This window comes from Rattus norvegicus, chromosome 3 (assembly GCF_036323735.1).
Source record: "Rattus norvegicus strain BN/NHsdMcwi chromosome 3, GRCr8, whole genome shotgun sequence".
NCBI classification, from domain to species: Eukaryota; Metazoa; Chordata; class Mammalia; order Rodentia; family Muridae; genus Rattus; species Rattus norvegicus.
Window position 1 is genome coordinate 91,710,765 of NC_086021.1, and position 72,089 is coordinate 91,782,853.

The window sequence follows — 72,089 nt, forward strand, 5'->3', positions numbered from 1 at the left end:
CTTCTACTTTCTCTTTAAGGTAGCAAGTATTTATTGCTTTCTTTGCTCTTTCTGATGTTCCCAGGGGAAGTATCAAACATTTTGTTCAAATGATCACATCTAGATCATCTTAGAAATTTAAGACTTTGTTGTGTCTTCTAATTGTCTGGGACACTCTATGTATTCCCCAAAGGGAAATTATAAAGATAACCATCAAAAAGAAACTAACAACCTGAGATTTCCACAGAGACCTAAATAACTTTAATAATTTATTTATTCATTTAAAGAGCATTAGTTATTAGAGTTATCATGATAACTAGTTTGACACGGGCTTTACCACTGAACAAATGCAAGACTATCAAAATCCTGATAGAATTGTATATCCATTATTGAAGTCACATAAGGTATTTTCTTCTATAGGCAAAACATTTGACTAACCCATCAAGCCACATTTGTGAGTTAGCTATTCCAATGCCTGAAAATAGCTATGGTCTTCTGCTGTCACCTGAGTTTTGGATTTAGCCATTCAGATTGCTCTGAGGTGGAATTTCAGGGTCATTTTGATTTACATTTCCCACATGACTGAGGATGTTGAACATTTCCTTTGGTGCTTCTACTCCATTCAAGATTCCTCAGTTGAAAATGTTTTGTTTAGCTCTGTACCCCATTTTCAATAGGGCAATTTGTTTCTGCGGAATCAAACTTCTTGAATTCTTTGTATATTTGGATATTAGCCCTATATTGGATGTAGGGTTGGTAAAGATCTTTTCCCAATCTGTAGGTTGCCTTTTTGTCCTGATGACAGTATCCTTTGCCTTACAGAAGCTTTGCAATTTTATGAGGTCCCATTTGTCGATTGTTGATATTAGAGCATAAGCCATTTGTGTTTTGTTCAGGAAAATTTCCCCTCTGGCCATGTGTTCAAACGTTTTTCTCTACTTTATCTTCTATTAGTTTCAGTGTATCTGGTTTTATGTGGAAGTCCTTGATTCACTTGGACTTGAGCATGTATAGGTTAATAAGAATGGATCAATATGCAGTTTTCTACATGCCTACTGCCACTTGAATTGAATATGCTGTTCTTTTTCGGCTGGATGTTTTTGGCTTCTTTGTCAAAGATCAGGTGACCATAGATGTGTTGGTTTAATTCTGTGTCATCAATTCTATCACATTGATCTACCTATCTGTCTCTGTACCAATACTGTGTAGTTTTCATCACTATTGCTCTGCAGTAGAGCTTGAGGTCAGGAATGGAGATTCCCCCCAGAAGTTCTCCTATTGTTGAGAATAGTTTTTGCTATCCTGGGTTTTTGTTATTTCAGATGAATTTGAGAATCGTTCTTTCTATCTCTGTGAAGAATTGATTGGAGTTTTAATAGGCATTCATTGGATTGAATCTGTAGATTGCTTTTGGTTGAATGGCCATTTTTACCATGTTAATCTTTCAGATCTATGCGCATGGGAGAGCTTTCCATCTTCTGAGGTCTTCTTCAATTTCTTTCTTCAGGGATTTGAAGTTCATGTTGCACATATCTTTCACTTGCTTGGTTAGAGTCACATGAAGATATTTTGTATGATTTGTGACTATTGTGAAGGGTGTCATCTTTCTAATTGCTTTTTAAAAATTTTTTTATTATATATTTCTTTACTTACATTTCAAAGGTTATTCCCCTTTCTGGTTTCCTGTCCATAAGCCCCCATTCCCTCCCCTCACCCTCCCCCATATGGGTATTCTCCATATACATCCCCCTTATTGCCCTCCCCCATATTACCCTGCACTGGGGTCCAACCTTGGCAAGACCAAGGGCTTTCCCTTCCACTGGTGCCCCAACAAGGCTATTCTCTGCTACATATGCAGTTGGAACCCTGGGTCAGTCCATGTATAGTCTTTCAGTACTCGTTTTGTCCCTGGAATCTCTGGTTTGTTTCTAATGGGGTTTCAAGTTCCTTCAACTCTTTCAACCAAATTTCTTTTTCAACCTGTTTATCTTTTGACTAGAGGAAGGCTACTAATTTGTTTGAGCTAATTTTTTATCCAGCCACTTTGCTGAAGTTTTTTATCAGCTGTATGAGTTCTCTGGTGGAATTTTTGGTGTTGCTTTTGTATACTGTCATATCATTTGCAAATAGTGATATCTTGACTTCTTCCTTTCCAATTTGTATCCATTTTACCTCCTTTTTTCATCTAATGGCTCTAAGTAAAACTTATAGTACTATATTGAACTGATAGGGAGAGAGCAGGCATCCTTGTCCAGTTCCTGATTTCAGTGGGATTGCTTCAAGTTGTTATTTAGTTTGATTTTGTCTATTGCTTTTCTGTATATTGCTTTTATTATGTTTAGGTCTTGAATTCCTGATTTTTTAATATGAAGGGGTGTTATATTTTGTCAAATGCTTTCTCAGCATCTAATAAGTTGAAAATGTGGTTTTACTTTGAGTTTATTTATATACTGGATCATATTGATAGATTCTCTTATATTGAACCATCCTTGCTTTCCTACTTGATCATGGTGAATGATCATTTGATGTGTTCTATTCTGTTTGCAAGAATTTCAGTAAGTATTTTTCCATCAGTATTCATAAGGGAAATTGGTCTGAAGTTCTTTTTGTTCATTGGGTCTTTGTGTTACCCCCATGTGAGTAATGGGACTGCCTACCCATCTCAAAAATATTAACCTGGAATTGCTCCTGTCTAAAGGAAAAGCAGGGACTAAGCATAGAGCAGGTACTGAAGGAAAGACCATCCAGAGACTACCCCACTTAGACATCCATTATATATGCAGACACAAACCCCAGATGCTAATGCTGATGCCAAGAAGTACTTGATGACAGGAGCCTGATATAGCTGTCCTTTGAGGGGTTCTGTCTGAGCCTGACCAATACTAATGCAGATATTGGCAGGCAAACATTGGCATGACAACTGGGAACCCCATGAGTGAGTTAGGGGAAAAACGAATGGAGCCAAAGTGGTTTGCAAACCCATAGGATGAACAACAATATCAACCATGCAGACCCATCTCCCAGAACTCCCAAAGACTAAATTATCAACCAAAGAGTGCACATGGAGGAACCCATCGCTCCAACTGCATATTCAGCAGAGGATTTCCATCAATGGGAGCGGAGACCTTGGTCCTCTCTAGGTTCGATGCCCCAGCATAAGAGAATGCTAGGGTCATGAGGCAGGAGTTGGTTGGTGGGTGGGTGGGGGAGCACCACCACTGAAGCAGGGGTGAGGCTTTGGGGAGAGGAAATGGGAAAGGGGAATAACATTTGAAATGTAAGTGAATAAAATAATTAATAGAAAAAGAAATGGTCAATATCCTTAGTCATCAGGGAAATGCAAATCAAAATGATCCTGAGATTCTACCTTACACCAATCAAAATGGCTAAGGTCCAAAACTCAGGTGACAGCACATGTTTGTAAGGATGGTCCTCTATTGCTGGTAGGATTGCAAGCTCATTCCATCAGTCTGTAGGTTCCTCAGAAAATTGGAAATAGTTCTGCTTGAGGATCCAGCTATATCTCTCTTGGGCAAAAGATAACCAAAAGATGCTCCAATATTTAACAAGGACACATGCTGCCCTATGTTCATAGCTGCCTTATTTATAATATAGAGAAACTAGAAACAATCCAAATGTTAATTGTCAATAGAGCAATGGATACACAAAATATGATACATTTATACAGTGTAGTACTTCTCAGCTATTAAAAACAATGACTTCATGAATTTCATAGGCAAATGGATGGGACTAATAAGTATCATCCTGAGTGAGGTAACTCAGTCACAAAAAAAAAAAACCACACATGATATGTATTCACTGATAAGTGGATATGAGGCAAAAACCTCAGAATACTCACGATACAACTCACAGACCATACAAAGCTCAAGAAGAAGAAAAACCTAAGTGTGGATGCTTCAGTCATACTTTTGTATGAATTTTGTAGGAACAAAATATTCAAGAGAGGTAGTGGGAGGAAGGGACCCAGATGGCAAGAAAATGGGGTGGGTAAAGGGGGGGCAGGATCAGGTTTTGGAGGAGAGGGGGTAGGAAAAATCCAGAGGGTGAGGAAACTGAAGGGAAATGTGCACCAATTAGCCTCGGGAACCTGGGATTAGCCACTAGAAATTCCCAGATGCCAGGGAAGCATGAGGTTCCCAGGTCCCATCAGGGATATTAGTAGAAATACCAAACAGAGGAGATTGAAACTCAACATTTCTTTAAGTGCTTCTCGGCAAACTGAGATTCCTCTGATGTGAAATCTGTTTAGTTCTATACCCCATTTTTTTGATTGAGTTATATAGTTTTTAAGAGGTTAACTTCTTGAGTTCTTTATATGTTTTAGATATTAGCCCTCCATCGAAATGGAATTATGATATTTTTTTTTCAATCTGTAGGTTGCTGGTTCTTCCTGGTGACTTTGTTTTTTTTTTTTTTTTTTTTGCCTTAAAGAAGCTTTTCAGCTTCATGAGGTCCCATTTATCAATTCTTCAACTTACAACCTGAGCCACCAGTATTCTGTTTGTGAAAATTCTATGCTTGCCAATGAGTTTGAGCCCCTTTCCCACTTTCTCTTTTATTAGTTTCAGTGTATCTTGTTTTATGTGGAGGTTCTTGATTCACCTGAACTGAGTTTTGTTCAACAAATATGGATATATTTTGATTTTTTTTTTTACATACAGACTTGAAGTTCAACCAGCACCATTTATTAATGGTGCCTCCTTTGTTATTGTATATTTTTGGTTTTTTATCAAAGATCAAGTGTTCAAAAGTGCATGGGTTTTTCTGTGTCTTCAGTATTATTCCATTGATTATCCTGACTGTCTTTTCACCAAAAGTGTGGAGTTTTTACCACTATTCCTCTGTAGTACAGCTTGCGGTCAGGGATGGTGATTTCCCCAGGAGTTCTTTTATTTTTAATAATGGTTTTTGCTATCCTGGGTTTTATTAATTTTCCATATGAAGTTGAGAATTATTTTTCTATGTCTGTGCAGAATTGTGTTAGTATTTGGATGGGCACACCATTGAATCTGTTTTGCTTTTGGTAGGATGGCTATTTTTACTATGTTAATTCTACCAATCAATGAGCATGTAAGATTGCTCAATTTTTTGAAGTCTTCTTCGAATTTTTTCTTGAGAGATATGAATTAGACAGATATTTCACAATTTGCTTAGAGTTACATTAAGATATTTTATATTATTTATGACTACTGTAAAGAGTGTTGGTGACCTCTTTCTTAGTTTTCCATTTCCAGGGTTGCCTCCATTTGTGATTTCTTTCTTGTTTCTACTTCCATTTTTAGGTCTTGGACCACTTTTTTAATTATTCACCTGCTTGATTGTGCTTTCCTGTATTTGTTTAAGCGATTTATTTATTTCCTCTTTGAGGATTTCTACCTTTTTTTTTCAGGATAGTTTTTTTCTATTTATTAACTTCCTCTTTACATGTTTGTCCAATAATTTTTTTCAGACTGAAAGAGGAATTCTACCTTTTTAACCAGTGTTCTGTTTTTTTCATTGACTTATTTATTTCCTTCTTAATAGACTTTATTATCTTCTTGAGATAGGATATTAGGTCATCATCCTGGTTTTCAGGTGTTTTGGGGGGTATCCAGGGCTTACTGTGTTGGGATAACAGGGTTCTGATTGTGTTAAAATATATTGGCTTCTATTGCTTATGGTTCTGCCCTTGCCTTGTCCCATCTTATTATCTCTGCTGTTAATTGACCTGATTGTCTCTGTCTGGAGACTGCTTGCTGTGTCTCTGGGATGTTGTAGGTATCCTCAGAGACTTGCAGCCCTGGCTGTAGCAGATCTCCTGTGAAGCCTTCAGGTTGTGACATCTTCAGAGGAATATGCATGCAGATGATCTGTTGCCCTGGCTGCAGCAGATCTCATGGGACTGTGGAGACTTCAGAGTGGCTCAGGCAGGAAGTGAAAATAAATCTTTTTATTACTAAAGAAAATTTTCTCCAGGTTTTGGGTCATATCCATTTTTTACAAACTGATCTCATCCTTTAACTTGCAAATATTTTCACAGGTTCAATAGTGATAGATTCCTAATACATAGCTATCATGTTGATTATTAGTAGAGACAAAGATCTATTTAGACTTTAAGGATGTGTTTGCTCCGCAGGGAGACAAATAACCCTATTAAAAAATGGGGTTCAGAGCTAAACAAAGAATTCACAGCTGAGGAATGCCGAATGGCTGAGAAACACCTAAAGAAATGTTCAACATCTTTAGTCATAAGGGAAATGCAAATCAAAACAACCCTGATATTTCACCTCACACCAGTGAGAAGGGCTAAGATCAAAAACTCAGGTGACAGCAAATGCTGGTGAGGATGTGGAGAAAGAGGAACACTCCTCCATTATTGGTGGGATTGCAGACTGGTACAACCATTCTAGAAATCAGTCTGGAGGTTCCTCAGAAAATTGGACATTGAACTACCTGAGGACCCAGCTATATCACTCTTGGGCATATACCCAAAAGATGCCCCAACATATAACAAAGACACATGTTCCACTATGTTCATAGCAGCCTTATTTATAATAGTCAGAAGCTGGAAAGAACCCAAATCCCCTTCAACAGAGGAATGGATACAGAAAATGTGGTACATTTACACAATGGAATATTACTCAGCTATCAAAAACAATGACTTTATGAAATTCATAGGCAAATGGAGGGAACTGGAAAATATCATCCTGATTGAGGTAACCCAAGCACAAAAAAACACACATGGTATGCAGTCATTGATAAGTGGCTATTAACCCAAATGCTTGAATTGCCTTAGATGCACAGAACACATGAAACTCAAGACGGATGATCAAAATGTGAATGCTTCACTCCTTCTTTAAAAGGGGAAGAAAAATACCCTTGGCAGGGAATAGGGAGGCAAAGATTAAAACAGAGGCAGAAGGAACACCCATTCAGAGCCTGCCCCACATGTGGCCCATACATATACAGCCACCCAATTAGACAAGATGGATGAAGCAAACAAGTGCAGGCCGACAGGAACTGGATGTAGATCTCTCCTGAGAGATACAGCCAGAATACAGCAAATACATAGGTGAATGCCAGCAGCAAACCACTGAACTGAGAACGGGACCCCCGTTGAAGGAATCAGAGAAAGGACTGGAAGAGCTTGAAGGGGCTCGAGACGCCATATGAACAACAATGCCAACCAACCAGAGCTTCCAGGGACTAAGCCACTACCCAAAGGCTATACATGGACTGAATAGCCTAGTAAGAGCACCAGTGGAAGGGGAAGCCCTTGGTCCTGCTAAGACTGAATCCCCAGTTAACGTGATTATTGGGGGGAGGGCGGTAATGGGGGGAGGATGGGGAGGGGAACACCCATATAGAAGGGGAGGTGGAGGGGTTAGGTGGATGTTGGCCCGGAAACCGTAAAAGGGAATAACAATCGAAATGTAAATAAGAAATACTCAACTTAATAAAGAAAAAATAAAATAAAAATACTCAAGTTAATAAAGATAAAAAATAATCCTTTTTAATTTTTCTGTATGATATGATTGCATAACTTTTCTGTACTTTTATTTTTCCCCTTTCATTGCTATTAGATTTTTTCTAATATTCATATAAAATTTCATCTTTTTTTACACATGCAATAACTCTCCAGTATACTTCTCATCCAGATTCACTAATTTTCTATCTCTAGTTAAAAGTAACAGGCTTCTAAAAGGAAACAACAAAACTTAACAATAAAGAAATTGACAAAAATCAGCACACTCAAACAGGACAAGGCAAATGAACAGAAGGCAAACATCCTGAGAACAATCGTGCACAAGTGTCAAAGACCAACTTGTTCACACATTCCAGAGTCCCATTAAAACCACGAAATTGACAACAATAACATATTCATTGAGGACCTGATACAGAACCATCCATGTCCTGTGCATGTTGTTTTAGTCTACATTTCTATGAGCTTTGCTCTGTTGATTTAAAGGGCCTTCTTGTGATCTGCATTACTGCAGCTATTACACTCTTATTGGTGCCTCTTCTTTGTTGGATTGCCTTCATATACTTGAGGAAGTCTCTATCTCACTAGATTCCTATGTTACCCTCAAATGGCTCTTAATTTTAGCTCTCTTGCCTTGCATTCACTCTCTCACTATACCTGATCACCCCAATCAACTTCTCCTACCCAGAGTCTACCCATAAAACTGAATGTATTTCCCTATTTCCTTTTTTCATTATCAATAGTTTATAAAATTATAAACTGTGTTTCTTTGACACTTGACAAAATTCTTAGGATGTATATTTAGTATAATTATTGAGGAAAGATGATTGTTAATTTAAAATTTTAGTCAAATTAAAATTTTGTTTATGAGGAAGTTTGATACAGTGTTGACTTTAATTTTTCTATTATCATTGGACTAATTTTCTTTAATTAATAGCAAAATGAAACATTCTATGTGTATAGCATGAAGTCTATACATCTTGTCACAGGAACTCACATTGATTTCCAATCTGTTTTGAGTGATATTTTAACAATTAACAATTATAGGTAAGATCACAGCACAAGATAATTAAGGAGCTGGAATGCTCATTCACTTAATTATTAACTTAGACAATAACAATTAATTAAACACATCTCTATTTTACATTTAAAAAAGTTGTCAAATTGTTTCACTATACATTACATATGTAGTGTATGTATGAAATGTATTTTGCATGTATATCCTATCATTTTTTTCCATTTCAATATCATTAAAAATTATATGCTATTTCTTTGCTTGAAAAGAAACTGTGCACACTTGAGTAAAATAAATGAGATTTTTCCTTGGATAATAACAGTGTGTGAAGATGTTTACATAAATGTATTTTCTGTGTACATATTTAAATACTATATGTGAAATATCTATATGTTATGAGTTAGAAAGATAAATATGTGGAAAGCCCCATTTCTATAGTCTACATTTTGACAAGTAAAATAAGAATCCAAAGCTCTGTTCTTTCTATCTTCGTCATGAAACACACAATCACTTTGTAAATTAGTCAGACTTTCTTATTCTGATATAAATACAAACACATAATAACTTGTATTTTAATGAGAAAACTGAAGTCCCATTTCCTTTAAGACTAATTCATGTAGACATAGTCATGCCTTAAGGCAAAATAGTGACATTCATATCTTGGCAGTAACAACTCTTTCATTGAACTTAGGGCCAACTCAATTTGACAGAAATTGTGCCTGGTACTTTAATTATAGATCACTGCTTATAGCTAGTGAGATTATGAATCCTAGAGGAGAAACAATGGTTCTTCACTACTTTAAAAATAGTAATGGGGCCTAGGCATGGTAGTAAATATTAACTTCATCATTGGTGAGACAGAGGCAATTGAACCTCAGTGATTTCAAGACCACTCTGGTTTATGTGTAGAGTTCCAGGTCAGCCAGGGCCAGTTTCAATGATAACATAAGATAAAAAATAAAATAAAAATTGACATGTGTATAGGCAGGATCTCATTTTCATTTTAGTTTGCATTTCTCTGGCAAATGAAAAGTAAACCACTCCTTATATTTGGTCATTCCTCTATCAAACATGAAGTTTCTTTGAAAACTCAATATACTTCAATGAAAACACATTTTTTTATGTTTCACTGATTTATTTAGAACAATTAATGGTGGGTGCAAATTTTAAGACAATAGATGAATACACATTGGATTTATTTTTTGTTTTCTATTAAACTAGATACATACATAGAAAAAATTCCCATAATTTAAATTAAAAGGTGCATTTTGTGTATTAAATTAAGAAAAAATGTTGCCTAATACTTTCCACAACCTCTCTAGGGCATATTTTACATCTTTGTTCCTTAGACTATAGATCAAGGGATTCAACATGGGGATAATCAGAGTATAAAAGATGGAAGCCACCTTATCACTGTCAAAGGAGTGACTTGATTTGGGCTGAACATACATAAATATCAAAGTACCATAGAAGACGATAACCACTGTTAGGTGGGACCCACAAGTAGACAAAGCTTTCTGCCTACCTTCAGCTGAATTCATTCTAAAAATGGCTATAAGAATGAGTAGATAAGAAAAGAGGAGTACCACTAGAGATGAAACCAAATTAAAACCTGCTGAAATCAAAATTATAATTTCAATATCATGTGTATTAGAACAGAGCAATGATATTAAAGGGAGACTGTCACAGAAATGACTAATAATCTTGTAGCCACAAAAAGGCAAAGCAAAAATTTTTATGGTTATTAGAAGAGAAATGATAACACTATAGAAATAAGGAACTGCCACTAGCACCCAGCATACCCTATGTGACATGATGACAGTATAGAGCAGAGGCTTACAGATGGCCACATAGCGGTCATAGGACATTGCAGACAGAATAAAGAGCTCACAAATGATGAACACAAGAAAAAAAGTTAGTTGTGTTGCACAAAGATGATTAGTGATTGTATTTTGATTGACAATAAAATTTACTAGCATTTTGGGTCCTATAGCTGTAGAATAACCAAGATCAGTGATAGCCAAATGTCTGAGAAAGAAGTACATGGGTGTTTGCAGTCGGGAGTCCACCATTGTAAGGATGATCAGGCCCATGTTGCCCATCAGTGAGATCAGATAGATGATGAGAAACAGTCCAAACAATGGAGCCTGAAGCTCAGGCCGGTCAGTGATGCCCATCAGGATGAATTCAGTCACCACTGTGAAGTTGCGTTTCTCCATCTGGGCTTATAGTAAACTGTTCTGGATTGATACATCAGCCTACCCAATAACTTTTCTGGATTATCACCTGGGAGAATTTGTAGCATGCAAAACAAATATAAATTAGATAAATCTAAACTTCCAAATTATGATATTTGGAATAAATAACATATGTGAATATCTTTATTTAAAAATTGTTTAATTAGAATTTAAGAAAGAAAGAGAGAGATTAGAATTTCTCAGTTTAGTTTTATTTTCATAATTCTAACGCATAATAATATTATTTTTGTCAAAAGAGATACAAGGTTAGAAATGGAAAATTATATTTTAAAGTAGAATCAATATCATGAAATTTTTATTTTTGCATATAAGTATTATTATATAGTTTAAATATTTTGAGTTATTTTTATGTAGCTATTTTTAATTTTATTGTGGGGTTTTATGATTTATTTTAATCAATATGACGAAATATTTACTTTAATGTTGTAAAATTTAAACCTCAAATTACAGAGACTATCATTAATAGAAACCATCATTAAAAGCAGAGCACCATGAGCACTTTATTCCAAGAAGTCTTGTAACCTAGATACAATGAAAAAATATTGGACAGTGTCTGAATAAGGAAAGAAAGCAGTGGCTAGAGCAATAGTTCAGTCATTAAAATTAATTGCTGCTCTTCCAGAGGACTGAGGTATCACTCGCAGCACCCATATGACAACTTGCTTAACTAATGATGTAGTATTTCTCATGTCCTCTTTTTGCTTCTGAGGTCACCAGGCACGCCCTTGGTGCAACTGATACAATCAGCCATTATATAGTGCATTAATAAAGTAATTAATTTTTAAAATAAGAAAACATATAAGATCAGATTAAACATCTGAATTGATATTAAAAGCCTTAATGTGTAAATCCATATCTACTATATTTTGTTTTTAATAATGTTTTGACTATAACATATATAATAATTACAATATATGTATATATAGTATATAATGTCTATACATCAATATTATCAGTGCTATCTCTTAGCTTATAATTCTAACAAAGTTTATTTTGGCAAAAAGTGCTGGCTCCTAAAGAACATAATTCTTATGCATATATAACTAACCTGTCCTTGAAGGATTTTTGAGAGGAAGAAGGCATATGCTACCTACAAAGTAGTCTCCTATTTTCAAGACATAGTGAATAGTAACATTGCCTTAAGAGACAAAACAAGCAATGCACAGGAAATAATAATTGTTAAATAAAATTGTAGGAAAAGGTTCTAAGTGAACTGTGAGAAAAGTAAAAGCATACACCTCATTGCATTAAACTTACAGCTCATTAATTACAACTTGAAACTAAATTGATTAATTATTGCTTATAATATTGGGACTCTTTATCTCTTACCAGTCTCCACACATATGTCTTTCTCCTGTGAGAAATATAGAAAAATAGATCTAATTAAATTATGTGATAGCTACAGTAAATATCATAAAGACCACATTAATCCTATATATTGTTTTTACACTCATTAATATAAAGTGTACTGTGTCTTCAATAACAATTTCAATAAAATATATATGACCTATATGTGATAATAAAAAGTATTTCTTTAAAATTCTATGAAAAAATAATTTTATCGTAATGCCTTTTTACTTGTTATGGTTTCTAAAGTTATGCTTGGCGTTCGTCAGATTTCATGAGGATAGAAGAGTATTTTGGGTCCTGCATCACTGATATAAGTGTGAGTAGTACTTTGGTATATTTATTTTACTAATCATGTTTTTTGATGGAACATGTGAATTTTCATTTTACTTTTAAATATACACTGGAAGAAGTGCATCTGAACCTCTACTTAAACAATAATTAAAGTTTGAAGGGTTTTTCAGAAAATAAAAGTAATCAATTGTCTAAATATTTGGAATTTCAGGAGCTTTGAATCTTTGCATTTAAAATTACTAACCGAGTCAGGTGTGCTTCTTTTTTTCTGTTAGAGGTAAAATCTTATATAAAACCCAATATTGAAAATAATACCATTGTGACTTTTAGAAGATTATTATGGGCATGAAACCTCTTAACACACACCATAACATCAAATTACAAACAGAGGGAGCTATTTGTATGCAGACATCACAAAACAATAGCCATGTGCACATCATTGAAAGAATCGTGAATGTATCCAACTTAAGATCTCATAGAAATATTTCATTTCTTACCTACAATGACATCTACGAAGTTTCTGTCTGGCTCTAGCATGTCATCCTTATACAGCATAAAGCAATTCATGAAATTATCTATTTTTATCTTTGGAGACTTGATATTTATTAAGGAAATGGCATGTAATTAGTTACTTGTCCCTACAGTATTTGAGAGTTTGACAGTGCTAAGATTTTGCTCAGTAATTGCCTGTTAGGAACATTAATTACAGGTGAATCATTTAAGAATCTTCAAAACATAGAATTCAAACTAACTTTCCCCTTGTGCCTTTTTATTTCTCAGAGTCTGTCTCTATGTCAAATATTTGTGTGTGTGTTATGTGGAGACTAAGAAATTCCTGAGAACACTGGGAAATTATTAGTAGGTCTGGCTTTATACTACAGGCCTAATAACCTTGATGGCCACTGTTTAATGACAGAGGTTCCACTGTAATCATATATATATATATATATAATATATATATGTGTGTGTGTATGTGTGTGTACACATATCACATATATATTTCATATATAAATATATATAAATATACACATAAAAGTTATATTACATAAAATATATTATATTCCATATTTAATCATTCATATGCAAATATTTATATAAATTATTTATTATAAATATATTATCGATTATATGTGTATGAGTGGATTTACTTTTTGAAATTAAAATATAATTAATTTTCCCTTCTTTTTCCTCCATCCATTTTTCCTGTGAACTCCTCTTTTGTTCTCTTTCAAATTCATAAAACTTAAAACTGTTTGTAAAAGTACACACACACACACACACACACACACACACACACACACACAGATAGAGAAATACCCCACACAAGCACACACACAGATCTATCCCTAAATATGTAAATGTGTAAATTTATGTGTGTATATGTGTGTAAATACAACCTGCTTAGCCCACATTATGTTGCTTGTATAGGGAGAATTAAAGACTGACTACTGGTTACTGGGTAACCAGTTTGAGAGGTCATTGTGTGAAAGGTCGTTTGTGTGAGGACTATCTCCCATTATCAGAATTCCTTAGTTGCCTGTAATTCCATGATTATAGTTGAGGACCCAAGACCTCTCTCCATGCCTATATGTTCTTTGCAGGCCCCCTCCAATACAACCTTGAAAGGACTAATATGGTTTTTTAAATTTTTATTCATTTATTTTTACACTCCAGATTTTATTCCCCTCCAGGTCCACCCCCACCCCCTGACAGTTCTACAACCCATACCTCTTCCCTGTCCCCACCACTCCTGTGTCTCCACAAGGATGTCCCCACCACACCCATCCCACCAGACCTCTATATTTCCTGGGGCCTCAAGTATTTTGAGGGCACAGTGCATCTACTCTGACTGAACCCAGACCCTGAGTCCTCTGCTGTATATGTGTTGGAGGCCTCATCCCAGCTGCTGTATGCAGCCTGGTTGGTAATCCAGTGTCTGAGAGAACTCGGGGGTCCAGGGTCCAAGTTAATTAAGACTGCTAGTCTTCCTACAGGGTCGCCCTCCTCCACAGCTTCTGCCACCTTTTCCCTAATTTAATCAGAGGGTTCAGAAGCTTCTGTTCATTGGTGCACATCTAACTCAGCTGCTTATTGGGTCTTTTGGAGGACAGTTTGATAGTTCCCTTTTTGTGAATGTCCCATAACCTCAGTAATAATGTCCAGTCTTGGGGCTTCCCCTTGATCTAGATCACACTTTGGCCCTAACATTAGACCTTCTTTTCCTCAAGCTCTTCTTCATTTCCATTTCTGCATTTCTTTCAGACAGGAAGAATTATGGGTCAGAGCTTTGACTGTGGGTCTGCAACCGCATCCCTCAGTTGACGCTCTGACATTTTGCTGGAGGTGAGTTCAATAAGTTTCCTCTTACCACTGTAGGACATTTCACTTTGGGTTTTCCTCTTTGAGTCCTGAGAGTCTCTCATTTCTCAGGTCTCTGATACATTCTAGAGGGTCCTGGCAACCTTCTTCCTCCTGAGGTCACCTGTTTCCATTCTTTCTGCTGGCCCTCATGTCTTCAGTCTTTTTCCCGCACCCAATACCAGATCATGTTCCGCTCTCCCCTGTCCCCCTTTCCCTCCCACTTTGTGGTTGCATGTTTTGACTAATGTCCACTTATTAGTGAGAACAAACCATGAATGTCCTTTTGGGTCTGAGCTACCTCATTCAGGATGATAATTTCTAGTTCCATCCATTTACCTGCAAAACTCAGGATGTCTTCATTTTTAATATCTGAATAGTGTTCCATTATATAAGTAAACCACTTTTCTGTATCCATTTTTCTGTTGTGTGAGATCTGGGTTGTTTCTAGCTTCTGGCTATCACACATAAGGCCACTATGAACATAATGGAACATATGCCCCTGTGGCATGGTGGGAGCATCTTTTGGGTATATTCCCAAAGTGGTATTTCTGGGTCCTCCAGCAACGGGGGAGTGTTCGTCTTTCTCCACATCCTTGCCAACATATGCTGTCACCTGAGATTTTCATCTTAGCCATACTGACTGCTGTAAGGTAGACTCTCATAGACTTGCATTTCTCTGATCACCAAGGACTTTGAAGATTCCTTTAGGTGCTTCTCTGCCATTCAAATTTCCTCTGTTGTGAATTCTCTGTTTAGTTCTGTATCCCAGTTTTGATTGGGATATTTTGTTTTCTGGTGGTTAGCTTCTTGAGTTCTTTATATATCTTGGATATTAGCCCTCTATCAGATGTGGAGATAGGGAAGATTTTTTTCTAATTTTTAAGTTGCTAATTTGTCTTATTGACCATGTCCTTTGCCTTATAGAAGCTTTCCAGTGTCATAAGATTTCATTTATCAATTATTGATCTTAGAACATGAGCTATTGGAGTTCTGTTTAGGAAATTACCTCCTGTGGCAATGAGTTCAAGTCTCTTTACCACTTTCTCTTCTATTAGTTTCAGTGCATCACATATTTTTTTATTATTATTACTCTGTAGTAGAGCTTGAGGTCAGGGATGGTGATTCCTCCAGCCGTTCTTTTATTGTTAACAATTGTTTTCGCTATTCTGTGCATTTTGCCTTTCCAGATAAATATGAGAATTGCTCTTTTTATGTATTTTAAGAATTTTGTTGAGGTTTTGATAAAGATTGCATTGTATCTGTAGATTGTCTTTGGTAGGATGGCATATTTATAATGTTAATTCTGCCAATCCATGATCATGGGAAATCTCTCTATTTTCTGAGAGTGACATTCATATGATGTCTTACTAGAATCATATTTCACACTAACTTTAAGAACAATCAAAATCTGTGGTATAGATCTAAAAAGGGAAATCACAACAAAGGAATCACAAATGGCTTAGAAACAGAGAAATGTTCAAAGTCTTTAGTCATTAGCAAATGCAAAACAAAGTAAGCATAGTGGAACTTTACACACATCCGAGAGCAAAATTCAGGCAACAGCACATGTTGGCAAGAATGTGAAGAACAAGGAACAATCCTCCATTACTGTTTCGATTGCAAACTGATACAACCACTCTGGAAATCAATCTGGACGTTCCTCAGAGAATTGGAAATATATCTACCTAAAGACCCACCTATGCCAAGAGTGCTTGGGCATATACCTGAAAATGCCTGACAATGCCATAGGGGTACATGCTCTGCTATGTTCATAGCAGACTTATTTGTGAAAGCCAGAATCTGAAAACAACCAAGATTTCCCACAACAGAAGAACGGAAACAGAAAACGTGTTTCATTTACGCTCAGCTATAAAGAACAAGGACATCTTGAGTTTTGCAGGCAAATGGATGGAACTAGGAAATATCATCATGAGTAAAGTAACTCAGACCCAAAAGGACATGCATGGTTAATACTCACTCATCAGTGGATATTAGCAGAAAAAAGGACAGAATACACAGAATATAATCTACGGAATTCAAGAAGGCTAAGAAGCAGAAGGGCCCAAGTGAGGATATCTCAATCACTCTTGGGAGGGAGAAGAAATCAGTCACAAGAGGGGGAAGGGAGAAAGGGACTTGTGTGGGAAAAGACACGGAAAAGAAGAGGGGAACATGATCAGGTATTGGGGTGGGGGAGTGCTGAAGTCCTGAGGGCCAGCAGAAAGAATCAATACAGGCAAACTTTAGGAGGTATGAGGAGGGGGGACCTTCTAGAATGTACCAGAGACCTGGAAGGTGAGACAATCACAGCACTTAGAGGGTGGGACATTAGATGAAATGCCCTACAGTGGGGAGAGACAACTTGTAGAGTCTACCTCCAGTACAAAGAGGGGATCAAGAGGAAGGAAGAAGTTGCTATCCTACAGTCAAAAACTCTGTACCAGAATTGTTTCTGTCTGAAACAACTGCAGGGACAAAAATGGAGAAGGACCTGAGGAAAAGGCAGTCCAATGACAGGTCCAAAGTGGGATCCAGCTCAGGAGAAGACCCCAAGTTCTGACACTATTAATGAGGCTATGGCGTGCTTACAAACAGGAGCCTTTCATGACTGCCCTCTGAAAGGCCCAACAAGCAGTTGAGTTACATGCAGATATTTACACCCACCAATAGGTAGAAGATGGTGAGCCCTGTGGTTGAATTAGGAAAAAGCTGGAAGAAGCTGAAAAGGAGGGCAACCATATAGGAAGACCTGCAATCTCAACTAATGTGGACCCCTTGGATCTCTCAAACACTGAACTACCAACCAGGAAGCGTACACAAGCTGATATGAAGCCCCCAACACATACATAGCAGAGGATTGCCTGGTTTGGACTTAGACAGAGAAGATGCACCTAACTCTCTACAGACTTTTAGCCTCAGGAAGTGGGAAGATCTGGTGGGGTGGGGGTGGGATGGTTACATCCTCTTGGAGATGGGGCAAAGGAGGTAGTGTAGGATGTGGAACAGTGGGGGTGTGTGGACCAGGTGGGGGCTAAAATCAGAACTGTAAAAAAGATTAAAAATAATAAATAAATAAATAAATAAATAGGAAAGGTATTCAACAATTTTTATGTCCTTTCTAGTGGATATTTTACATCTTCATTTTTCAAGTTATAGATCAAAGTATTCAATATGGGATGATAGAGTATAAAGGAGAGAATCTACTTTATCATTGCATGCAAATAACTAGACTGTGGATACAGAGACATTATATCAAACTCACATAGAATACAGTAAATACTGTGAGGAAGGATCTACTTGTTGAAATTTTTAGATTGCACATTTAAGTAAGGAACAATTTTTTTGTCCTATTTTTTCCTGTCTAAATATCAAGGATAGAAATAATTATCCTGGCTGCTGTTGTCTCAGGGATCTTTCCATCATCTAAGATTTCAATCAGAATTTTATATGATATCATGCAATAATGTACATATACTTTTATATTTTATAATATAAAGAATTAGGGGATTAGAGATGAGAGCAAACTGAAAGGATCAAATTTTTAGCTAAAATTAGTTTATTGGAAAGGAACAAGGAACATGCTCTCTGGCACGATATGTAGAAATGGAATCCAAACAAAACTTCACATTAAAACATACAGATACATAAAGAGGGGATATATCATATGAAAATGATTAAGTTGAACTCAAAATTGATCAATGTTTTTCTTTATATCTGTACTTAGCATGTGACCATCCTACAAGATAATATTACCCATCTAAAGTAATACTAGCTATGATAGATAGATAGATAGATAGATAGATAGATAGAGATAGATAGATAGATAGAGATAGATAGATAGATAGATAGATAGATAGATAGATAGATAGATGCTATCGTGTATTTTCTTTTTACTCTATCTTACAAATTTAAAATTTAAGTAGAATATTCACAGTTTCCATTTTCTATGCAAGGCCTGCTTCACCTCTTTGTTTCACAAACTGTAGATCATGGGATTCAGCATGGGGATAACCAGTGTATAGAACAAAGAAGTGATTTGGCCAGTCTCAAAAGAGTGAGTGGATTTTGGTTGTGCATACATGAAAAATAGAGTACCGTAGAATATAACTATCACTGTCAGATGAGAGCCACAGGTTGAGAAGGCCTTGTGCCTGCCCTCTGAAGAGTTAATCTTGATAATGGACACAAGGATCAAGATGTAAGACATGGAGACTACTAGAAAAGAAGAAATTAAATTAAAAGTTGCAAAGATTAAAATTATCAGCTTAATTTCATGTGTGTCTGAGCACAGCATCAATATCAATGGCAGACTGTCACAGTAGAAATGCCTGATGACATTATGGCCACAAAATGATGAAGTGAAAATCTTGATAATGGTCAATAAAGTTATACACATACTATAGAGATAAGGGATTGCCACTATAACTTGGCATAACCTTTGTGACATAATGATTGTGTACAGTAGTGGATGGCAGATGGCTACATAGCGGTCATAGGCCATAGCTGACAGAATGAAAACTTCAGTGGTGATAAACACACTGAAGAAGGTCAGTTGGACTGAGCACCAATTATAGGAAATTGTAGGTTGATCAGCAACAAAGTTTATTAACATTTTAGGCCCCACAGCAGATGAATAACCAAGGTCAGTGAAAGAGAGCTGTCTGAGGAAAAAGTACATAGGTGTCTGAAGCCTAGAGTCTATTTTGGTGAGGATGATCAAGCCCAAATTACCTACTACAGTGATGATGTATATAATGAGGAAAAGTCCAAATAAAGCGGCCTGCAGCTCAGGAAGATCTGTGATTCCAGTTAGAATGAAATACTTCAGTACTGTAAGATTGTATGTATCCATCTAGACTGCTCAGGAAATCTATACTGATTAAAAAAAAACAAAATTAATCATTGTTTATTTCAGGTTACAATAGTAACAACATTGTATTTTTGTACTTATATATAATATCTGGTATAATATATAGTATAAATATGCATCTTATATTATTATTATGTTAATATATATATAAGATTACTATGTTTCTTTTAAATTTTATGACATCTTAAAGCCTAAAGCAATGCCAAAATTGTTTTATAAGTTAATACAGATAGAAATTATGAAGCTTCTGCTAAAAACTCTGACATGGGTCACTTTATTTTTATATAAGATAATGTAAAACTATTGCTAAGAAAAAACTCAACATTTAACTCACTGAACAATTTTTGCCAATGGGAGAAAATTTAAATAAAGGCATAAAATAGTTGTATTCAGATATGTGTGTGTGCAATATGCCTAAGAAAGATTCATATTATATATATATATATATATATAATATTCCTGATTTACATTCTAAAAAATCAAAATATTGATGAAATAAAGAACATATTATTTATTTAATGGAGAATCATTTTATAGCTGCTTATATCAAAATTGTCCAGAAACCCAACTAGTTTATCAAATATCTGTGGTAATTATGAAAGGAAGTAAAAATATCAGTAATAAAATTTAGATGGAATGCTAAGAATCTCAAAAGTAGTCAAAACAAGTAAACAGAAAAATTAAGAGGTTAGAAATTTTGTATATTTGGATTTTATGTCTTAATTTTAGACATTAATTTTAGCCACCACTGCTCTTTTTTGACTCTTGTCTTCTGTATCTCTGAAATTTACAACCACATCATTATACCTATAAAACATATTAATGATATTCTAAAGAAGTTGCTTTTTATAGGTTTATGCTACAGTAGCAATTGCAAAAGATTAAAGTGGGTTACTTTACAAGCACAATTTAACATATAAACATATAAGTTATGGGCTATGATAAATAGGAACACTGTGTGTATACATGCATGCCCAAATTGTGTGGAAGGTACTCAGTGGAGAAAGTAGAGTCCCTACAACAAATGGTACTGTGACCTATATATAAATGAAGAATGAAGATACATCCTTCCCTCCTTCTCTCTTGTGCAGAATTAACTCCAAATGTTGCTCTTGACTTTGTTTTTCAAAGCAGATTGTTGTAGCTTAATAATGTCCAGATTTCAGAAACTTGTAGCAGGCTATGACTTAGATTCTTAAGAGGAAGTTTAGAAACAAATGCAGGGTACTCACTTCTAACGAGGAATCTTTCATGCATTTTCCTTGTGTGTTCTCAACACCGTAAGAATGATTTATGAGTTTCCACCCCTGCCCCCTTGGGACTCTTCCTTAGGCAAAGGAAAACAATTTTCTAGTTCTGCCTGGGCGTTAGAAAGCTTCATAAAGAGCCCATGAGGCATGTGATAATTATATGGTAGATATTTAGATTTCTATGTAAAGAGTATTATGGGAGATATCTCCCACGATTATTCTTTATTAACTATTCTCTACTGTATCTCAGATAAATAAAACCAAATCATTGAACCTGTGAAACTTATTGATGATAGTTTAAAGAAGTTGCATTTTATAGGGTTATGTCTACAACTACAATGGCAAAACTTTAATACAGGATACTTTTAAACAAGTTATTGCAAAAAATGTTTGTGTTTTTCTATATTTTTGTGATACTTTGAATTAATTCCCAATGTATAAGACAGTTTTACAAATCCTAACATCATAAATTAAAATTTTAAAGATTAACATATCTTTGTAATGAGGACCAAGATCATATAGCAATGACTCAAAGAAAATATTTTCAGCTTTCAGAAATATCTTGGACTGTATTTTCTAACACGAATTGCCCTGTGCTCATAAAAATAGCGGCACAAATAAATGTTATTCTTATTTCCAACATCTTTGCCTTCTTCTATTTAATTTATTTTTAGAAACATATTTTCCATATCCAGTCTGTTAGTCCATGTCTTTTTATTGTGGAATTGAGTCCATTGATGTTAATAGATATTAAGGAATAGTGATTGTTTCCTGTTATTTTTGTTTTTAGGGATGGAATTATGTTTGTGTGGTTATCTTTTTTTGTTGTTTTTTTTTTACAAGAGATTACTTCCTTACTTTTTTTATGATGTAGTTTCCCTCCTGTGTTAGAATTTTCCAGTTATTATCTTTTGTAGGGCTGCATTGTATGGAAGAGGGTAGAAAGGGGCTAAGATTTGAAATGTAAATACATAAAATATCCAAGAAAAGTAAAGTTTAAATATATATATATATATATATATATATCATACAATAAAGCTACTGAAGTTCTAGGAAAAATATATTTTACAGACCAACAGTTAGATATATATGCTAATGAGTAATGATTAAATAAAATATCTATCTGAGTAAATAACTAAACAGAACATATTCTAGGTTCATGAATTTTCCAACAAACATGAGATGTCATGCTTTTTAGGCTGAGTGTTATGATCTCTCTCTCTCTCTCTCTCTCTCTCTCTCTCTCTCTCTCCCTGTCTGTCTCTCTGTCTCTGTCTCTGTAATTGATGATATCTAGGTAATGCCATGTCTTACTTTTACAATTAATTTATGGTTCTCTCCAGTTCACATCCTGCATGTGAGACCCTATCTTCTGTTCTATCCATCTTGCCTCTTGCTTCTTCCACCCCATGATGGATTCATTTTCTTCTGGAACACTAAAACCAGATAAACTTCCCTCTATAAATTTTTACAATTGTGGAATTCTATCACAACAACAAAATGTAATCAATAAAGTTTTAGTCAGTTATTGGGAACTATAGCTATGTAGTCTAGAGATATAGAACTTTTAGTTCATTTTAGTTACACATCCGTGATGGTTCCCTCTACATGGTATTTAAAAGAAGGCACAGATAAGAAAAACAATTACTTCACAGGCTGGCTTTATTGAGGCAGACCTTACATTGAAATATACAGCAGGGGCTGGCCCCTAAAATGTTGGCTAGAGACTGGAAAGAGCTTTACTTATATAACAAAAATTACTCATGAATCCTATATATCATAGGTAGAAGAGAAGCATGGGATGCCAGTAAGATAGGATTAAACAACAGCCATCTGAAACTGACTTTCCTTCAGTAAGCCTTGAAAAACAATGTTGTGGTTGAGTCTACTGCCATGGCAGATACACTGGTTTCCAGAACAAGAGTGAAGACCATCTCGGACATATGTGACCATTTTATCTTTATTATTGCTAACATACTACATCTACTTAGTAAATTTTACTTATACTTAAAATTTAGAAATCTTTCATTTTAATTTTTCTTTTAGTTTTGAAATTAAAATTACATCATTTCCTTTCCTCTCTCTAACTTCTCATATTTTCATCCTCACTGTCATTCCTATTTTTCATTAATTGTTATATGCTTATATGTTTACATATGCATATTTCGGAAAACAACCTATTCAGTTATAAAATATTATCTGTATGCATATTTCAGTCTAACCACTTGGTGCTGGATAACCTATTGGTATGCTCTTCCCTGGAAACTACTATTTCTCCCAATTTAAGCATTTCTTAGTTGTCTATAGCATTAGGCCTGTGACTGAGGACTTGTGGATTTCCTGTGGTCTCTTTGGCTTGTTTATTTATTCAACTCATGTTTTATTTTTTTACTGGATATTTTATGTTTTTACATTTCAAATTTGTCCCCTTTCTCACATCCCCCAACTCTCATCCCCCTGCCCCTGCTTCTATGAGGATGCTCCCCTCCCACCCACCCACTTCCACCTCACCAACTTAGTATTCCCCTGCACTGGGGAAATGATCCTTCACAGAACCAAAGGCTTCTCCTCCTATTGATGCCAGAGGATACCGTCCTCTGCTACATATGCAGCTGAAGCCATGGGTCTGTCTATGTGTACTCTTTGGTTGGTGGTTTAGTCTGTGGGAGCTCTAGGGTGTCTGGTTCATTGATATTGTTCAACTCTTGTTTGAGTATCAGCCAGCACTTGAACTTTTGCTTCCTGAGGGAACCATATATGTCTTTGACGAAATTGCAAATATTGTACTTAATAGATTTCTGAGTCGAACATTATGCTAAGAGATAAAATATACCATCAATTCTAGTACTTAATACTATATTTATTAATTCAATTATTACATATTAAATTTTACAAAACAGGTTTCATTATGTTTTCACACCTTTATATACAGTATTTACATACTACATTATTTGGTCCACCCTTGTCTGCCCTCCCTTTGTATGTTCAACTTTCCATTTTCTTTCTTTTTTATAATTTTTAAATTTTTTTTAAATTTGTTTAGTTTTCATCTGCTTTTTACAAAGGTTCTTTAATATTAGTTATCCCTCTTAAAATTCTCTCCTCAACTCTTTTTTTTAAATAGGTTATTTCATTTATTTAGATTTTAAAAGACATCCCCCTTCCCAGTTTCCCCTCTGCAAGCCCTCTATCTCCTTCTCCCTCCCCCTGCCTCTAAGTGGTGCCACCCCACCCACATACCAGTCCTGAATCAGCGGCATAGCATTCCTCTATCCTGGTTCATCAAGCATCCACAGGACCAAGGGGCTCCACTTCCAGTGATGCCAAATAAAGAAATCCTCTGCTACATATCCACCTGGAGCCATGGCTACTCCCTGTGTACTCTTTGGTTGGTGGTTTAGTCACTGGGAGCTTTGTGGGAGTCTGATTGGATGATATTGTTGTTCTTACTATGAGGTGGCAAACCCCTTCAGCTCCTACAGTTCTTACTCTAACTTCCTCATTGGGGAATCCATGCTCAGTTCAGTGGTTGGCTGTGTACATCCGCATCTGTATTGGTCAGACCCTGGCAGAGTGGATCAAGGGACAGCTATATGAGACTCCTGTCAGAAAGTACATCTTGGTATGAGCAATATTGTCTGGGTTTGGTGTCTCTCAATGGATGGATCCTCAGGTGGGGCAGTCTCTGGATGGCCTTTCCTTCAGTTTCTGCTGCACTCTTTGTCCCTGCATTCCCTTTGACAGGCAGAATTCTGGATTAATATTTTTGTGGTGGGTGGATGCCCCATCCCTCAACTGCGGGCCATGCTTATTCACTGGATATTGTCTCTACAAGTTCTATCTCCCCTCTGTTGGGTATAATCCACAATTTATCCCCTTCCTTGTCCACCCTCTGACTATTCCACATCACATACCTCTTCCCCCTATCTCCATGAGAATGTTCCCACCCACCATGGCCACCCTTTACTCCACCAGACCTCCTTACTCCCTGGGGCCTCCAGTCTCTTGAAGTTAGGTGCATCTTCTTTCACTGGGGCTAGACCAGGCAGTCTTCTGATGTGTATTTGTTGGGAGGCCTTATATCAGCTGGTGAATGCTGTCTGGTTGGTGGCCCAGTATCTGAGAGATCTCAGGAGTCCTGGTGAGTTGAGATGGCTGGTGTTCCTACAAGGCCGGCCACATTCTCAGCTTCTTCCAGCTTTTCCCTAATTCAGCGGCTTCTTTCCATAGGTTAGGTGTAAATATCTGTATCTGACACTTTCAATTGCTTGTAGGGTCTTCTGGAGAGCAGTCCATAATAGATCCATTTTTGTAAGCACACCATAGCCTCAGTAATAATATGAGACCTTGGGGCCTCCCCTTAAGCTGGATTCCCACTGGGGACTATGGCTGAGTCTTTTTGTCCTCAGGCCCTTCCCTTCCCATTTTCTTTTTTCTTTTTTCTTTTTTTTTTCGGAGCTGGGGACCGAACCCAGGGCCTTGTGGTTGCTAGGCAAGTGCTCTACCACTGAGCCAAATCCCCAACCCCCCACTTCCCATTTTCTAATGATACAAGTTCTACTTTTACATCTTTTAAAAAATTCTACACAAGAGGACATAAACAATACTTCTTTATGGGTTTGGCATATTTTGTTTAACAAAATGATCTCCAGTTTGTTCAAATTTTCTTTCTGACATTATATTCTTTATCTTCATGCCTGAAATGTTCAATGTTTTATATAGATCACATGTCTTTACCATGTAATTTCTTAGAGAAGCGATGCTGGTTTCTTATCCTAATTGTGAATATATAAAAATGAACATTGGTATTTAGAAACCTATATTTTATGCTGTTTTTATTAATCTTTTCAGATATTAAAAAATAGTATAACTGGATCAGACATCATTTCTACTTTCAATTATATAGTAAAAATTATATGCTATTTTTTGCAAAGCATATATGCAGAAATAATATAGGAAATATTCCTTTAAATGTCAGCATGCCATATGATGTAAACTTTTATGTAGATGACATATAAGAAAGAAAAGAAAAATACACATTTCAGTAGAGAAAGATGTAGTTAGCCAAAGAAAGTCAAAAGTGAGGTACACACAAGCATGTGTCCCTTCCATTTCACAATAGGCAAATATCAATGTAAGAACAATGCCAGACTTCAGCTACTATCATGGAACTTTTTGTAAAACCTAGATTAATACTAAAGTAAGAGCAGGTTCTAATAAACTGCATCTTGAAAACATTTCAAAGTCCAGTACCTTTATAGACTAGTACATATTATGTGCATTTATATATAATCAGATTTATTAAATACACATTCAGTATTAAATTTTGCTTTATTTACTTATTTCTTTCTTTCTTTTTTTTTTATTAACTTGAGTATTTCTTATTTACATTTCGAATGTTATTCCCTTTCCGGGTTTCTGGGCAAACATCCCTCTAATCCCTCCCCCTCCCCTTCTTTATGGGTGTTCCCCTCCCTACCCTCCCCCCATTGCCGCCCTCCCCCCAACAATCACGTTCACTGGGGGTTCAGTCTTAGCAGGACCAAGGGCTTTCACTTACACTGGTGATCTTACTAGGATATTCATTGCTACCTATGAGGTCAGAGTCCAGGGTCAGTTCATGTATAGTCTTTAGGTAGTGGCTTAGTCCATGGAAGCTCTAGTTGCTTGGCATTGTTGTTCATAAGGGGTCTCGAGCCCCTTCAAGCTCTTCCAGTTCTTTCTCTGATTCCTTCAACGGGGGTCCTATTCTCAGATCAGTGGTTTGCTGCTGGCATTCGCCTCTGTATTTGCTGTATTCTGGCTGTGTCTCTCAGGAGAGATCTACATCCGTCTCCTATTATTTACTTATTTCTTGTAGAACCAAAGATTGAAAAAGAGATGTGGATATGTTAGGCAAGCTTTGTGCTTCTGGGCTATTTCCCCTTTTTATTGAAGTTTAAACACAAACTTTAGAGAAATTTTTCCATAGCTTTTGAAGGGCACCTTTTACCTCTTTGTTTCTCAAGCTGTAGATGATGGGATTCAGCACAGGAATTATCAAGGTGTAGAACACAGAGGCCATTTTATCATTCTCAAAAGAGTGACTAGATTTGGGCTGTATATACATAAAAGACAGAGTCCCATATAATATAACTACCACTGTCAGGTGAGACCCACAGGTAGAGAAAGCTTTGTGTCTGCCTTCTGCAGAGTTCATCCTGAGGATGGCCACCAGGATGAAGATGTAGGACACAAGTACTACAGAAAGGGATGAAACCAAATTGAATGCTGAGAAGATCAATATGATAAGTTCAATGTCACGTGTGCCTGAACAGATCAAGGTCAGCAAGGGGAGACTGTCACAGTAGAAATGGCTAATAACATTATGGCCACAGAAAGACGAAATAAAAATTTTGATGGTGGTGATCAGAGAAAGAAAGGCACTGAACAGATAGGGAATTGTCACCAATACCCAGCAGACTTTCTGTGACATGATGACAGTATAAAGCAGGGGGTTGCAAATGGCCACGTAGCGGTCATAGGCCATGGCTGATAGAACAAATAACTCACTAATGATGAAGAAGATAAACAAAGATAGCTGGATGGCACACCAATTGTAGGGGATGGTGTTATTATTTGTTACAAAGTTTACCAACGTTTTCGGTCCCACAGCTGTCGAATAGCCAAAATCAATGAAAGCTAGATGTCTGAGAAAAAAATACATAGGTGTTTGCAGCCTCTCATCCAGCTTGGTCAGGATGATCATGCCTAAATTTCCCACCATGGAGGCAACATAGATGAGAAAGAACAGTACAAAAAAAGGAGCCTGTAGTTCAGGGCGGTCTGTGATGCCTAAGAGAATGAACTCACTGAGCACAGAGAGATTTTGATTCTCCATCTAGAGAGTTAAGGAAATGTTTTCTTGGAGGGATCTTCAAAGCCCACTGGGATTCAGGAAATTACCTGTTAAAATTTCAGAATTTAAGTCACATTTGGCAAGAGAATCCTATGTTTTTATGTTCTTCATTTTGTTTGTTTTGAAAGTAATTTTAAATGATTCATTTGCATCAGTGAATACAGGATGTGTCCTGTATTGCTTTTATTCATTCTAGTATACTTTAAAGAAGCATGCACCATCATAGTAACTGACATGTCACCTGTACTCCTAAGTGAACCTCTACAGCTATACACAGTTCACTATTGGGAGTGGATGAGTAAAGGAGCAGCTGATGTTTTCAAACATAGGGAATAATTTCTAACCTGATGCAGGAGCAACAACAAATGATGTACCAAGGAAAGATCTATGGTTACTGTGAGTAACTATTTATGGCAAAATTAATTTTAAATAAATTGTATGCAAAAAGAAGCAAACAAATACTAGATACCTAAGAAGCAATAACATCTATAGAAATGTACTTTGCTCAATGTTTTAATTTTGATTACTTTAAAACATTAATAATAAAATATTTTTCATCAGCCAAATTTTTATAGATCTGAATTACCAATAGCAGTTTTTAAATCTGTATTTTATAGATTTCTTTCTGATATCTTTTATATGTCTGGTTGTTTTTAAACAAATTCATCCACATACATAAGTGCTTATATCACATATAAAATATTGTGTAGAATATTGTATAAAATATAAAAAATGAGGAGTACTATCTTTCTCTATTCAGATACACACACACACACACTTTGTTATATGTACATATCAAAATATCAAATGTCTTCTGGTTATAACTTAGCACAATCATGAATTCACAGCACCTGTGGTTATCTGCACTACAAATCATGCGCAGGATCAAGCTAGCTGAAATATTGACATAAATGGGGGAGGTATTCTTCTCCTTGCCCTTCTGTTATTGACAAACTATTTGTAGTCGGTATTCACTTAAGGAAGAAAAACCATTATTTATTGAGGATGTGGGCCATACTTGATTTTTCATGCTCCAGTGGTTGGCACCACAACCATTCATATTTGAGCAGAAAAGGGGGACTTAAAGTATTATAAAAATAGATATGAACTTTGGAGAACTGTGTGTTGAGGAATAACTGGGATGATTGAAGGAGTATATAGAAAGTATATTTTATCATAATTCCCTTTATACCTGTGTGAAATCCTCAAAAATAAAGAAAAAATTAAAAATACATACACTGTAAGAATTAAAGTCAGTATAATATAACTTATAAGTAACAGTAATGCATTATTGATAGCAATATCTATGATAAATTATAATTATATTTTGAATTTTAAAAACAAAGCAGAATGATTTACTATTTTAAATATTAGCTAATATTATGCTGGGTTAATGAATTTAAGATTGGAAAATCTGTGACTATAATTCACTAAACAATGAGATTAGATGGAATATAATGGATAAGTGAGTATATGGATGATTAATGGTATTAGAAAGTCTTACATAATTGAGATTGATATGTAATGATGAGAATTCTGGACTTCAGTATTCTCTTAAAAGGAAAAGTTAAAATTATGTAGAAAAGATTATAAAGTTTCCAAACTAAGTTGGCAGGGGTGCTATGTTCCTGTATCCAACACCTCAAGGATAAAAAACTGCCCATTTTTAAGTGAAAATGTTTGTAAGGCTTTATGATATACCTTAAAAAACTGGTATGTCTGCATTTTATGATGGTCAAATAAAATTATTCTATATTATCCTCAAATTTCAAATTTTAATGTTACCATTTTATACTATTCCTTTCCTTCCTTCAGACATTGCCCTATAACCACCACATTTTTCCTCAAACGTACTGCTTCATTTTTTTCACTAATTTTTATTGCATGCATATATGTGAAGGATCCTTTTAGCCAATAGTTACTCTGCCGTGCCGTTTAGAATTGTGGCTAGTTTCTCTACTCTGCTTTAAAGTCCCATCTCCACTTTTCCCAGCTCTCATTCTCCGTACCCTCTCAATTCTATAGTCATCAAATTACTAACCTTGTTCAGTAACAACTTCTTTTAGTTTTCAATTATCTGAAGATGTGATTTTTTTTTTTTTTTATGTTTCATGTGTCACTCAGTGTGGGGAGCGTGTGTGGCGGCAGTCCCAAGACGGCGCCTGGGACTGCAGCTAATTCTCATGACTAGCACCTGACTTCCTCACACACCTGAAACTAGCCACGTCCATTGTGAGAGCTGCGCAGGTGCACCATGACGCAAGATCAGGCCATGTGATGTGGACTTATGAACTGAGATTATGCAGTCTGGACTGAGGAGGCAGAGTTGAGGGAGGATATAAGAGAGTGTGCTCGGGGGCTGGGGTGGAGAAAATAAAGGAAAAGAAAGATTGCTGCTTGCATGCAGAAAGAAAGGTTCCTGAATAAACTGCTTTGAGAAGAACATCGTGGTGTTGCTCCTTTCTGAGGGTCGGAAACAGAAGCAACAACTCAGTATACTGACCTCTATTTTCCTCCACGTTGCTGCAATCAGTACCAAAAGGTCAATATATTCTCCTCTAGCTAGATATTGCTATACTAACTTGGTAGCATTTGTTAATGCATAGGATATTTATATATATATATAAAAATGTAAATGTAACCACAGCCTTTGACTCATCATTTTGAAACAGTTTTACATAGTTTCCATGGCTGGATTTGAAATCACGATGTCTTTCCCTTAGACTCCTAAGTGGCTGGAACATGTACTGGTTTTCTCCTGTTCTCTCTCTCTCTCTCTCTCTCTCTCTCTCTCTCTCTCTCTCTCTCTCTCTCTCTCTCTCTCTCTCTCTCTCTTTCTCTTACCTGATCTGATTGGAAGAAAGTGAAGATTTATAGCAAGTCTCACTCTGACCACATAGAATCACAGTTCCCAGAAGACACAACAGAGTGGAAGAAGGATCTGAAGTACATTGATTCCCAATTACGTAGAGGGCCACAATGATCCCACCATATTATAATATAACAATTAGCAGTAGAATAACTGAGATGAACAAGTGGGAAAAACCAAAAGCATTATGCTCCAGCAAATGAAAAAAGCAGTCAAGGGAAGAACTTCCAGGTGCTACAAATAAAATGCATCAGGCTTGGCTATCTAGATGAGTAAGCATTGCTTGAAACAGCCAGACAATATTAATTTTTAATTATCAAAGTGTAAAGAGCACCCATACTTCTGATATACTTGTTTCATGCACCATATCAGAAAAACTAAGGAGAGATTGCTTTTCTACCCAATGTATAAAATGAAAAGAAGATCAACTATTTTATCTCCATAGGGAAATACAAATTGCAGTTCACATTTGTAAATTACATGGAATTAGTATAAATTATCTCCACTTCCAAATTTTATGACAACACACAAGTTAGTATTTTGTTCCATCCGATAATTCTTTCAGATATTTACTCTTGTGCTGAGTACTGAGTGCTTAGTATAATTGGATCAATCTCTAAAAAAAAATTTCTTAAGTTCCTTGCCCTCTTAATATATATTTTATTTGTGTAACCACTATTCCTAATTTTAGAATAAAACTGCATAACATAAATTTTACCAAATATCACCTAAATATATATTTATACTACAAGTATATTCCTATTAGATAGAAAATGACAATTATCCTAGTATATTTATTAATTCTCTTTTTAAAAAATTATGTTAGTTGTAACTTTAGTTATTTTAAGATTTTATTTATTCATTATATCTCATTATTTAAAATTCTCAAATATTTAGTCAACCTTCTGTGTATTCACATGTCTGACTTTCGATACCTTTGTCATATAACTAGCATCTATCAATAATTTAAACAGGCCTTCCTCTTCAACACTCAAGAATACCTTTTCATTTAAATTTGTATTTTTAATATTAAAAATGAGATCTTCAGTATGAGTATAAAATTTTGATTCTTTATACAACTGTAATAGGATTTGGATCAAACTACTAGGATTTATATAAAACACAAAATAAAATGATATAAAAACAGCAAGAAGGCCTGAACCCAAGGTTTTAACTCTAATAGTACCATGTACCACAAGGTACAGATTATTATACAAATTTGTACAAATCTTTACTACAAATACAACAGGGCTAGGCTTCAGAGAAAAATAAACATGAAGAAGCTGGTTCTCCTGCTCAGGAGTTCATAACTGTCTGTAGCAAAGGCAATGGAGGACTGGTTGCTTCTGGTATGATACACGTCTTCCCTGGGCTCTCCCTGATACCCTATTTCTCACAGCAAATTTCTGCAGATTCAAATGAGATTCTAGCATGTTAACACAAATTTAAATTTCTGCTCTGCTTAATTTCAGTTTCCCACATATTCCTGTTCCTTTCTCCATTTCTCAGATTAAATCTCAGAACTGCTCTGAGCTGAGATAGCGATATAACCTCCAGAACTCCTGGGAGAAGCTCAGCCATAACAGCAGTCGGGCTATGGGAAGGTGTTACATAGGATGCCAGCTGGCTACATGGTTCCCAAAGGTTTACTGTGATGCTGACCCGTTCTATCCAGGCCAGGGGAAGAAGGCATGGTTAACTCAGCTTGGTTTTGACAGGGAAGGGAAACTCTCACCAAGTTTCCAAAAAGCCCTGGAGTGTTCAGTTATCTTCTCTCTAATGGGGAAACAAGTCTGGTTCTTTGGGAATAAGTGCAGTTAGGAATGGTGACATACCTTTTTATATCACTTTCCTAACATTATTGAGGCCATGAGGTTCCTTTCTGAGTCACAACACCTTAACACATGAAAAACTTAGAGCTTTTAGACAGACATTAAGAAATGACAAATCTTGGCCCAGAAACAGGAAAAGGGAATAACAATCTAAATGTAAATAAGAAATACCCAAGTTAATAAAGATGAAAAAAAAAGAAATGACAAATCTGTATGCTGATATTCCTCCTGGTGGAGGTTTGTTAACAAAATATGTATACAGAAATTTACAGGATAAATTAAAATCTAAGAAATTCCAAAGAGTTCAACACACATAATTAAAATATACACTCACATGCCCATATAGATACTAAGAACCAAGGACTTCGTTGTGATCCAGCTCTGTGTAGAGTGCAGAGCACAGTGTGCTCACTAGGGGAACCAGAGCTGAACCAAGACCACCAAGAAGCTAAGCAGCAGAACCTCTCAGGATTGGGTGGGTACCCAGTGCTGCTGCTGAAAGATAACAGCTTTGCTTTTTGTACACTAAGCCTTGCTGGCCAGATAAGCAGGTTCAACAGGTGGCATGAACAACTTTTGTTTCTCCAAAGTATTTATTTCTCTGCTGCCAAGTATCACACAACTGAGACTATAGATGGTACTCATGGCTCTGTGGACCATGGCTACAATAAAACTGGAGACATGGATACCACTTTAGTAGGAGTTGGAATGAGTTTCCTACTCAGTCCACCTAAGCCTCACCTCTCCCCTGGTTATTCTGTGTTGAAAGTTTGCAGTCAGTTGGTCTCCTCCCATGATCTTTACTACACTTCTGATCATAAGACAGGTAAGACAAATGGTCAGCGATGGGTCTGGAGGTAAACCCAAGCTTGGAAAAAAATTCACATTTCAGCAGTATATAATGTGTATAAAAATAGTAACTATGACATAATGTATGACATCTTTTATATTTGGCATTTAATAACAAGGGGAAAGTGCTGCCCAAGCATGGACTGAGTCATTTTATAACTACACTAAATGTTTGATCTCAGCTGTAATGCAGAACCTTGTAGTGGCTGTCAGGGTATCTGTTTTAAAATTTTACTAGATTTTTGACATAAGTACTGTCATGGTTCTCTCATATCTCCTAGTGAAATCCAAATTAGAATGTAAATTCTTGGTCCATTTCTATAGAACATATAAGAAAAGCCAATGTCAAATTTAGAATGGCATAGAGTTTATAACAAATTGATTGAAATGGAAAAATACATACATCTTATCGGTAATTCTTTAATATGTGGCCATCATTGATTAGAACGAGGCAAATTTAATATGAAGTTGACAGAGGAAATGCTTATTAGCCTAAATTTAGGCTTATTTTTACATTTAAGCTCTGATGTCTCTATTGTAGGTATTGCTGTGAATAACTGTCTATATATAATTATTTTGCTTCTCCCTAAACAGTGAAGAGTTTACAAAACATTTGAAAAGGTGGAATTTAAAATATTAAAGAGTGATATGTGAGTAATAAGGAATATTAATGAATGCAATGCTCCCTGTTCTCTGTCACTATTTCTAATTGGAAATAAAGATGTCTTGATATATTTTTGCACCCGCATTTCACTTGTTAATAGCACCAACCTATTTTTGGTTCACAATTATTGAATTTCCCTCTCTCTCTCTCTCTCTCTCTCTCTCTCTCTCTCTCTCTCTCTCGCTGTGAGTGAGTGTGTTCTCTACATTGCATGTTTTTTGGAACAACCTATAACATAAGCATAGCTGAGATGTTGTCTCAGTGTCAGCTCCTGTGGGGAGGCACACTTATCCAAACACTAGTAAATCAGATAGTTATTGCAAAACTGCAAACACAACTGCAGAAAAATCAGGGAAAGACAGAGTGACCTAATTTTATTGAATATCTGGAAACCCCTTTATAAAGCCTTTTTTGGCGGGGTGAGAAACATTTAGACTCATGTTATATTTTCTCCCTGTTTCATACATACACAGCCAAATAACAACATGTTTTCTGTAATAACACTTTACCTGAAAAAATTTAAATCTATTAATTTTCCTCAGACTTCCCTTTAGGTTGGAAATAATAGGAAATAGAGACAGGGCTGATAAGGAAAAGCAAAATGACAGGTATAAGGTTAAATAGGATGACCATTATTGTGTCTATAGTTGAAACTCAAGTGGTCAGGAATAATCATTAGAAATAATTTGATACCATGAAGACTGGTTCAATCTACTCACCTACAGTCAGAAATGGGTTTTTGTTCTACTGTAAGATTAACAACAAAACTTCAATTAATCACCCTTCCAGGTGCCTCTTCCTTTTGAAGTATGCATCTGAGAGCTTGAATACAATTTCTTGGTTATTCCCCAAACATCTTAGAACTGACAACACTTTCACTGAGTAATTTGCTAATTACCCAGGGACCATTTGATTTCCCTACTGAGAAATTATATTATACAGCATTTAATTTAATTTCTCTTATTAAATTTAACTTAAAATATTCAAATAATTTAATGCATCTTATTTTTTTGCATCCTATATTTTGATGTTTTATTCACATAAAGTTCCTCAGTTCCCACCATGTGTTGAGACACGTTTTATGTTTCTGTATGGAGGACAATTTAAACATTCACAATGGTGACTTTTAAAAATTAAAAGTTTACTATTGCAAACTTTTTATAATTGTTATTTATGAAATGAGAATAAAGGATAGGTTAATGGTAGATCTGAAATCATCAGGAAGCCAGCAGTTCTATTCATGCACTTTTTTCCTCATACATACTTCTACCATAAAATTGATATAGGTACCTGAAATATAAGTATCCTTATAAAGTAAATATGTCAAAATTTTTACCATACAAGGTCATTTTTATGCTTTTTCGATAGGTAAAGCTTTTCTTGAAGTCTAGTTTATGACTTATGCATGTTTTATTATTTTGCTTAATTTCATTGAATAAAATTGTGATAATCTTTGATAGAAACCATTTTTTGTACATTTATTATATGGCAATCAACCTTCAGTTAGTTATGTTACTTATGTCTTCCTCTGAGCTTAAAAATCTTTGTTCATTTTACTTCAATATTAAATATTTTTGAAATCTGTGGGCATACGATTGGGAGACTTGATTCTCTGTGGACAGACACTCGTCTTTTTACATTTCCTGTTGTTTTCCTATTTTCTGGGGTGTGACTGAATGCATTTACATCATAGACACAAGGGGGAGGGAGGAGGCAGCAGATAGGATGTGGGGGTTGATGGAGGGTTAACCAGGAAGTAGGATATCATTTGAGATGTAAATGAATGGAATGATTAATACAAAAAAATTTAAAAAAAATAATTTGCAAGAATTTGGGCCAGAATGTGAGCAGAAGTGGCAGTCCCCTCTAAGCTCTCAGAATTGTCTGCACTTCTGACTGTCCAGCTTCTCCCCCGTGGGAGTTAGATAGAGAAAGCTGTTCAGTTCTAGTTACAGTCAGAAATCAGAAGTGTCCTTTTTCAGATGACTTCTGCCTTTATGTGTCCTTTATGTGTCCTGAGAATACCAGGTGGGTCACTTGGAACTGACCTCTGCAGTCAGGTGTGCAGGTGCCCCTGGTGACTGGCTTTCGGCCTCTAATTTTTCATAAGCTCCATTTAACCTTTATTGATTGGGACTTAACTAACACTTCTCCCAAAAGACATTGTTTATAGAACAAAAAATGCTGAATTACATAGGAATTTAATACTAATTTATTCATCAATCAAAGGACATTATAGATAAGACACCATATAGTATACATGATTATCACACTTTTGGTTGTCCACTAGAATTTGATGTAAGACTCTAGTGCTGAACACATACTTTGATCACAGGACAAGGAGAAATGAAGTTGATACTGATCTGAAGTCTTCTCTATTGGCTTTTATAGTGCCTCAAGGTGTTCTTTTGGCTACTGAGATATAAAAGCTATCAACTGGTTTACCAAGTTGTGATCACTATGAATTATAATAATGACCACTGTGGCAAGATACAAACATCTGTGCAATAGTGTTTTCAGTATTATAGAATTAACAGTTTTCATAAGGTAGAGGTGAGTGCAGATATGATGGAGGGATTTGTGGAGAGGTATCCAGGAAGGGGGAAAGCATTTGAAATGGATAAGTGCATCACTTACACTTAACTGAAAATGTTTCTTCTCTTTTCAATAGATGATAGTTTATATAAAAACTCACAAGTCAAAGTAAGGAGAATGAGTGTCATTTGTGCTTAATTACTGAGAATAACCTCAGAGAGAGGGACAGAAACTAATAGGAGTCATTGTTTCAGGATGACAGCTGCAAAATCTGGACCTGACAAGGCTATTGTTCTCATGAAGTCACAATAGTTTTGATGTCCTAAGTTCATGTAGGAAGTATTCTCACAGAGATAGTGGAGGATCATGTGAGGCCATACTCCTATCTGAGGTGCTGTTGAATGGTGTTTGTTGCTAGCTATAGAAACATAAATTTTCTTCAGCCATGGGGTTCAGTAGGTTTTCTGTTATCCTATACCCATTACGTATATTATTTGAGAAAAATTGCTTCCCTGTGATTATTTTAACATGTGACATAAATATTTTCTTTGGATTTACCTACACCTCAAGGCAACTTGCATCCTTCTTCTTCTTTCCCTGCTCACCTTCTTAATTCAGATAGTTAGTTACCTTTCTACATTTTTATGTCTATAAAATTGCCAAAGTAGCATTTTTATAGCATTTTTTAGCATTTGGGTTTGACTTACTTTATTTAACATTATGATCTCCAGAATGGTGATGATAAACACTTCCAGGTCAGATGAAACCCACAGATGGAGAAGGCCTTGTAACCTTCCTTCTGCAGAATTCAGCCTAAGGATGACTACAAATACACAAGTACAATGGAGATGGATGAAAGCAAATTAAATGCTGAGGATATCAATATTGTCAAGTCATTGTCATATGTACCTGAGCAGATCAAAGTAAACAAAGGAAGGCTGTTATTGTAGAAATGATGGATGCCATGCCCACAGAAGGAATCAATCAAATTTTTGATGGTGATTGTCATGGGGATTGTTATCAGTGCCCAGTATACTTTCTGAGAAATGACTGTATATATCAGTGATTTGCAAATGTCTATATAGCTATCATAGGCAAAAACTGTTACACATAAAAAATGAACTAATGATGAAGATCATGTACAATGATGGCACAACAGTGTTAGAGGATGGTATTTTCATTTGCTTAAAATTTCCCAACATTCTGTGTAACATAGCAGTTGAGAAAAGAAAATCAGAGAAGCCTTAATCTAAGAAAACAGGGCATGGGTGTTTGTAGCCTGTTGTTCAGTATGTTTTTAATGATCATGAGCAGATTACCCAAAGTAAAATGACATAGAAGGCAGAACAGAATGGAGGAGAATATACTACACAGTAGTCAGTGACAGCCATAAGAATGGAAGCATTCAAAATGTCTTTGACTTTAAAAAATTGTGTCCTTACTCTATTTTGCTTTTTATAAACTTTACACCATGTTTAGATGACTTTATAGTGACCAAATTATAATTTAAATGGGTTTTAGGTCTCCTGTATTTAACAAATTATTGATACACATAATGTATTCGTATCAGCCATAGTAACTTATCTAAAAAACTCGCCTTTGAATGTGATCATTCTGATTCTTTGCTTTGATGATTATAAGAATGTAATATAGAATTTAACAAGAATAAAGACAGAGGGCAATGTCATAAATAGTTTTTGCATATTAATAATAGCTGTGAAATGGCTGTTTTCTACCTTAAATTTTATATGATCTTAGAGTGTCATTATGTGCATTTTGTCTGCATGTTTTTGTTGGTTATGTTTGTTCTGAAAATTAATACCTTTTATTTCTTAACTAAATGTTGAAAAATTATGAGACGGGAAATAATACATGAGAAGAAGTGATTGCATATGCAGAAAAATATCATTACAATAAAGTGTGGAGACATTTACTCCAGCAATATGTCTGCTTCTATAATTTCCAGAGGTCTGTGTGATCTAGCTGGAATATCGATTTGCTCTTAGTACATACCTTAATCCTTCTTCCTGGAATCTTTTAGTACACATCTTTAATCCCAAGCAGTAATATCTAATTGAGGAGCACACAAAGTGACAAATCAGAGCAATATTTGACAGAATGACTCAGAGGTAGGATATATCCAACTCTCTGGGGAAAATGTATTGAACACCAGCACAGGGAGATGAATGCAGTTCATTCATTTCATGAGTAAGTCTGGAGTTGAGTCAGTTAGGAGTTAATACAGTAAGTACAAAGCTGTGCAGATGAATGCACTCATGAATTGATGCTGTTCAGTGCAGGTAAGCAGGGGCAATTGAAATAAAAAAAATAAGAAGAAGCCAGAAGATTAGAATAGGCTGGCACAGTTAGTTTGAGAATAAACAGAACAATTCAGTCAGAAGCCAAGAGACATCAGGTTGAATTAGTAAGCTTAGAGAAGAGTTTTGAACCAATTGAACCAGCTAGCCAGAGTTCAGAAAGTTCACAAAAGGATAAGCTTATTCAACAGAAAGCCTCCAAGGTAATTACATATAACAAATAAGAGTTACTTTTACATTTGACAAACAATATAAAATAAGATTGTGAAAACAGTTCAACTTGTGCTAGCATCTATTTCAAAATTAGTTTTGCTAAGTTACCAAAATAATGGGTTTTATTGTGATATTTTGCCTTTTGATGATTTTCTTCCTTTACACAAATAGCTTTCCTTTCAGGATTTGTACATATATAATATGTGAATAAATATGTGAAAACTTATATAGTCAACTCTCTACATCTATCTATTTATCTATCTACCTATTATCTATCTATCTATCTATCTATCTATCTATCTATCTATCTATCATCTATAAGAAACAAAGTATTTTGTTATAGCCCTCCTTTTTTTTCAGAGAAGCAAGTTTTATTCCTATTTAATAACACAGGTTTCTTTTCTTCACTGAGAAGGGGCTATAGTAGTCTCAGGGCATGAAGTTATAGCCCTCCTTATATTCTTTTTATTCTTTAAAATATTTACCAACAAAATTTTATTTTCACTGCTTCTGCAATCTTCAAAAGTGAAATCATGAAATGTGTACAATTTTCCTTATGTCTTCCTTTGTTCTGAATATTTTCTACATATATTTATTCTTCGATAAACATCATTGAGTCACTTTGGGCACGTGTTCCACAATGTTCATAGCATTGAACATTGCCATTGATAGCCAAAAGCTGGAAACAACCCAAATGTCCTACAGCAGAAGAATGGATGCAGAAAATTTGGTTGATTTGCACAATGAAATACTACTCAGCTTTAGGAATGAGGATATCATCAATTTTGCATGTAAATGGATGGAACTAGAAAATATCATCCTGAGTGAGGTAACTCAGACACAAAAGGACATACATCACATGTACTTACTCATAAGTGGATATTTGCCAAAAAAGTAGAGAATACCCAGAATACAATCCACAGAACTCCAGAAGGTTAACAAGCCGAAGGTCTCAAGTGAGGATGCCTCGATCCCACTTAGGAAGGAGAAGAAAGCAATCAAAATAGGGGGGAAGGAAGGAGGGACATGAGTGGGAAAAATGACTTGGAGGGGAAGAGGGGAACTTGATCAGGCATTTGGGGAGTGGGGAGTGAAGTGTTGAGAGTCAGCAGAGAGAATTGAAACAGGCAGCATTGGAAGGTAAGACGTAGGGGGACACTCTAGAATGAATGAGAGACCTGGGAAGTGAGAGATTCTCAGGAATCAAAAGGAGGAACCTTAGATGAAATGCCCTACATTGGTGAGAGGGAACTTGTAGAGTCTACCTCCAGTAAAAGGACAGGTCATCAAGTAAGTGGAGGGATGGGTTTGCCATGCCACAATCAAAAATTCTGACTGAGAATTGTTCCTGTCTGAAAGAACTGCAGGAACAATAAGTGGGAAGAACCGGATGAAAAGGAGGTCCAATGACAGGCTCAAATTGAGATCCATGTCAGGGTGCATCCCCAAGGTCTGACACCATTATTGATCTATGTTGTGCTTACAAACAGGGTCCTATCATGACAGCCCTCTGAAAGGCCTAATAAGCACCTGAAAGTGTCAGATGCAAATATTTACACCCAACCAACAGATAGAAGCTGGTGAACCCTGTGGCTGAATTAGTGTATAACAGGAAGAGGCTGTGGAGAAGGGCAAACCTATAACTGAGACTGGGAGCAGCAGTCTCAGTTAACCTGGATCCCTGGATCTCTCAGAAACTGAACCACCAACCAGGCATACACCAACTGATAAGAGGGTCCCAATGCATTTATAGTAGAAGACTTCCAGATCTGGGCTTAGGCAGAGAAGTTACACCTAACCCTTGAGAGACTTGGGGTCTGAGGGTGTGGGGAGATTTGGTAGAGTGGGGTATGGGGATATCCTATTGGAAAAGGGGAGACAGTAGCATACGATGTGTAACAGTTGAGGGATGAATCAGGCATGGAATAAAGTTTGGACTAAAGAATAAAAAAATAAAATAAACCAAAGGAAATTTAGGGGCAAAGAGTGAAACAGAGAATAAAGGAAAAAACATCCAGAGACTGCCCAACAATCCCATCTGCAAACACCAAATCCAGACACTATTGTTTATACCAAGAAGTTCTTACTGACATGAACCTATCCCCTGAGAGGCTCTGCCAGCACTTGACCAAAACAGATCCAATGGAAGAGTTGGGGGAAGGGATTAGGAGCAGAAATGGATTGCAATCCCATAAGAAGAAGAATATCAATTAACTGAACCACCCAGAACTCCCAGGGACTGAACCATTAACCAAAGAATATACACCTGGAAGAACCCATGGCTCCAGCTACATATGTTGCAGAGAATTGCTTTATCTGGCATCAATGGGAAGGGTGGCCCAAGGTCCTATGTAGGCTCCTTGCACCATGTTAGGGGCATTTTTTGAGTGCTGACGTAGGAATGGGGAAACACTGTCATAGAGGCAGGAGGAAGAGGAATGGTATGAGGGCTTTGTGGAGGGGAAGCTGGGAAGGGGGACAACATTTGAAATGTACAAAAATAAAGTAACCAATAAAAAACACAAAACCCAAAGGAACACAAGTGATTCTTTTGTGAGATCAATTGCATTTGGCTTTTCACATATCCAATACCTAGTTGTACTGAACACTTTTTTCAGTATTTATCTTTTTCTGAAAAATAATGCTTTTGTTACATACTTTATCATTAAGAGTAAAATAAATGCACAATCAAATATTAAAGATAGATGAGTGAATAACATTTTGCAAAAAAAAAATGAAGCACTTAACTATCTACAATAGTTTCTCAGAAACTGTCTGTTGCTAGATATTGATATCCCTAAGAAATAATGCTCAAAAATCTCCAGTCATGCTAAAGTTCTCTCGTTGTCAATTATGACATTTTCATACTAAGAATTAAACTCATGATTTTGTCCTTGTGATGAAATAACTCTACCATAAGCCATTGCTTAAGCTCTCTGCTTACCCTTGCACTATATTACATTCTATCTTTGAAAAATAATTTTAACGTGTAAATTACTTATTATTTTTTCAGTTAGGTAAATAAAGATGGGATAAGACAATAAAAATAAATCTAAAAGCTTCTGAAGTTTTACATTCTGATATTTACCAACAACATCTTTGAAGAACAATGATTATTTTTAAAAAAGGAAGGAAATCTTTTAAGTAAAAAATTATCACTAAAATTTTATATAAGATTGAATCGTTTGCATGGATTTTTTAGGAATTCTTTCAATGCACACTTTACATCCTTGTTCCTAAAGCTATAGATGACAGGGTTCAACATTGGTATTACTAAGGTGTAGAACACAGAGGCCATCTTGTCAGTGTCTAAGGAGTGATTAGTCCGTGGTTGTAGGTACATGAAGAGAAGTGTACCGTAGAACACAGTGACAGCCATCATGTGGGAAGCACAAGTGGAGAAGGCTTTCTTCCTTCCTTCAGATGAACGGATCCTCAAAATTGCAAGTATTATGTTGAAATAGGATATGAGAACAATGATCATTGAGAAAAACAGGTTTGTTGCTGAGAAAAAAAATACAACAGTTTCTGGAAGGTGAGTGTCGGAGCAGGACAGAGCTAATAATGGGACATTGTCACAGTAAAAGTGGTTGATTACATTGGAAGAGCAATAAGAAACAGAGAACACACAAGGTGTCACAACAATGGCTGTGACAAAACTAAAGAGGTATGTGAAAAACACCAGCAGAAGGCAGACCCGTCGAGACACCACCACCATATAGAGCAGTGGGTTGCAGATGGCCACATAGCGGTCATAGGCCATCACAGCAAGCATGAAGATCTCTGCTACAATGAAAACGAGGAATCCCCCTAGCTGCGTGGCACATTCATAATATAAGGTAGTTTTCTCTGTGACTAAGAAGTTGACCAGCATTTTAGGAGCAATGACAGTTGAGTTGCCGAAGTTGATGACCGCCAAGTGTCTGAGGAAAAAGTACATGGGTGTTTGCAGTCGTGAGTCCACAGTGGTGAGGGTGATGATGCCCAGGTTCCCTGCAGCTGTCAGAAGGTAAATGACCAAGAAGAGAAAGAAAAGTGGTACCTGAAGTTCCGGACGGTCAGATACCCCCATGAGTATAAACTCTGTTACATGAGTGAGATTCCCTGGAGCCATTATAGGTTCATCTTTTAATGTGGAAAATAAAATATTTACAGATCACTATTTTCGTCTGTCTTATATAATAGATTATTAAATGTCTCATTATAAGCCATTTTATTTAGAAAGACAAATATAAAACATATTAAATCATACTATTTTCCCTTATCTGTATATAAATGAGAAACCTCAAAGAGCACTATGTATGTGCACACACACACATTCTTACAAACACACACATGCACACACACACACACACACACACACACACACACACACACACACACCACTTCTGTTTCAGTTACAAAAATAAGCAGATCTGAGGATTGGAGCAGAAGTGACTGGGTTATTCGGTTGTTAGCTTTGCATATTTTGGGCTTTGCTCATTGATTCCTCTTTCTTCTTTGATCCAATTTACTGCAAACACATGTATTCCTTGTTATCTTCGTTCAAATATCTAAAATTTTAAAACACAATTCATTTCTTTTGCCGATTCATCCAGTCTTGCTATGCTGTTCTGGCTTCTAGTTAATTTACATCCTATTACGTCCTTCCTGCATTTTTCTGGCCTTTCCATTAGAGTTTAATAACCTAAATTGTTTTTAAGAATTTCAATTTAGCACTAACAGTATTTTCAAGACTGACACTCATTTTATGTCCCATTTTGTATGATAACCTGCAACCATCGCTCCAACTAACTTCTGGGTGCTTTGTCAGTTGGACAGTTTCTGCTAAATTTTAATTGCTCGAATTTGAATGTTAGAACACTAATTCTAAATTATTTTTATTTTTATATAACACTAAATCTCCATGCAATTATAGGTTAATTATATGTAGTTATTTATAATGCATTTATAATATAGTTATATATGTATTTTGATATAAGTTCCACACTGTTCTATAGGCTAACTTGGGAATATGTTTATTAGTATTTTTATATAATTTTCAATAAAATAAATTTTGTAAAATCTATGTAAAGCAGTAATGTTCTTTTAAAACATCTCTACTATGTGATTTTCTTTACTAAGACAAGTTTGATTAGTTGTTTAATCATTTTTTGGTGATTTTAAAAATAACTAATTTAGTTTTTATATTTTCTAAATTAAATGTTACAAAACAAATACAACAGTTATACATATATATATGTATATGTATATATAATCTCAGTTACATTGCTGCTTTTCTGCTTCTAATAGTTTGGTGAATTTTTCTTGATAAATCCTAGCTTATTAATGATTTTCAAGCTTTAAATATCTATATCAAGTATATTTGTAAATTGAAAAATTAGAAAAAAGAGTACATTGGTAAATAACTAAAAAATAGTAAAAAATAATGTATAATACATAAGAGTAATAAATTTGTACATTATGGAAATCTCATCAATTTAGTACAAATCCTTATATACAGACTGAATTTCACACTGTACCCTATAATTATGTGTAAAGCTTACATTTCAGTAAGATTAAATATCTTAAAAATTAGGGCATGTGGTATCAATTAATATTGTAGCAACAAAAATAGATATAAACCTACTGTGACTGCTTGAAAAGAGATGATTTGAATTTTTAGAATTCGTATACATGGGTTATGTCAACTCTCATCATATTTTGTGTCACAGCACTCTTCCTCCATAGATGTGATTGTTTCATTGGAAAGCAAGCTTCAGGTGCTTACATGATGTAATTTATTTTAATGCTACTATTTCCTCTCAAGTTGTTAAATATAAAATATCAAATGTCATTTCATTGGAACTCCAGTGCTTTTTACCAATGTAATCTCACGTTAACAAGAATCAATGGTGTCATCAACAGTTATTGTTTTGGCTAAAATATGTGCAATTATTTTTGAATGCAATTATTATTTTTTATATATTCAATATATTTAACTATTAAATCAATGGTATACTAAAACATAATTAACAACAGGGCCAATGGCATTATGATTTTGGTAAGCAAATATCACTGAAATAGCCACGTGTAGAACTACTAAGAATTCTAAATGTTCTCATCAGAATCTTGATTGAACTATCACTGGATGAGGTGTTTGAACTGTGCAAATTTTTACAAATTAGTTTTCAAGTAGAAATATGTAATTGGTGAACCATAAGAAGCTATCAACGACTGAAATTTTTTAATCTTCAGAATTTGATTTAGAAATGACATTATAAAATATTTCTTAATTATCTTCTGAGATTTCAATAGGCTATTCTACCAATTCTCAACACGTAAGAAATCATTTTTAATGTAAGTGTCCTGGGAGTCCAACTCAGGGCACTTTAGATAATATATTTATCAAAGAACTTATACCTAAGCTATAGAGATCTAACTTCATGAATTTTTCTGTAGTTTTCTTGATTCTGAATTGTGATCAAAATCATCAACTCTTAAGTAACAGGAAATCGTTCTACTATTGAGTAGACAACAATGCAAAAAATAAAGACCAAAAGAAAAGAAAGAAAGGAAGAAAGAAAAAAAGAAAGGAAGGAAGGAAGGAAGGAAGGAAGGAAGGAAGGAAGGAAGGAAGGCAGAGAACTCACCTTTTACTGTTAGTAATCTCGTAAGCAATTTTTGGAAACAAAGAATTATGTATGTGAGAGACTCATCAGATTTATCTTCTGTTGTGCCATTTCTATGACAGTTTATAAACCTCTCTATTCTCTATGGAAAAATACCACTTTACTCACAATCTCTCTGAACTAGCAGCCCATGCCAATTTTTCAGTAGAGACACTGGATATAAGTAATTAATATCGCTATCTTAGATCCAGCACACTTAGATCAGAAGCATGAATTCCTAGGAAAAGAAATTTCATTGTTGATCAAAAGGTTAAATGGTTTGTCAGATACCTGGACTCTGGATTTAGACCATGAAATAAATGAAATACTTCATACAACCTACCAATAAGAACAATCTATTAGGACCTACAACCAATATGATGGCCCTATGAAGATAAATGAACAGGTTTACACATGTCTGTCCTTAAAGATTAGCTCAATGAAATATATTTACATGTTTTCTGAAGTCCCTAAACATAACAAATTACTTCTCTAAGTAAATGCTTGATTCCAGAGGGAAAGGAAGACAAATGACAAGCTCATTAGCAAGTCCCCATGCATCTCTTCACAAAGGTGAAATATGAATGCTGTTTATGGCTTCCCCTGGATGTTTATGTTAGCAGGTAGATGTAATGATTACATCAATTTATTCTTTATTTTTTTGTGGTGTATCTCTGTACAACATTCTAATTTGAATAAGTTGGAAGTATTGAGGCTACAGTAGGAAGAAGATCCAATTGTTAAAACCACAGTATGGTGGGAGGGTTGGGAGGGGAACACCCATAAGGAAGGGGAGGGGGGAGGGGGATGTTTGCCCGGAAACCGGGAAAGGGAATAACACTCGAAATGTATATAAGAAATACTCAAGTTAATAAAAAAAAAAAAAAAAAAAAAAAAAAAAAAACCACAGTATATAGCCTAGATATTTAATTTCAATTAATTTTAAATTTTAGGGATAGAATAACTATAAATCTATTATTCTGCTCAAAGAGCAAACAAATGTATAAGAGACATAAAAACTATTTGCTCTATAGTATGTATAGTTGTGTCATGCATTACAAATTTGCTTAATTCTTCTAAAATTTGGGAAATAAACAATTTTTAGTTTGGCAAAACTTTTAATACTAAATTATTTTCTTAAATACCATTTAATAAATCCCTCCAATCAAGTCATCTACACTTAATTTCGGTAGGGATAGAGTTCTTTTTATTGAGTAACTATTCATTTCTTAGTTTCCAATTATAATATTTTAATTTTTATCTTTTGAATGTCTTTTTTACTGGATATTTCATTATTTACTTTTCAAATGTTATTCCTTTTCCTAGTTTCCTGTCCATAAGCACCCCATTCCCTCCCCCTTCTTTTATAAGGGTGTTCCCCTTCCCATCCAACCCTTCTAATCTCCCCCTCTCCTGATACTCCCCTACTCTTGGGGCAACCTTTGCAATACCAAGGGCTTCTCCTTCCAGTGGTGCCCAGCAAGACCATCTCTGCTACCTATGCAATTGGAGCCCTGGATACTCTGGTTGGTTGGCATTGTTGTTCTTATGGGGTTGCAAGTCCCTTCAGCTCTTTCTTTTTTTTTTTTTTTTTTTTTTTTTTGATTTTTTTTTTTTATTAACTTGAGTATTTCTTATATACATTTCGAGTGTTATTCCCTTTCCCGGTTTCCGGGCAAACATCCCCCTCCCCCCTCCCCTTCCTTATGGGTGTTCCCCTCCCAACCCTCCCCCCATTGCCGCCCTCCCCCCATAGACTAGTTCACTGGGGGTTCAGTCTTAGCAGGACCCAGGGCTTCCCCTTCCACTGGTGCTCTTACTAGGATATTCATTGCTACCTATGGGGTCAGAGTCCAGGGTCAGTCCATGTATAGTCTTTAGGTAGTGGCTTAGTCCCTGGAAGCTCTGGTTGCTTGGCATTGTTGTACTTTTGGGGTCTCGAGCCCCTTCAAGCTCTTCCAGTTCTTTCTCTGATTCAGCTCTTTCAATCCTGTCTCTAATTCCTCCAACTGCAGTCCTGTTCTCAGTTCAGTGTTTTGCTGCTAGCATTTGCCTCTGTATTTGACATGTTCTGGCTGTGTCTCTCAGGAGAGTTTTTAAGATTTTGTTTTTGTTTTTTTCTCTTTATTATATTATACTTTTATTGAAAACAATTTTGAATTTAAATATCTTCTTCTTCTCTCCCAATCCTTCCAATTTCTTTCCCCTCTCTAATCACGAAACGTTAATCTTTTTCTCAAAAACAAACAAAAACCCCAAAATATATAAGAAGAAAACCAAGAAAAAAATAAAACCAAATCTTGAATGAAACAGCAACAACAAAATCTACCAAAGTGTTATGAAATCAAAGCACACAACAAAACTGTGGAGAGCATTATATGTTGGTGAACTACTCATACAACCAAAATTATAATCTTTACTTTTCATTATATATATAACCCAGATGCCCTTCAACAGAGGAATGGATACAGAAATGTGGTACATCTACACAATGGAATATTACTCAGCTATCAAAAACAATGACTTTATGAAATTCGTAGGCAAATGGTTGGAACTGGAAAATATCATCCTGAGTGAGGTAACCCAATCACAGAAAAACACATATGGTATGCACTCATTGATAAGTGGCTATTAGCCCAAATGCTTGATTTACCCTAGATGCCTAGAACAAATGAAACTCAAGACGGATGATCAAAATGTGAATGCTTCACTCCTTCTTTAAAAGGGGAACAAGAATACCCTTGGCAGGGAAGAGAGAGGCAAAGATTAAAACAGACACAGAAGGAACACCCATTCAGAGCCTGCCCCACATGTGGCCCATACATATACAGCCATCCAATTAGACAAGATGGATGAAGCAAAGAAGTGCAGGCTGACAGGAGCCAGATGTAGATCGCTCCTGAGAGACACAGCCAGAATACAGCAAACACAGAGGCGAATGCCAGCAGCAAACCACTGAACTGAAAATAGGACCCCCATTGAAGGAATCAGAGAAAGAACTGGAAGAGCTTGAAGGGGCTCAAGACCCCATATGTACAACAATGCCAAGCAACCAGAGCTTCCAGGGACTAAGCCACTACCTAAAGACTATACGTGGACTGACCCTGGACTCTGACCTCATAGGTAGCAATGAATATCCTAGTAAGAGCACCAGTGAAAGGGGAAGCCCTGGGTCCTGCTAAGACTGAACCCCTAGTGAACTAGATTGTTGGGGGGAGGGCGGCAATGGGGTGAGGATGGGGAGGGGAACACCCATAAGGAAGGGGAGGGAGAAGGGGGATGTTTGCCCGGAAACCGGGAAAGGGAATAACACTCGAAATGTATATATGAAATATTCAAGTTAATAAATGTATATATGAATATATAAAAATTATATATATGAATATATAAAAATTATATATATATATATGAACTTTATAAATTTGTGTGTGTGTGTGTACTATATTGAATAGATACAGGGAGAGTTGGCAGTCTTGTGTTGTCCCTGATTTTAATGGGATTGCTTCATGAATTTCACCATTTAATTTGATATTGGCTGTTGGTTTGCTATATATTGATTTTATCATGTTTATATATAGGCCTTGAGTTCAAGATCTCTCCAACACTTTTAACATGAAGGAGTGTTATATTTTGTCAAAGGCTTTTCAGCACCCAATGAGATGATCATGCAAATTTTTCTTTGAGTTTGTTTATTTTTTCAAATATGTATTCATATTTTCAAAATATAAACTATGCCTAATTTATTATTTAATTATAATTTTATTCTAACAAATTCAATTATTTAGTCATCAATTCTTTTAATTCCCTTTTAATCATATACTTTTTATTATTCCACAAAAATTTATCAGTGAATAGGAGGCACAGACATATATGGTACAATAGGCAAAGTATGTTATAAAACTTGAATAGGAAGTACTTTTGTAAACTTTGGGGGATTAGAAATCTACTATTACAATACGAGAGGATATATTTCTCTGCATATATTTTTGGACGTGGGTTAGACATACAGCACATTTTTAGTTGTGACATTATGTGTGTTTTCAATTTACTACAATAAAAGTCTGTACTGAAACCAATATTGCACTCACAGTTGCATGGGACTAAGTAAAGGATATCACTTCACCACAGAACGACAAGATAGCTACTTAATAGATTCAGACTCTATGTACAAGAATAAAGACGATACAGCATTTAAACAATTTTTGTCATTTTAATTTAGAGAATTTTTTAATGTACAAGATCAGACAACAAAAGTAAATATCAAGCTAATAAATGTAAATACAAAAACATTTGCACAAGTTTTTATAGCAGATTTTAAGCTTTTATCTGAATCGTTGAATACATTGACAAGCATATATACACTGAAAAAGAAAAAAATAGACAATACAAAGAAGCTATAAGTTGTTTGAGTGACAATATATGTCAAATTAACAAGTACCAGAGGCAATGAAAGTAAGTATGATGACAAGAAAAAGGGAAGAATCCTAGTGTGCCTTCTAGGATGAGACATTTAATTAAGCAAGGTCTATGGTGAGTTACAAGCAAAGCACAGAACTTAGTTTTCCCTCACTTTGATGAATTTACATTTTCCCACAATGCATAGAAATGAATGAATGTGAAAAGCTAATGAAGATGTTTACATAAAAATGTAACACATTCGTTCATTAAGAAAATGTAATCAAGTACACAATTACCATTTAAGTCCTTGTCTACAGTATCTGTCTTGTTTGTTTGTTTTGCTTTGGTTTTTTTTTTTTAAGAACAAAGCTATACTACTGAATCTTGTGATCTTTATGCTCTCCTAAGTATATTTTCTGTGATCCTATATCTTCTATTATTAGAAATGCAATCCAGCCGTCATCCTTTGTAATTTTTAAACATCTTTATGGAAAACAAAGAGTGAGGGACTCAACGCCTATATTGCTTTCAAAAGAAAACATGGTGTATTGTTTTCCGTGTCCTATGGAAAGCATCTTTTACATCTTTATTTCTAAAGCTGTAGATCAAAGGATTCAACATGGGGATGACCATGGTGTAAAATATTGAAGCCACTTTATCAGTGTCAAAGGAATGACTGGATTTGGGCTGCATATACATAAATATTAAAGTCCCATAGAAGACAGTCACCACTGTCAGGTGGGACCCACAGGTAGAGAAAGCCTTGCGCCTGCCCTCAGCAGAGTTCATCCTGAGGATGGCTATAAATATTAGCAGGTAGGACACAAGAACAAGTAGAAGAGAGACAATCAAATGAAAAGCAGAAAAACACAACAACATCACTTCTATTTCTTGTGTATTTGAGCAGACTAAAGATAACAAAGGAAGACTGTCACAGTAGAAATGACTAATAACATTGGAGCCACAGAAAGACAAAGTGAAAATCTTAATTGTGATTAGAAGAGCCACAATTGAACAGTAAAGATAAGGGATGATTATGAGTACCCAGCATAGTCTTTTTGACATGATAACCATATACAACAGAGGCTTACAGATGGCCACATATCTATCATAGGACATTGCAGACAAAATATAAATTTCACAAGCAATGAACATACTAAAGAAAGTCAACTGGATAGCACAAAGATAAAATGATATTGTGTTTTGATCTACAAGAAAATTTTGTAACATTTTTGGTCCCACAGCTGTTGTATAACCAAGGTCTGTAGTAGCAAGGTGTCTGACAAAAAAGTACATGGGTGTATGCAGCCTGGAGTCAACTATGGTCAGGATGATCATGCCCAAGTTGCCAATCAGGGAGGTCAGATAAATGCTGAGGAATAGTCCAAATAATGGGGCTTGCAACTCAGAACGGTCAGTGATGCCCAGCAGGATGAATTCAGTCACCATTTCGAAGGTATGGTTCTCCATTCAGGTTTACAGGAAGTCCTGTCTTGAATAGAGACATTTGTACTGTGAATAGATTTCAAATATTATATTATTCAAAGTAGTTTCAATAAAATATCTCCAAATATTTTAATTTATTTTTAAAAAGTACTCTTTATCAAAGACATACATACTCCTATGCATATAAATACACACAGAGATGCAGACAAGTGGCTGGAAAGACACAGATATGAATCCTTTGTCCTCAATTAAAGTTTTAAGTAGATAATAATTTAACTCTTTAAAATAATATTTGCTTTTTCTAACTATTATGAGAAGAGTAAATTTAATTTAATATTAAGCATTTTCATCTAGAGAACATCTTCCTACACGTAATATCTAGCCAAAGAATCATTCAGCCTCAATGTCTATTATACTCTCAGAATGTGAGAATTTTGCTGTACAAACAGATGTACATCTCTAAATTAATGCATATGAAATTGTATGTATGTATATAATATAGAGAGAATATAAGATAAATTCTTTAAATTGCTAATAGTTGGATTTATTTGCACAAACATTGTTGAAATTTATTTTTCTTATGTTTTTGTTGCTGATATGATTACTATCACATTTTGGATTTTAATAATTTTATATTTGTGATTAGATATATGATGTATGTAAATAATAGTACATATACGTATACTTAGTCATAATACATAAACATATACAAATTGTAATACATATACATATACCTAATAATTTTTTTTACAAATGAACTTCCTCAGGTTTTATGTATAGATGTACCAAATCTTAACACAAAAATGGAATATTTAGAGATGTTACCACAATCCATTTTGGTCAGATCTATGCATAAGTTTTGTATTGCACATTACAGAGAATTCTCTTGATTTAAAGAAACTAAATAGCATGTAAATAAGGGTACATGTGCAATCTGCTTACACAATACCTAGCATGTACAAATATTCTTTTGGGGAAATCAAGTGAGATGTGTAAAATACATTTTTAGCCTATATAAAATTAAGAGGTCCCTATATCGACTTTTCAAAACCTGAAGTAAAGGTAAATGATCCAACAAGTTTGTTCTTCCTGCCTATAGTCATTAAGACCATGAACATATGAATTTCAAACAGTCACTGAATATTCTATCCTACCTGAATGAATTTTCCTTATAAATGTGTGTGTAAATCATGTACAATAGAGTCTTATTTTCTTTTGTAAATCTGAAAAGATGAGTGAAGGTCAGGGAAACAGGGTATCTCCAAACTTCCATGGTCTGTATCTTTGCACAGAGGTAATTTTCATAGTTTCCTTTCATTTTTTAATTAACACTGTATTTATTACTAATAAACTTAATAAGGATATATATTTGATGAGAAAAGAGTTATTTTTAATAAAAGGGAAAAACAAAACATAGGAAATCTATGACAAATAGTATAAAAACCTCAAAAATTGTATCACCTTCGTATAAATTAGTATTTTTGAAAGAACACTTTAATTATAGTATAACTTACTTTGATATAGTGAATCAGACACAAACCATTAAAAACCTAGAAAAATATGAGTGATGCTGAAAATTTAAAAATTCATTAAAATTGGCTTATGAATGAATTCTCAGGATACCACATTGATTAAGAGGCAGTATATTATAATGGTAACTGTTTAGTAATAGCAATTCTAATCATGGCTGCCCATATTTAATGCTTTATACTGGATAAATCTTTACAGTAGAGAACACACCAAAAAATGTGCAATAAATTGGCATTTTCATGGATAAAAACAAGGGGCAGAAAATATTTGTTTGGTTAGTTCTCAGGAACATCTTGAATTTAACATAGAACTCAATATAATAAGGCATGCCTGAATAATGCCAATGTACCAGAGAGAAAGTCACAGGAGGGGAACAATTTTTACTTTTGATAAAAGACGTACATGTTGATGTTTTCTGAGTAAAGTAAGAAATAAAACGATTTACAACTGTAATCATGGTAGAAAGTGCAGCCTCTGAGTAAATAAAAGTAAAATCCCCCAGCAGTCACTTTGCTGTGTACAGCTGACTGTATTTAATTGACACTTCACTCACTTGACAGGTTGTTTTATAGTGTGGTTATCTGATAGTATTCCATTCTCTATATATTCACTTCATCTATTAAGCATGCAAAATTATCAATTATTACATAACTGAAAATCACTTACTCTTGGTCCCTTTTGCATTGGTTTGATTTGCAATGATACAAAAGTAAAATTTTAAGTTCACTTAATATCAATTTTTCTTATACATGAGGAGAGACAGGAATTTTTCATCTGAAGAGATTTGGAATTCAAAGAAAAGAAAAACATTGCTTAGTATAAATTATTTTCTTCACTGACACTTTAATGCTATTTTTCAAAACTCTAATCTCAGAAAATTATTTGTAGTTAGTACAAAAAGAAGAAGCTTTCCACTGTCATAAAGATATTTTGAGTATCCCTTGACGCTCAAGTAGTGGTTTTCACACCTATAGTGGAACAAAGGAATCTCTTACAAAAGGATCAATGTGAAGAGACATCTTTTCTCAGGTAAAATTACTGAGTATAGGGACTTGTATTTGAGAAAGACGATACAGAATGGAAGGGGAGAACTCACTCGTGAACTTGTCCTCTGATCCTTGCACATGTGCACTTACACATAATCAATTAATATATTGTAAAAATTTAAAAGATTAAAAAGTAACCATATAATCATATCTATACTTTTCCTCTACAAAAATCACTTATTAACATTTCAATTATTTAAGTTACTTTAACATAATGGATTTCATTATGATAATTTCATGAATATGTTTTGTCATGTATTGTTCTAATCTACCACCATATATAATATACAAATTTATATATATATATATATGTGTGTGTGTGTGTGTGTGTGTGTGTGTGTGTGTGTATGAATCCTTTGGATTCTTTTCTTTATGCCAGATGTTTGACCACTAGGGGTTTATGACAATTTTTGTAAGGGATTCTAAGTAATTCTAGGAACAAATGTAATTTTGTATTGGTAAGAAATACTATTGACTTAATACTTTTGCTCTCAAATTCCATTAAATGTCCATCAAGTCATTTTGTTTACTATATATGACTTCTCATCTAGGCCCTCCATTGGCAATAACATTGAATGTATGTGTGTGTGTGTGTGTGTGTGTGTGTGTGTGTGTGAGAGAGAGAGAGAGAGAGAGAGAGAGAGAGAGAGAGAGAGAGAATATTTTCCCCCAACCTCAGTTAAAATGTCCCACAACAAACATGAAAAAGGAAATGAACAGATATTATTGCTGCCCAGATATCTTGGAATATGAGAAAGACTAGACAGTGAAACACAAATAAGCATCTCTAGATGGTGAACCTTTAGTAAAGAATGTCCACATTTCCTTAGACTTAAAGGACAGGGCTCTGTGGGACACTTTGTTACCTGGTGTGTAACTCCTGCCTTCCATTCCCACTGTGGCTCTTAGCTCAGGTTTCTGAGATCTAATTTTGCACATTTTTAAACCATAGAGACTCTCCCTGAGGAGACATCAAGAAATTATTAATTACCAGTGAACTTCTGAAGGACTTATGACATAATGCCTAAACATTATAAACTTTCAGGATCAATTTGTTTTCAGCTGCAATTCAGTTACTTGTTGTATAGGTCAACATTCCCACTTCCAGGTACTTATCAAAAGTAGCACAGCTAAGTTCTCAAAGGTGAATATGTGCTCTCATGGTTCTTGTGCCATAACGTGGACAGGATATAAAAGAAATAAAATATCTAATCATGAATGAATGAATTTTACAAAGATAGAGTACTATGTAATTATTAAAATGGAAGGTAGGATACCAGGGATGAAAATGGAGAACACCAAGCAGAGTGAAATAATCCTCAATAATGTGAGGCTAAAAATGGTAAGTTTCCTATTATATGAGGTGCATGAAGCTAGAATAGATGGAATAAAATTATAATCTAGAGAGATGAACATTATCACTTCAATCTTGTGTATATTTGAACAGACCAAAGATAACAAATTAAGACTGTTACAGTGGAAAGGAATGACACCCTTGTATACACACAAAGATAAAATGAAAATCTTATTGTGAATAGAACAGTTACAATTTTGCAATGCGATAAGGACTGCCACCAGTAATAAACATAATCTTGACATGAGGATCATAAAAATAAAGGCTTACAGTGGACACATAGTGGTCATACAGCATTGAAAATGGAATAAAAATCTCACAAGCAATGAAAATTTAGAAGACTAAGTCAAAGTTACAAAGTTAAAAGACACTAGGTTTTGATCTATAATATTTCTAACATTTTGGTTCCAATAGTTCTTGAATAAACAAGAACTCTAGTAGCTATATGTCTTATTAGGAAATACATGGGAGTTTGCAGCTTGGAGTCCATCACAGTAATTAGAATTATGGCTAAGCTGCTCATTAGGGAGATCAGATAGATGATAAGAAAAATGCAAAAATTAATGCCTATAGATTAGATTCATTTGTGATGCCAAGCAGGATGAATTCAGTCACTACTGCAAGTTTTGGTTCTTCATCTTGACTCATCAGACAATTTTTCTAGATGCAACAATATATAATCAACCAATTATTACTTGGAGAATTTATTACAATCTATTATAGGAAAAATAATTCTTATTTTTTCAATATGTAAAATTTAATCTAGAATACACATATATAACACACTTGTATATGACTTAAAAATAAAATAAACAGACATAAGAATGGCTCTAAAGTAGATTTGTGTTACAAAATAATATTATTCAATGTCTACAGATACTTGGTTTTTCAGTCTTGGAGGTATAAACCCCTCATATCAGGTGACAAAAATAGTTGAACTGTAAATTATTTTACTTTATCAAATATTCAGACCTTAAAATTACTTAGTGGATGTTTTACTTAGTTTCAAGATTGAATAACTCATTTCCTTTACAACATAATGATAAATTTCACAATGCTCAGGTTTATATTATATTCTGCGGCCTTTCTTAACATAATAAAAATTTGGTATGTGTTTCTGTCCCAAAATTTAATCTTTAAAGAACATAGAATTATTATTTTTATTAGATAATATATTTATACAAATAATTAGAAATATATTTTTCTAGAAAAATATGAGGATATTAAAATTTGAGGGATGAACACTGTGTTGAATTGGACTTGCATTTTGAACTGTCAACTTTCTCTGTTAAGATATGTTTCAAAGTTCTTATTGTCAGTTTCAGTAGCTTTCATTTTATGTGTTTTGTTTGTGATATACAAACACCATAACAACAAAAAAATTGTTATAAGAAGGTTTATAACATACTTCTGTTCTGCTAGCAGATAATCTCCCTATTATGATACAGAATGCAGTGCAAAAAACCTTGTAAACAGAGATAAATTTTTGGAAAATCTACTAAATATCATGATGAAAATTTTAACAAAACAACAGATCAAATGTAGAAAAATACTTTAAAAGTTGTTTCAATAGAAAAAAATAAATAATACAAATTAGTTGAGAGAAATGAACATATTAGTGTCTCAATAAAAAACAATGAAATCTACTTGTTAACATCTTGTTTAAAGATGATTTTTTTTTGGTTCTATTTTTCGGAGCTGGGGACCGAACCCAGGGCCTTGCGCTTCCTAGGCAAGCGCTCTACCACTGAGCTAAATCCCCAACCCCAAAGATGATTTTTTTTATGTGTACATTTGTGGGCATAAAATAAAATTTACAAAATATGGTTTGTAATATATTGTCTATATTCTTTATTAATCTTTTGGCCCTCAAAAAATATAATGTTCTTACAGTAAGCATGAGAAAACATTAGATAATTAAAATACATACATACACACACATACATACACACACATGCACACACACATACTAATGCAATTTCTATACAAATTGCAGAGAAGTTATCTATTCTCGTCTCGTCTATTGTATTTTTCCCATTTTTCTAAAATGATAAAAAGTTAAAAAACAAAACCATAAGGTATGCACACTGTCATTTTTTTTCAGCAAGAAAACAAAGGACTTGAACATCCTTGTGTAGATGGGGAAGGGAGTGGGAGGAGGAAGAATTATGGAATATGGAACCCTCGGGTGGTGGACTGGGAGAGGAATAAAATCTGGAGTATAAAAATAAATAAATAAATAGTCTTTGATAATTTAGTGAGATACAAAAAAGTAATTAAATTTAGTCATTATCCCAAAACTTAGTAAATGTCTTCTTATTCTCTAGTAATTCTTTCAAAACTAGTGAGAGAAAAAACAAACAAAACAAAACAAAACAAAAAACTAGTGTGAGATGCAAACTCCATTTCTCTTAATGAATTATAGGGACATGTTCCAGAGATGGTTTATCTAATAAGGGTTCCTGTCGCCAATACTGAAGACCTATTTTTTTTTTATTTACATGGCAGAAGGAGAAAACTATCTATTGCAAGAGAAATATCATATCTTGCACCATTTAAGCAGCCAAGAACCTGAGGACAGTTAGGTTATAGTCATTCCAGAAGAGTCAAAAATGACACATCTGCTAAAGGGACATGTCTTAATGGAACTCCAAAAATTGATTTTTTTGGTTTACGATAACTGGTCATTTACAGAGACCCACAACCTCTAGCGTGTAGAAAATAAAAAAAAATCAAAAATACTCAATACTAGTCATTCCTAGACATAATCATCAAATCATTTTTGTAGAAGACTACCCATGCCCTGTTGACTTTAAATTTTAAAGGCCTTTTAACTGTATTTTTTATATTAAAATTTAATATATAGCTTGTTTAAAACCTCAAATAAAAAGCATTTCTCAATTTTCTATGCATTCATGAATATCCTTATTTTGAAGTATATTCATTACTCAAAAAATTCACAAACTTTTAAAATTTTAAATAGAACTCCTTTTTACTTCAGTACTGTGAGTTCTAAGGTTAGTCTTTTGTTTCTGACAGTGAAACTTTGATTTTAATCCCAAGGCATTATTATGAGTTAATCAGAATTTGAAAAATACATATTATTTGGACAGCACAGTAAACAATCACCATGTTTATTAAATAAAATAATAAATTGGAAGCTAAACTTCGAATCTTAGATTCCAGCCTCCCAAAATACTTTAGATATTCTGCTGTTCACTTTAACTCAAGGAAAAGAGCATGCAACTTTGAGCACATTTAATACTCCTAATTCACCTTGTTTATATCCATTTAACAAGAACATGTCCCAGAAGGATTATGCCACATTTATCTTGGGGTTTGAAATTAGCAAAAGCAAACTGTGGTGACTGATGGTAAAATCTAAGAAAACAAAACAACAAAAATGACAAAATAAACAAAAAAAAATCAAACAATAAAAGTGCAGTACTTCAGGAATAAACACTTTTCTGTTGCCATTCTTTGAAAGAAAAATATTTTGAGCAGTACTTAACACACGTTAGAGGCCCACAGCTCCCTACACCTAAATCCCATGGGGAGGGGAGAGCTGAACTCCCAGAAGTGCGGACAATCCTGAGACCTCAGGGGAGATCAACACTTCTGTCCACTTCTGCTCACAATCCTGGCCCAAGAGGAAACTACATAGTGCCTCTGGATAGAGGAATACAGGAAGAGTCAGCATCAGGAACCTGATGTAATCTGACTGTGTTGGAACTGAACTGAAATGGTCCAACACCTCCCTGCACCCAAATCCCATTGAGAGAGATCTGGACCCTCAGAAGTGCCAACACTTCTGAAAATTCAAAGGAGACAATTATTTTCTGCCCACATTTCAGACCCAAGAGGAAATTGCCTAGTACCATCTGTGCCCTCTAGGAACATGGACCTAAAAGCAGTCAGGGGAAGGACCCTTCATGTTTCTGCCTGTGCCAATAAGTGTAAGTCCGTTGTCAGGAGTGCCTGCACAATTAAGAGGTTAAGACCAACTCTTCTGTACCAAGCCACCTGCCTGGAGGCTTGAGGTCACACAAACACAAGAGTAGCTCTCTGTTCCCAGATCCAGCTGAAAGAATAGAGGTCTACAGGAGTACTGACACACAGGCCTATAGGAGGTTCAAGCCACTGTCGAAGACAGCAAACAAGCTAACACCAGAGACATCCTGATGGCAAGAGGCAAGCACAGGAACCTAAGCAACAGAAACCAAGATTACTTAGAATCATCAGAGCCCAGTTCTCCCACCAAAGCGCATACTGGATATCCAAACACACTGGAAAAGCAGGATTTGGATTTAAAATCATATTTTAGAATTAAGGTGGAGGACTTTAAGAAGGACATAAATAACTCCCTTAAAGAAATAAAGAACAACACAAGTAAATAAGTAGAAGCCGTTAAAGAGGAAACGCAAAATTCCCTTAAAGAATTAAAGGAAAACACAACCAAACAGGTAAAGGAATTAAACAAAACTGTACAGGATTTAATAATGGAAATAGAAACAATAAAGAAAGCACAAAGGGAGAGAACCCTGGAGATAGAAAACCTAGGGAAGAGATTAGGAGTCATAGATACAAGCATCACCTACAGCATACAAGAGATAGAAGAAAGAATCTCAGGGGCAGAAGATACCATAGAAAACATTGACACAACCATCAAAAGATAATGTAATATGCAAAAAGCTCCTAGCCCAAAACATACAGGAACTCCAGGACACAATGAGAAGATCAAACCTAAGAATTATAGGCATAGAAGAGAGTGAAGACTTCCAACTGAAAGTGACAGAAAAGACTCCCAACTTAACGGGACAGTATATATCTTCAACAAACTTATAGAAGAAAACTTCCCTAACCTAAAGAAAGAGATGCCCATAAAATACAAGAAGCATACAGAACTCCAAATAGATTGCACCAGAAGAGAAATTCCTCCTGTCACATAATAGTCAAAACACCAAATGCACAAAACAAAGAAAGAATATGAAAAATAGTAAAGGAAAAAGGTCAAGAAAAATATAAAGGCAGACCTATCAGAATTATACCAGACTTCTCACCAGACACTATGAAAGTCCAAAGATCCTGAGCAGATGTCATACAGACCTGAAAAGAACACAAATGGCAGCCCAAACTACTATATCCAGCAAAATTCTCAATAAACATAGATGGAGACAAAACCAAATTTACAAAATACCTTTCTATAAGTCTAGCCCTTTCTATTATCATTTGTATGATAATAGAAAATTACAACACCTGGAGGGAAACTATACCCTATAAAAAGCAAGAAATACATCTCCTTGCAATGAAACAAAAAGAAGGGTGACACACAAACATAATTCCACCTCTAACAACAAAAATAACAGGAAGCAGCAATCGCTATCCCTTATTATCTCTTAAATCAGAGGACTCAACTCCCCAATAAAAAGATATACACTAACAGAGTAGATATGTAAAGAGGACCCAGCATTTTGCTGCATACAGGAAACACCTAAGAGGCAAAGACAGATATTACCTCAAAGTAAAAAGCTGGAAAACTCCTGTGCAAGCAAAAAGAAACAAGGTGGAATAGCCATTATAATATCAGATAAAATTGACGTTCAACCAAATGTTATCAAAAAGAGATAAGGAAGAACACTTCATATTCACCAAAGGAAAAATTCATTCTCAATTCTAAATATCTATGCTCCAAATGCAAGGAAACATACATTCATAAAAGAAACCTTACTAAAGCTCAAAGCACACATTGTACCTCAAACAATAACAGTAGGAGATTTCAACACTGCACACTCATCAATGGACAGATAGTGGAAACAAAAATTAAATAGAGACATAGAGAAACTAAAAGAAGTTATGAACCAAATGGTCTTAACAGATATTTATAGAACATTTCATCCTAAATCAAAAGAATATAACTTCTCACCACCTCAAGGTGCCTTCTCCAAAATTGACCATATAATCGGTCACAAAATAGGCCTCAATAGATACGAGGAGACTGAAGTAATCCTATGCATCCTATCAGATCACCACGGACTAAAAATGGTCTTCAATAACAACAAAAATGACAGAAAGCCCACATATACATGGAAGTTGAACAATGATTTACCCAATGATAATTAGTTCAAGGAAGAAATAAGAAAAGAAATTAAAGACTTTTTATAATTTAATGAAAAGGAAGGCACAACATACCCAAATTTATGGGACAGAATGAAAACAGTGCTAAGAGGAAAATTCATAGTTCAGAGTGTCTCCCAAAAGAAACAGGAGAGAGCATACATTAGCAGCTTGGCAGCCAACCTAAAAGATCTAGACCAAAAAGAAGCAAATACACATAACAGGAGTAGAAATGAACAAAGTTCTAGACAAATGCAAGGTACCAAAGTTCAATCAGGATCAGTTAAACCATCTAAACAGTCACATAACTCCTAAAGAAGTAGAAGCAGTTACTAAACTCCCAACCAAAAAGAGCCCAGGACCAGATGGCTTTAGTGCATAATTCTATCAGACATTCATAGAAGACCTCATACCAATACTACAAACTATTCTGCAAAATAAAAACAGAAGAGCACTACCCAATCTCTTCTATGAACTACAATTATGCTCATACCTCAACCACACAAAGACCCAACCAAGAAAGAGAACATCAGAACAATTTCTCTTAGGAAATATTGACACAAAAATACTCAATAAACTTCTCACAAACTGAATCCAAGAACACGTCAAAATGATTATCCATCAAGATCAAGTAGGCTTCATCCCAGGGATGCAGGAATGGTTCAATATACAGAAACCCATCATAATATCCACTGTAAAAACAAACTCAAAAAAACCCACATGATCATTTCCTTTGTTGCTGTAAAAGCATTTGACAAGATTCATCACCCCTTCATGATAAAAGCCATGGAAAGATCAGGAAATTAATACCCATACTTAAATATAGTAAAAGTAATACACAGCAAACCAGTAGCTAACATTAAACTAAATAGAGAGAAACTCGAAGGAATCTCAGTAAAATCACGGACTAGACAAGGCTGTCTACACTTTCCCTACTTATTACTAATAGCACTAGAAATCCTAGCCAGAGCAATTAGACAATGAAAGGAGGCAAAAGGGATACAATTTGGAAAGGAGGAAGTCAAAATACCATTATTTGCAGATGCTATGATTGTATACTTAAGAGACCCCATAAGTTCCACTAGAGAACTACTAAGCCTGATAAACAACTTTAGCAAATTGACTGGTTATAAAATTAACTAAGACATATCAGTAGCCTTCCTCTACTCAAAGGATAAACAGGCTGAGAAAGAAATTAGGGAAATAACACCCTTCACAATAGTCACAGCGATATAAAATACTTTGGTGTGACTCTAACCAAACAAGAGAAAGATCTTTATGACAAGAACTTCAAGTCTCTGAAGAAAGAAATTGAAGATGATATCAGAAGAGGAATGGCCTCCTCTGCTCATGGATTGGCAGAATTAATATTGTAAAAATGGTCATTTTGCCAAAAGCGATCTACAGATTCAATGCAATCTCCATCAAAATTCTAAATCAATTCTTCATTGAGTTAGAAAGAGAAATCTCCAAACTCATTTGGAATAACAAAAAACCCTATATAGTGAAAACTATCCTCAACAATTAAAGAACTTCTGGGGGAATCACTATCCCTGACCTCAAGCAGTATTAGAGAGCAATAGTGATTAAAAAAAAGTATGGTATTGGTATAGAGACAGGCAGATAGATCAGTGGAATAGAACTGAAGATTCAGAAATGAATCCACATACCTATGGTCACTTGATCTTTGATAAAGGAGTTAAAACCACCCAGCGGGAAAAAGATAGTATTTTCAACAAATAGTGCTGGTTCAACTGATGGTCAGCATGCAGAAGAATGTAAATCAATCCATTCTTATCACTCCTTACAAAGCTTAAGTCCAAATGGATCACAGACTTCCACATCAAACCAGATACACTCAAACTAATAGAAGAAGAAGTGGTGAAGAGTATTGACCACAGGGGCACTGGGGAAAATTTCCTGAACAAGATGTCAATGGCTTATGTCTAAGATTAAGAATAAAAAAATGGGGCCTCATAAAACTGCAAAGCTTCTGTAAGACAAAGGACAATGTCATTAGGACAAAACAGTAACCAACAGTTTGGAAAAAGATCTTTTCCAATCCTACATATGATAGAGGATTAATATCCAAAATATTCAAAGAACTCAAGGAGTTAGGCTCCTGAGAGCCAAATAACCCTATTAAAAATAGGGTACAAAACTAAACCAAGAATTCTTACCAGAGGACTATGAAATGGTTGAGGATTACCTAAAGAAATGCTAAACATCTGTAGTCACCAGGGAAATTCAATTGAAAACAACCCTGAGATTCCACCTCATACCAGTCAGAGTGGCTAAGATAAAAAACTCAGGTGACAACAGATGCTGGCAAGTATGTGGAGGAAGAGGAACACTCCTCTATTGTTGGTGGGATTTCAAAAAGGCACAACCACTCTGGAAATCAGTCTAGAGGTTCTTCAGAAAATTGGACATTGTCCTACTTCAGGACCCAACTTTACCTCTTATGGGCTTATACCCAAAAGGTGCTCCAACATACAACAAAGTCAGATGCTCAACTATGTTCATAGCAGCCTTATTTATAATAGTCAGAAACTGTGAAGAACCCTGATGCCCTTCAACAGAGGAATGGATACAATAAATGTGGTATATCTACACAATGGAGTACTATTTAGCTGTCAAAAACAATGACTCCATGAAATTCACAGGCAAATAGATGGAACTAAAAAAATATCATCTTGAGTGTAGTAATCCAATCAAAGAAAAACACCCAAAGTATGCACTTACTGATAAATAGATATTAGCCCAAAAGCCCGAATTACCCAAGATACAATCCACAGACCACATGCAGCTCAAGAAGGACAACCAAAGTAAGGATGCTTTAATCCTTTTGAAAAGGGGGAAAAAGTATATACATAGTAGGGGTTATGGAGTCAAAGTTTGGAGCTGAGACTGAAAGAATGGCCATTTAGAGCCTGCCCCACATGAGTATACACCCCATATATGTACAGTTACCAAAACTAGACAATATTGATAAATCCAAGAAGTGCATGCTGACAGGAGCCAGATATAGATGTCTCCTGAGAGGCTCAGAAAAAGCATGTCAAATACAGAGGCAAATGCTAGCAGCAAACCATTGAACTGAGAATTGGATTCCCATTGGAGAAATTAGAGAAAGAATTGAAAGAGCTGAAGGGGCTTGGAACCCCATAAGAACAAAAATGCCAACCACCCAGAGCTTCCAGGGACTAAACCACTACTCAAAAATTATAGATGGACTGATCCATGGCTCCAGCTGGATATATATCAGAGGATGGAATTGTTGTACACCAATGGAAGAAGAAGCCCTTGGTCCTACCAAGGCTTGATACCCCAGTGTAGGTGAATGTCAGTGGGGGAGGGGGCTGAAAGTGGGTGGATGGGGAGAGAAACACCCTTATAGAAGAAGGGGAGAGGGATGGGAAAGGTGACTTATGTCCCTGAAACTGGGAAAGGGAATAACATTTGAAATGTAAATTTAAAAAATATCCAATAAAAGAAAAAAATCACTTTAGAGACTATTGCCAGGAATATTCGTGATATTGACTTGCTTTTCACATGTGATTTGGCACATTATCCTTCAAAATAAAATATTATACAAATTATGGACCAATTTTGAAATTAATATTCTTCAAGATTTAATAGCTAATTGCATGCTATTTACTTGGACCTTTATCACCTATTTATAGATCTAGATATGTTGTTTATTGACCAAGAATGCCCAAAGTCCTGGCTCAATCTCTCATGCCAAAATGACAAAAGTTTGATTATACATAGCCATATTAGATTTTCATAGTTCTTGCTATCAGTTTTATTATCTGATAATAAATTCCTTTACACAGACATTTTAAAGTTATATTTAGTTTTATCCACCTAATTCCATAGGCTTTGTTATCAAATTCACATAGCAATTTTCAAACAATAGCAAAAGTTATTTCTTTTTTATGTTTCATCTATTATCTGTTCAGCTGTTGATTGGCTTGATATCAAACCTACCAAGTAATCTTCCAGCAAAAGAAAAACTCATCCCTTCATTAATGTTTCTAGGCTTTTTAATTTTCATATTATCTATTTAGCTAACACTAAACTCAAAAAAAAATTATTCCCTTCTTTGTTCTACATATTTTAAGAGAATTTTCTGCTATATTTAATTTTTAAATTTTGTTAAACTGTCTTCTCTTTAGAGAATAACTCTTTCCTATTTCCTTCACTGATATTATAAAGCATACACATTTATTGTGAAATGAAACAACATTTAAAATCTGACTTCTTTTTTTTTTACGTTAATTCCTCTTTTCTTTTTTTTTTTTTTATTACCTTGAGTATTTCTTATATACATTTTGAGTGTTATTCCCGTTCCCGGTATCCGGGCAAACATCCCCCTCCCCCCTCCCCTTCCTTATGGGTGTTCCCCTCCCAACCCTCCCCCCATTGCCGCCCTCCCCCCACCAGTCTAGTTCACTGGGGGTTCAGTCTTAGCAGGACCCAGGGCTTCCCCTTTCACTGGTGCTCTTACTAGGATATTCATTGCTACCTATGAGGTCAGAGTCCAGGGTCAGTCCATGTATAGTCTTTAGGTAGTGGCTTAGTCCCTGGAAGCTCTGGTTGCTTGGCATTGTTGTACATATGGGGTCTTGAGCCCCTTTAAGCTCTTCCAGTTCTTTCTCTGATTCCTTCAACCGGGGTCCCGTTCTCAGTTCAGTGTTTTGCTGCTGGCATTCGCCTCTGTATTTACTGTATTCTGGCTGTGTCTCTCAGGAGCGATCTACATCCGACTCCTGTTGGTCTGCACTTCTTTGCTTCATCCATCTTGTCTAATTGGGTGGCTGTATATGTATGGGCCACATGTGGGGCAGGCTCTGAATGGGTGTTCCTTCAGTCTCTGTTTTAATCTTTGCCTCTCTCTTCCCTGCCAAGGGTATTCTTGTTCCCCTTTTAAAGAAGGAGTGAAGCATTCACATTTTGATGATCCGTCTTGAGTTTCATTTGTTCTAGGCATCTAGGGTAATTCAAGCATTTGGGCTAATAGCCACTTATCAATGAGTACATACCATGTATGTCTTTCTGTGATTGGGTTAGCTCACTCAGGATGATGTTTTCCAGTTCCAACCATTTGCCTATGAATTTCATAAAGTCGTTGTTTTTGATAGCTGAGTAATATTCCATTGTGTAGATGTACCACATTTTCTGTATCCATTCCTCTGTTGAAGGGCATCTGGGTTCTTTCCAGCTTCTGGTTATTATAAATAAGGCTGCAATGAACATAGTGGAGCACGTGTCTTTTTTATATGTTGGGGCATCTTTTGGGTATATGCCCAAGAGAGGTATAGCTGGATCCTCAGGCAGTTCAATGTCCAATTTTCTGAGGATCCTCCAGACTGATTTCCAGAATGGTTGTACCAGTATGCAATCCCACCAACAATGGAGGAGTGTTCCTCTTTCTCCACATCCTCGCCAGCATCTGCTGTCCCCGGAGTTTTTGATCTTAGCCATTCTCACTGGTGTGAGGTGAAATCTCAGGGTTGTTTTGATTTGCATTTCCCTTATGACTAAAGATGTTGAACATTTCTTTAGGTGTTTCTCAGCCATTCGGCATTCCTCAACTGTGAATTCTTTGTTTAGCGCTGAGCCCCATTTTTAATAGGGTTATTTGTTTCCCTGCGGTCTAACTTCTTGAGTTCTTTGTATATTCTGGATATAAGGCCTCTATCTGTTGTAGGATTGGTAAAGATCTTTTCCCAATCTGTTGGTTGCCGTTTTGTCCTAACCACAGTGTACTTTGCCTTACAGAAGCTTTGCAGTTTTATGAGATCCCATTTGTCGATTCTTGATCTTAGAGCGTAAGCCATTGGTGTTTTGTTTAGGAAATTTTTTCCAGTGCCCATGTGTTCCAGATGCTTCCCTAGTTTTTCCTCTATTAGTTTGAGTGTGTCTGGTTTGATGTGGAAGTCCTTGATCCACTTGGACTTAAGCTTTGTACAGGGTGATAAGCATGGATCGATCTGCATTCTTCTACATGTTGACCTCCAGTTGAACCAGCACCATATGCTAAAATGCTATCTTTTTTCCATTGGATGGTTTTGGCTCCTTTGTCAAAAATCAAGTGCCCATAGGTGTGTGGGTTCATTTCTGGGTCTTCAATTCTCTTCCATTGGTCTATCTGTCTGTCTCTGTACCAATACCATGCAGTTTTTATCACTATTGCTCTGTAATACTGCTTGAGTTCAGGGATACTGATTCCCCCTGAAGTCCTTTTATTGTTGAGGATAGCTTTAGCTATCCTGGGTTTTTTGTTATTCCAGATGAATTTGCAAATTGTTCTGTCTAACTCTTTGAAGAATTGGATTGGTATTTTGATGGGGATTGCATTGAATCTGTGGATCGCTTTTGGTAGAATGGCCATTTTTACTATATTAATCCTGCCAATCCATGAGCATGGGAGATCTTTCCATCTTCTGAGGTCTTCTTCAATTTCCTTCTACAGTGTCTTGAAGTTCTTATTGTACAGATCTTTTACTTGCTTTGTTAAAGTCACACCGAGGTACTTTATATTATTTGGGTCTATTATGAAGGGTGTTGTTTCCCTAATTTCTTTCTCAGCTTGTTTCTCTTTTGTATAGAGGAAGGCAACTGATTTATTTGAGTTAATTTTATACCCAGCCACTTTGCTGAAGTTGTTTATCAGCTTTAGTAGTTCTCTGTTGGAACTTTTTCACTTAAATATACTATCATATCATCTGCAAATAGTGATATTTTGACTTCTTCTTTTCCGATCTGTATACCCTTGACCTCCTTTTGTTGTCTGATTGCTCTGGCTAGAACTTCAAGAACTATATTGAATAAGTAGGGAGAGAGTGGGCAGCCTTGTGTAGTCCCTGATTTTAGTGGGATTGCTTCAAGTTTCTCTCCATTTAGTTTAATGTTAGCAACTGGTTTGCTGTATATGGCTTTTACTATGTTCAGGTATGGGCCTTGAATTCCTATTCTTTCCAGGACTTTTATCATGAAGGGGTGTTGAATTTTGTCAACTGCTTTCTCAGCATCTAATGAAATGATCATGGTGTTTGTTCTTTTAGTTTGTTTATATAATGGATCACGTTGATGGTTTTCCATATATTAAACCATCCCTGCATGCCTGGGATGAAGCCTACTTGGTCATGGTGGATGATTGTTTTGATGTGCTCTTGGATTCGGTTTGCCAGAATTTTGTTGAGTATTTTTGCGTCGATATTCATAAGGGAACTTGGTCTGATGTTCTCTTTCTTTGTTGTGTCTTTGTGTGGTTTAGGTATAAGAGTAATTGTGGCTTCGTAGAAGGTATTCGGTAGTGATCCATCTGTTTCAATTTTGTGGAATAGTTTGGATAATATTGTTATGAGGTCTTCTATGAAGGTTTGATAGAATTCTGCACTAAACCTGTCTGGACCTGGGCTCTTTTTGGTTGGGAGAACTTTAATGACTGCTTCTATTTCCTTAGGAGTTATGGGGTTGTTTAACTGGTTTATCTGTTCCTGATTTAACGTCGGTACCTGGTATCTGTCTAGGAAATTGTCCATTTCCTGAAGATTTTCAAGTTTTGTTGAATATAGGTTTTTATAGTAAGATCTGATGATTTTTTGAATTTCCTCTGAATCTGTTGTTGTGTCTCCCTTTTCATTTCTGATTTTGTTAATTTGGACGCACTCTCTGTGTCCTCTCGTTAGTCTGGCTAAGGGTTTATCTATCTTGTTGATTTTCTCAAAGAACCAACTTTTGGTTCTGTTCATTCTTTCTATGGTCCTTTTGGTTTCTACTTGGTTGATTTCCGCTCTGAGTTTGATTATTTCCTGCCTTCTACTCCTCCTGGGTGTATTTGCTTCTTTTTGTTCTAGAGCTTTTAGGTGTGCTGTCAAGCTGCTGACATATGCTCTTTCCTGTTTCTTTCTGCAGGCACTCAGCGCTATGAGTTTTCCTCTTAGCACAGCTTTCATTGTGTCCCATAAGTTTGGGTATGTTGTACCTTAATTTTCATTGAATTCTAAAAAGTCTTTAATTTCTTTCTTTGTTTCTTCCTTGACCAGGTTATCATTGAGTAGAGCATTGTTCAATTTCCACGTATATGTGGGCATTCTTTCCTTATTGTTATTGAAGACCAGCTTTATGCCGTGGTGGTCTGATAGTACGCATGAGAGTATTTCTATCTTTCTGTACCCGTTGAGGCCCGTTTTTTGACCAATTATATGGTCAATTTTGGAGAAAGTACCATGAGGAGCTGAGAAGAAGGTATATCCTTTTGCTTTAGGATAGAATGTTCTATAAATATCCGTTAAGTCCATTTGGCTCATGACTTCTCTTAGTCTCTCTACATCTCTGTTTAATTTCTGTTTCCATGATCTGTCCATTGATGAGAGTGGGGTATTGAAATCTCCCACTATTATTGTGTGAGGTGCAATGTGTGTTTTGAGCTTTAGTAAGGTTTCTTTTACATATGTAGGTGCCCTTTTATTTAGGTCATAGATTTTTAGGGTTGAGAGTTCATCTTGGTGGTTTTTTCCTTTGATGAATATGAAGTGTCCTTCCCTATCTTTTTTGATGACATTTAGTTGAAAATTGATTTTATTTGATATTAGAATGGCTACTCCAGCTTGCTTCTTCTGACCATTTGCCTGGAAAATTGTTTTCCAGCCTTTCACTCTGAGGTAATGTCTGTCTTTGTCTCTGAGGTGTGTTTCCTGTAGGCAGCAGAATGCAGGGTCCTCGTTGCGTATCCAGTTTGTTAATCTATGTCTTTTTATTGGGGAGTTGAGGCCATTGATTTTGAGAGATATTAAGGAATAGTGATTATTGCTTCCCGTTATATTCATATTTGGATGTGAGGTTATGTTTGTGTGCTTTCATTCTCTTTGTTTTGTTGCCAAGACGATTAGTTTCTTGCTTCTTCTAGGGTATAGCTTGCCTCCTTATGTTGGGCTTTACCATTTATTATCCTTTGTAGTGCTGGATTTGTAGAAAGATATTGTGTAAATTTGGTTTTGTCATGGAATATCTTGGTTTCTCCATCTATGTTAATTGAGAGTTTTGCAGGATACAGTAACGTGGGCTGGCATTTGTGTTCTCTTAGGGTCTGTATGACATCAGTCCAGGATCTTCTGGCCTTCATAGTTTCTGGCGAGAAGTCTGGTGTGATTCCGATAGGTCTGCCTTTATATGTTACTTGACCTTTTTCCCTTACTGCTTTTAATATTCTTTCTTTATTTTGTGCGTTTGGTGTTTTGACTATTATGTGACGGGAGGTGTTTCTTTTCTGGTCCAATCTATTTGGAGTTCTGTAGGCTTCTTGTATGCCTATGGGTATCTCTTTTTTTAGGTTAGGGAAGTTTTCTTCTATGATTTTTTTGAAGATATTTACTGGTCCTTTGAGCTGGGAGTCTTCACTCTCTTCTATACCTATTATCCTTAGGTTTGATCTTCTCATTGAGTCCTGAATTTCCTGTATGTTTTGGACCAGTAGCTTTTTCCGCTTTACATTATCTTTGACAGTTGAGTCAATGATTTCTATGGAATCTTCTGCTCCTGAGATTCTCTCTTCCATCTCTTGTATTCTGTTGGTGAAGCTTGAATCTACAGCTCCTTGTCTCTTCTTTTGGTTTTCTATATCCAGGGTTGTTTACATGTGTTCTTTCTTGATTGCTTCTATTTCCATTTTTAATTCCTTCAACTGTTTGATTGTGTTTTCCTGGAATTCTTTCAGGGATTTTTGTGACTCCTCTCTATGGGCTTCTACTTGTTTATTTATGATTTCCTGATATTCTTTCAGGGATTTTTGTGTCTCCTCTCTATGGGCTTCTACTTGTTTATTTATGTTTTCCTGGAATTCTTTCAGGCATTTTTGCGATTCCTCTCTGTAGGCTTCTACTTGTTTATTAATGTTTTCCTGTGTTTCTCTAAGGGAGTTCTTCACGTCTTTCTTGAAGTCCTCCAGCATCATGATCATATATGATTTTGAAACTAGATCTTGCTTTTCTGGTGTGTTTGGACATTCCATGTTTGTTTTGGTGGGAGAATTGGGCTCCGATGATGCCATGTAGTCTTGGTTTCTGTTGCTTGGGTTCCTGTGCTTGCCTCTCGCCATCAGATTATCTCTAGTGTTACTTTGTTCTGCTATTTCTGACAGTGGCTACACTGTCCTATAAGCCTGTGTGTCAGGAGTGCTGTAGACCTGTTTTACTGTTTTCTTTCAGCCAGTTATGGGGACAGAGTGTTCTGCTTTCGTGCGTGTAGTTTTTCCTCTGCACAGGTCTTCATCTGTTCCTGTGGGCCTGTGTCTTGCGTTCACCAGGCAGGTCACTTGCAGCAGACAAGTTGGTCTTACCTGTGGTCCCGAGGCTCAAGTTCACTTGTGGGGTGCTGCCCACGGGCTCTCTGCGGCGGCAGCAACCAGGAAGACCTGTGCCGCCCCTTCTGGGAGCTTCAGTGTACCAGGGTTCCAGATGGCCTTTGGTGTTTTCCTCTGGCGTCCGAGATGTGTGTGCAGAGAGCA

General features: G+C 35.6%; 4 protein-coding genes and 3 pseudogenes across 5 annotated transcripts; all 7 read right to left on the bottom strand.

Annotated features, from left to right (window-relative positions):
- Positions 1 to 9,757: 9,757 nt before the first annotated feature.
- Or8k22 (olfactory receptor family 8 subfamily K member 22) lies at positions 9,758 to 10,696 on the bottom strand. The gene has a single exon (NM_001000932.1). It carries the CDS (start codon positions 10,694 to 10,696, stop codon positions 9,758 to 9,760), a length of 939 nt encoding a protein of 312 aa, NP_001000932.1.
- On the bottom strand, positions 18,666 to 19,589 carry Or8k53b-ps1 (olfactory receptor family 8 subfamily K member 53B, pseudogene 1; annotated as a pseudogene).
- On the bottom strand, positions 26,796 to 30,270 carry Or8k23 (olfactory receptor family 8 subfamily K member 23). Of its 2 annotated transcripts, XM_017591553.1 has the most exons (2): positions 30,259 to 30,270; positions 26,796 to 27,737 (listed from the first exon to the last, which is right to left on the bottom strand). In XM_017591553.1, exon 2 carries the CDS (start codon positions 27,735 to 27,737, stop codon positions 26,796 to 26,798), a length of 942 nt encoding a protein of 313 aa, XP_017447042.1. In that variant the 5' UTR covers positions 30,259 to 30,270. The 2 variants fall into 2 exon arrangements, with proteins under 2 accessions (XP_017447042.1, NP_001000309.1); NM_001000309.1 differs by lacking the exon at positions 30,259 to 30,270.
- Or8ah1-ps1 (olfactory receptor family 8 subfamily AH member 1, pseudogene 1) lies at positions 37,223 to 37,943 on the bottom strand (annotated as a pseudogene).
- On the bottom strand, positions 42,202 to 43,149 carry Or8j3b (olfactory receptor family 8 subfamily J member 3B). Its single transcript, NM_001000310.1, has one exon. It carries the CDS (start codon positions 43,147 to 43,149, stop codon positions 42,202 to 42,204), a length of 948 nt encoding a protein of 315 aa, NP_001000310.1.
- A 7,462-nt stretch (positions 43,150 to 50,611) lies between these two features.
- On the bottom strand, positions 50,612 to 51,553 carry Or8k24 (olfactory receptor family 8 subfamily K member 24). Its single transcript, NM_001000681.1, has one exon. It carries the CDS (start codon positions 51,551 to 51,553, stop codon positions 50,612 to 50,614), a length of 942 nt encoding a protein of 313 aa, NP_001000681.1.
- Or8ag1-ps1 (olfactory receptor family 8 subfamily AG member 1, pseudogene 1) lies at positions 55,462 to 56,107 on the bottom strand (annotated as a pseudogene).

Coding starts and splice junctions, on each gene's coding strand:
- Or8k22 (NM_001000932.1), bottom strand. CDS start 10,696: ATGGAGAAACGCAACTTCACAGTGGTGACTGAATTCATCCTGATGGGC.
- Or8k23 (XM_017591553.1), bottom strand. CDS start 27,737: ATGGAGAATCAAAATCTCTCTGTGCTCAGTGAGTTCATTCTCTTAGGC.
- Or8j3b (NM_001000310.1), bottom strand. CDS start 43,149: ATGGCTCCAGGGAATCTCACTCATGTAACAGAGTTTATACTCATGGGG.
- Or8k24 (NM_001000681.1), bottom strand. CDS start 51,553: ATGGAGAACCATACCTTCGAAATGGTGACTGAATTCATCCTGCTGGGC.